The sequence below is a fragment of the Sylvia atricapilla genome, chromosome 24 (assembly GCF_009819655.1).
Source record: "Sylvia atricapilla isolate bSylAtr1 chromosome 24, bSylAtr1.pri, whole genome shotgun sequence".
NCBI classification, from domain to species: Eukaryota; Metazoa; Chordata; class Aves; order Passeriformes; family Sylviidae; genus Sylvia; species Sylvia atricapilla.
The window spans coordinates 3,678,810-3,740,245 of record NC_089163.1 but is presented as its reverse complement, the minus strand read 5'-3'; the positions used below and the strand labels follow the sequence as shown (position 1 = coordinate 3,740,245).

The 61,436-nt window shown below is 51.2% G+C and overlaps 3 protein-coding genes across 9 annotated transcripts; 2 read left to right on the top strand and 1 right to left on the bottom strand.

Moving 5' to 3' along the window:
- Positions 1-6,475: 6,475 nt before the first annotated feature.
- On the top strand, positions 6,476-34,659 carry EPHA10 (EPH receptor A10). 4 transcript variants are annotated; one of them, XM_066335008.1, is made up of 17 exons: positions 6,476-6,584; positions 7,717-7,781; positions 9,087-9,756; positions 16,989-17,144; positions 18,583-18,924; positions 24,577-24,701; positions 26,918-27,080; positions 28,139-28,247; positions 28,343-28,398; positions 29,146-29,271; positions 31,037-31,222; positions 31,905-31,966; positions 32,054-32,257; positions 32,770-32,919; positions 33,068-33,270; positions 33,355-33,519; positions 34,545-34,659. In XM_066335008.1, exons 1-17 carry the CDS (start codon positions 6,476-6,478, stop codon positions 34,657-34,659), a joined length of 3,006 nt encoding a protein of 1,001 aa, XP_066191105.1. The 4 variants fall into 4 exon arrangements, with proteins under 4 accessions (XP_066191105.1, XP_066191107.1, XP_066191106.1 ...); XM_066335010.1 differs by lacking the exons at positions 6,476-6,584; positions 7,717-7,781 and having other exon boundaries at positions 33,068-33,246; XM_066335009.1 differs by lacking the exons at positions 6,476-6,584; positions 7,717-7,781 and having other exon boundaries at positions 26,918-27,086.
- Positions 34,660-47,008: 12,349 nt separating this feature from the next.
- CDCA8 (cell division cycle associated 8) lies at positions 47,009-50,884 on the bottom strand. Of its 3 annotated transcripts, none has more exons than XM_066335181.1 (10): positions 50,772-50,884; positions 50,542-50,670; positions 50,255-50,295; positions 49,751-49,826; positions 49,298-49,434; positions 48,973-49,046; positions 48,570-48,671; positions 48,276-48,402; positions 47,549-47,635; positions 47,009-47,239 (listed from the first exon to the last, which is right to left on the bottom strand). In XM_066335181.1, the coding sequence occupies exons 1-10, from the start codon at positions 50,851-50,853 to the stop codon at positions 47,183-47,185; spliced, it is 912 nt and encodes a 303-aa protein (XP_066191278.1). In that variant the 5' UTR covers positions 50,854-50,884; the 3' UTR covers positions 47,009-47,182. The 3 variants fall into 3 exon arrangements, with proteins under 3 accessions (XP_066191278.1, XP_066191276.1, XP_066191277.1); XM_066335179.1 differs by lacking the exon at positions 47,009-47,239 and adding an exon at positions 47,286-47,477 and having other exon boundaries at positions 47,517-47,635; XM_066335180.1 differs by lacking the exon at positions 47,009-47,239 and adding an exon at positions 47,286-47,477 and having other exon boundaries at positions 47,517-47,635; positions 49,298-49,431.
- A 74-nt stretch (positions 50,885-50,958) lies between these two features.
- On the top strand, positions 50,959-53,171 carry AIRIM (AFG2 interacting ribosome maturation factor). Of its 2 annotated transcripts, none has more exons than XM_066335158.1 (4): positions 50,959-51,229; positions 51,310-51,492; positions 51,586-51,704; positions 52,371-53,171. In XM_066335158.1, exons 1-4 carry the CDS (start codon positions 50,964-50,966, stop codon positions 52,436-52,438), a joined length of 636 nt encoding a protein of 211 aa, XP_066191255.1. In that variant the 5' UTR covers positions 50,959-50,963; the 3' UTR covers positions 52,439-53,171. The 2 variants fall into 2 exon arrangements, with proteins under 2 accessions (XP_066191255.1, XP_066191254.1); XM_066335157.1 differs by having other exon boundaries at positions 51,586-51,707.
- The last annotated feature ends 8,265 nt before the right edge of the window (positions 53,172-61,436 follow it).

Sequence of the window (61,436 nt, the reverse complement as noted above, 5' to 3'; positions counted from 1 at the left end):
TATGCAGCCTGTGATTAAACACGCTGTCAGCTGCTGCTGTTTACAGATAACAATGCTGCTTTCCCTCATTCCTACACTATCAGGCTCATTAGGAAGGTTTATGGATAAATTAGTCAGTCTGGGATTGAATGATGTCTGAAATGCATGAACTGAGAACTGCACCTTGCTGCTCTGGGTAGCCAAATGTGACAGTGACCTGAATCACTGCACAGGGCCCCACACCAGGGTGACCCCCAGATCTGGAGACTAATTCCTGTCCCCATGTGGGCTCTCCTCAAGGAGACTCCTCCAGGGGTGAGCCCCCCACTTCTGGTACCAGGCTGGAGACAGCAGTAAGTGTCTGCTTGACAAAATCCTCTCTGATGCTTCATCACAGCAGATTCTGCAATACACAGAAAATAAAGAGGCTCTTTTCCCACTCTTATTGCATGAAACACTGATACATTTCCAGGGGAGGTTCCTGGTAGGCTTGGTGCCTGGCTGCTCAATACAGTGGGAACAAACTGCAGCTGCAGATGGGAACAGGTTGTTTCTGCCATTTGTTATTTTTTTCCCTAATTATGATGCAGATTGGATGTTCTCTCCAGCATTCCCTCCCTTTCTGTTTATTCAAGCAGGGTTTTTTCTGAACCTATATGCCAAATTCTTTCTGGGCTCGGAGTGCCCCATTAGAACAGAGCAGAATTGATTGTTTCCCTGAGCTGCAGCCCTTTCCCCAGCCCCCTTCCAGCAGTGAGCTGGGATGGGAGAGGGCTGGGATGTGAGAATCTCTCTCTCCAGCCTCAGGACAGGGCTGGCAGGAATCCTGGCGATGGTGTGGCTGGCAGCTGGCAGCCTGTCTCTCTCCAGGGCTGCATCTCACCCCGGCAGGGTGGCAGGAGGAGCAGAGGCACCTGCAGGCATGGAAAGCTGTCCTGCTCTCTGCTGAGCAGCGAGCAATCTGCAATTACTGGAGAGCTTTCAGGGAGCTGGACACACCACGCTGGTGCCTTATTTAGAGTCTGCCCAAGTGCTGAGTCCTGGAGTGCAAAATGCAGCTACGAATTAGGCACAGCTGGATTAAATTGCTAATTATAATTTGCAAAGTGTATTCCCTTCTTCTGTCATGGACAAATGAAAGACTCACTCGGCATGACCTCGCTGTCACCCTCACCCCGCGACAGGGCGGGGATAATTGGTGAATGCCTTGTGGTGATTGAGTTACCAAGTGAGTCCTGAAGTGTCTTTCCTCATCAGTGTGTGACACGAGTTGCATTTCTGATTTGCCTGATGAGTAAGAGGCAGGGCAGCATCACTCCATGGAAATCCACAGCAGTTCAGTGCCCTCGTTGTTGTTAAGGGGCAGGAAAGTTTAAAATCTTGGTAATGCATTTTAATCAGCATAAAGGTATAAACATGAAAAAGCTCTTTATAAATAGAGGGCACACCATGAAACTGGAGAATCCAGGCCCAAGGTGCACTGGCACTTTGGGATCCTCCTTTAGGGTGCACAGGGATACTCTCCTCAGGGGCAGTGTCAAGCAGACTGGCAAACAGCCTCTAAATGAACCGAGGTTTGGGCTGCAGATTCAGGGCAGTGCAGCTCAGAGCTGCTGAGGCAGGTCTGGGAAGGCCTGAAGCTGTGCAGGGAGCCTGGCACCAGGGCAGCCACTAGCCCTTGCTGGGGCCACTCTGGAGCTTCTTCCCTGGCACTCCACGCTGGACACTCACCTCAGAAGGACCAGCAGGACACCAGCCTGTCTAAAACACCTCTGACAATGAGTGATGGCCACATGCTCCAGATCTCTTTGGGGAACATAACCAGCCTGCTGTAAGACCATTTCTGATGAGACTGAAAATGAAAATCCTGACGACAGCACTTCAAACAGAACTGCTGCAAATCTCTGCAAGTGGTTTTAATGAAACCAGCCGGGAAGAGGAGGAGAGCATATCAAAGGTAGCACAACTCCTTTGTTCAAATTACTGTAATTGGTAGCAAAATTATGTTAGTAGTTGTTTGCACCATTATGCTTGAGGTACATCCTTATTTCTCTCTCAGCTCTCAGAGGTTCACCCACCTGAGCTCTGCACCTCTGCCTTTCAAGCAGAGCAAGTGAAGGCACAGCAGAGGGGCAGCTGAGAGGGGAGAAGCCTGTGGGGTGCTGGTATCCTCCCCTGTGCTCAGCACCACCAGCAAAGCATCTCTGAGGCTCAGGACCTGCCTCCTCCACAAGCATTCCCACTGCTCCCAGGGGGAGCAGATCCCACACACAACCGCTGAGCTCAGTGCTCTGTGTGCCCTCCAGGGTCTGGAATTGATGCCTTGGGAAGGCTGAGCTGGAACAGACTGGACAGGGCTAAGAGAATAAAGTAGGTATTTATTAAAAGGCCTTTAAGGTCCACCTTGGGCAGGACAAGAGCCTGGGCAGGGCTACACCCAAGGTGGACCCAAAATGGTCACAAAATGGACAAACGGTCACAAGGTCTCACACTTTTATAAGTTTTGGTCCATTTGCATATTGGGGTTATTTGTCCAATTACAACTTCAGATGATGAAGTCCCATGCTTTTTGTTTTCTCTTTTCAGCCCCCCTTGTTTGTACTTTTGGGCCTGAAAGTTCTAGCTATTGCCTTTGGTCTCCATCTGTTTTGTCTCCCCACTCTGTGAAGAGCTGACTAACACTTAATATGAGGCTCAGAACTGCACACCCAGGCAGCACAGAATCTGAAAAAACATGAAAGCTCAAACTTAAGGCACCATTTTCCCCCTGTGACACCTGGATCCCTCCTGTCTGGCTCTAATTAATAGCGTGTGGTAATTTGTCTTTGGTTGAATTGGAACTTAACACCGAGTGGCTCCGTGCCCCAGCCAAAGGCAGGGTTCATCCTGATGATGACAGAATGGGGTATGACTTACATAAGTGTAATGAAATTATGCTGCCTGGAGCCCTGGATTTTCTCAGTATATGATGAATGTGAGGCATTTAAAAAAATTAGACACTTAGTCTATTTTATATTATTTTCTAGAACATGGATATCTGTGGGCTGTCTGGAAATCCATTAGCAAGAAATGTAAAGATGCTTAAAGGCATTTACCCAGATTAGCTGTGTTTATGCAGTCAAGGGTCTTTTATGTGATTACCTTAAAAGCTGAAGAACTGCTGCAAAACATTTATAGTGCAGACATCGTGAAGCAAAGAGTACAGATCTGACAGAAAGACAGAGCTGTTAAAAAACAAGTGCACAGCTCTGGTTGCTTTGTATTTGCAGACAAACAACCCAGAAGGCAGAAGCCCAGAGCTGTGCGACTTCGAGCATGAGATTTTTGGGGAAGCTTTACATTAACTTTCATTTTCACTGTGATTTCAGCCAGGTGGCAGGAGGGGATGAGCAGGGATGGGCCAGCACTGGCTGTGGTGGAGCTTTGTGCCCCTGGGAAAGGATTGTCTGAGCTCCTTTCCTCTGTGGGATGTTCCCTAATGCCAGGCACACTTGTGCTGTATTGCTGCTGCTCCCTCTGCTCTGGCTCTGCCCTTGTCACAGCAGAAGCAGCAGAAGTCCTGGAGCATGTTTGTGTGACATGTCAAAAACAGTACAAAATTGCAGAAATCCTTGGTTTTTCATTGCACAAAAACACTTGCAAGTGTGGAAGAGAAAGGAGAGGTGCAAAAGCTTCCATGAGGTTTCTGCCTGCTCCATCTTTTGTCAAGGATTGCTCTTTCAGCTGCACATTGAAGCCTATATCCTCACGGCTCCTTTGTCCTTTAGCATAAAAAGTAATTTGTCAGCAGAAGAAGTAAAGTTTTGTTTTTCAGTACAGACCTGGCTGTCCTCCCACTGAGACTTTCAACTCTTTATCTCAGGAATTGATGGTCTCAGTTTCTGATTCTCTTTCCTTGGTGTTTGTATTGATTTTTTTTTTCCTCCAGGAGGGTTATTTTCACTGTGGTGTCAAAACTATCTTTCTGTCTCCACTTACAGCAGGTAATAGCTCAGCTTGGCCAATTACACGTTTTCTGGGCTAGCCCTGCTCTTTGCACAAGTTCCCCTGACAATCTGGAGCCTGGCTGACCCCGTGTCTTTGCTTTCCCTTTGCTCTTGTCTCTGCAGGCTCCGGTCAGGAGTGGGGAAGGGCAGCAGGCTCAGAGCTGGAGGTGAGCAGCAGAGGTGACCAGACAACCTGGATATTCCTCTTCCTTCTCCTGCAGACACTGGCCCCTTGTTGTGCCTCTCAAGGAGCTGGTGGGCTGTGCCATCCTGGGGACAGCATCCCCCCACCCTGTCCCTGGTGTGGCTCTGGGCTCATGAAGAAATCCAGCAGTGTCCATTTAAAGCTGCTCTATTTCTGTTTTCTCCACACCAGCAGTGGCTTTGTCATCTGCTGCTGCTGAAAACAAAATTCATGAGATCATTTTCCCAAAGCATGATACTTAAAATCCTAATTAAAATACCCCTGGCTGTTCTAACACCAAGATTTTATAAGTTGCTTGGAATCATATTTCAGATAAATGGAAAAGCTGCGTGCTTTTAACGTGACAGACCCTTCTTCTAGTAAAACATATCGAACATCAAACCCTCCACAAACTTCCAAAATCCTCTTCCCTGCTTGGCTCCTCAGTGACAGGAAAGTGTACACGCCTGTGGAGCTTGGTGGTGAATGGAGCTGTCCCAGGGCTCTGGATTTATTTGTTTCATGACACTGATACCTTCCACTGTCCCAGCAGAGAGACCCAGTGTGTGAATATTAAAAGGAAGCTGCTGTGCCTGGAGGCAGGCAGGTGAGATCCCGTATATTACACTGTGAGAGTTGTGTGTCATATTAGAGCAATCTGGCTTTAAAGGGCATCTTTCAAGAACAAACTAGCTTTTTCCCACACTTGACTGATCACACAAATAACTGTGATTAAAGGTCAAGTGCCTGGGTTTTTCTATTTTACTCCTTAAAAATTTATATGCGAAAGAAAACCCAGAAGTTAACATAGCATGAAATTGTTATGCAGTTCTGAGCCTTTAACGACAACTAAATATCACTTTTCTTCCTGGGTGGCTTGAGAAATCTTCAGTAATAACGGGTCACTTCTTTTGGTTTCCACTTGAGGAAGATTATAAATAAAACCCTGTCTTTTGCTTCCTTGCTCTGTAACATGATGGAGGGAGGGTTTTGATTGTATGAACTCGTGTTTCCCAGCCAGGATGGCTGTTCCTGGTTTCACCAGGAGCTCCTGAGCTGCAGGTGCACGGCAGGAGGGGCTCCAGCGCTGGTGAAGCAAAACACAAAGCACTGATCCACGCTGAGCTTTCCCAGATGGGAAGAACATTGATAAATGGATGGGAATTTCCTCACCAGTAAAGCTAACACAGAGAGGAAAGGTAATGAGAGTGTTTGCAAAAGAGCTGAGAAATGGAGAGCTGGAAACATCCATTGGCTCCGAGTGTCCAGCCTGAGGTCTGAGCACCAGCTCCTGTGAGCAGGGGCTTGGCATGGGCTACTACAGCTAAATGGACACTCAATGCTTTTACTTCAGACCTGCAGTATTTTCCATCTGACACACAACCGCAGCAAAAGGAACATCCCACAGGAACAAATGTTTGCCTTGGTACCACGGTATCCACCACCGGGGGAAAACCGGCGGGCAGCCAGCCTGACGAAACTTTGCAGGAACCTGCAACACCCACAATTAGTAATAATCAAACCTCATTGAGTCCCTCCCCCGACAAAGGACTTGATGGTAAATACCTCGGCTTTGGTGAGCCAAGAATTGAAGTGTCTCTCTGCAGCCCCAGCACTGTCCTGGGTGTGGGTCTGGAGGACTCACCCCACCTGGGGCTGCCTTTTCCTGGGGTTTCTGTCTGAGTATTTTTGCTTTCATACCAGCCGCTGGGCTTGGAGGACCACATGAAACTGGGAATAACATTTCAAATGAGAAAGGCAGGATAGAGGGCTCGACAAAGCCGACATTCCCGGGCACTGCTTTCAGCCAGGGCAGGGCAGAGTCCTGGCCCTGTGCCGCAGGAGGGAGGCTCTGACCCGAGCCCCGGCTCGCCACCAGCAGCAAACATCACCCGGCCACGGTGCCCTGGGGAACGGCTCCGGCAGCCCAAAGGTCAGCACGGCCGCGTGTCCCCTCAAGAGCCGGCCGGGGACCCAGCCCGGTGACCGAGCCCGGTGTTCCAGCCCGGTGACCGATCCCACTGACCCAGCCCGGTGTTCTAGCCAGGTTACCGATCCCGGTGACCGATCCCGGTGTTCCAGCCAGGTTACCGATCCCGGTGACCGATCCCGGTGCCCGATGCCGGTGACCGATCGCGAGTCCCCACCGGGGCCGCCCTCCCTCAGCCGGCTCCTCAGTGACCGCCCACCCGCTCTAGCCCCGCCCCTTTTCACCCCGCCCCTACCTCCCATTGGCTGGGCTGGCCGAGGCCCCGCCCCGGCGGCGGCGGTGGGCGGGGCGCGGAGCGGGAGCGCGGCGCGGCGCGGGGCGCGGAGTCGCGGCGCCATGGAGACGGCGCTGCCGCTGCCGCTGCTGCTGGTGCTGCTGCTGCCGCCGCTGCCGCCGCTACCGCCGCTGCTGCCGCCGCTGCTGCCCCGCGCCGCCGCCGAGCAGGGTGAGCCGGGCGGGGCGGCGGCGCCTCCCGGTGCTCCGGTGCCTCCCTGTTCTTCGGCGCTCCCGCGCCGTGTCCGCGATGCTCCGGCCGAGCCGTGTCCCCCGTGCCCGGCTGCTTCGGGGCGCGGTGTCGCCGCACCGGCCCCGGCTTTGGTCGCCAGCGGCGGGTCGGGCTGCGCGTTGCGGTACCGGGAGCGGCCGGCTCGGCTCGGCGGTGCGGTCGCTCCGGAGCTGGCCGGACGCGTTGTGGGGCGGATGTGCCGCCGCTCCCCGAGGCTTGGAGATGTGTCGGAGGAGCGGGAGAGGACGGACAGGTCCTCGTGGAGTGACCGGGTCAGCCCGGGGTGTCCCGGTCCCCGCCATCACCGGAGGCAGGCGGCAGCCCGCTGCCAGTACCGTGACAGGGAGACGGTTCGAGCCCTGAGGTCCGTGTTCGCGGAGGTTGCGCTGCCACGGACGGACCGCACCGATGCCGGCGGCGGGAAGAGTGTCTCGGAGCATCCCGGAGCGCTCCGAGCGGAACGGGCTCAGGGATGTGCCCGCCGGGGCTGCGCCGCCGCACCCCTTGTCACAGGCGTCTGAGCCCGAGGCTCAACCGCCGGTCGGGGCTGTGGCTGTCTGCTGGTTGTGGAAGGATCGTGAACTGAGGGAAATAGCTCCTCTTGTCATAGATAGAATTGGCTGTTATGTGGGGAAAGGCTGACGTTTGACAGGGAAATCCCTCTTTCAAAGCAGCTGCTGGTACCTTTCAGTTCCAGCATCCGCACGCCGTGGGCATGGTACAGCGGCAGTGCTGTCTGTGCTGTCCGAGGAATCGTCCGTGGGATGGCAGAGTGGTTAGGGCACTGATCAGAGTGGTGAGGGCACTGATCAGAGTGGTTAGGGCACTGAGCAGAGTGGTGAGGGCACTGAGCAGAGTGGTGAGGGCACTGAGCAGGTACCTGCGAGGTTGTTTTGGGTGTTCAGTAAGAGCTTCGTGGCGCTTGGTGCTCACACGGTGATGCCATGGCTGGTGCAGCCGGGCTGGGAGCCGGGACCTGGCACGGCACTAAGCTTCCCAGTGCACGGGCTGGGTGGGTTTTATCACCATTTCCTCTGTCAGTGGTTTTCCTAACGTGCTGTCTTCCCTGCAGTTGTCCTGCTGGACTCCAAGGAATCGCAGGCGGAGCTGGGCTGGACCTCACACCCATCGAACGGGGTAAGCACCGGGGCGGGACTGTGCCTGCACCACCCGAGAGGGTGAAAGGGTCTCTCAGCCTCTTGGTGCTCAGCAGCATCTGAAGCCCTGAGGTGTGACAGCTTTGCTTCCCACAGAGCTGCCAGCCACGGGACCTCCTCATTTATGAGGGGATGCTGGATCCCATCATTTAAGGTTGGTTGGGGAGCTTGGCATGATCAGTGCAGAGAGAGGAGTGAGGCATTGGCTGTGTGAGCGCTGCAACTGGCGTGGGGTCCCTCCTCAAAGTGGATTTTACACTACTAAAACAAGGCAATAAACACTGGCTGGTTAAGGCTTTGTGCTGTGGTTTGCACACCAGCGTGATCACCAAGGGTCACTCAAGCCCTTGGAATCCGAGGGCTGTGGCTGGGGAAGTCACTGGGAGCTGTGTCATTTGACATCTGTTTCATCAGCCCCTGGCTTTGCTGCTGGTGTTGGTCTAAAGCCACTTTTAGTAAGCTTGGAGTTGTGCTCCTTGCAGCTTTGGGTTCATTTTCCCGAGTGGAAACAAAGTGTTGAGAGGGAAGAGCCGTAGGTCCTGGAGTCGGCTGTGTGGCACAGCTGTTTGTTTGCAAAAGAAACTCTGTTCTGGGTGTGTTTTGACTGTTTTGCATAAATTTACCCCCAGAAAGAATTGCTTTGGGAAATTGCCAGGTCGTCGTTCAGGCTGCGAGGGTTGAATCATCGTTTCACTGATCAGAATCTCTGCTGAGAGCTTTGGGGAAACACTGTTTCACTTGCAGTCGGGGATTTGTCCTGTTGCAGCTAAAACTTCTCCTGGCAGAGAAGCTGCTGCTGTTCGTGAAGGTGATTGATGTCCTGTGATGGTGTGACTGGTGTCACAGCTCCTTAGGCGTCTTGGATTTCTCTGTGTGGCCCAACCCCATCCAGAGAAACACTGAGTGGTAACACCATGGGGATGCACCTTCCCAGGGACAGAAAATCTGAGCAGTGTGTGGGAGATGAAGGCTCTGGCTCCTCAGCAGATGATGTGTCCAGAATCAGGCTTTGTTTTCCAAGTTTCCATGTTTTCCATCTGCTGCCAGTGCTGCCTTTCTGGTTGCATCTTCACATTTGCACCTCTGCAGAGAGCTCAGGTGTTGGGTGGTGCAGGAACAAGGTTACTGCAGCTGGTGGTATTTGGTGGGTTGAGGACTTTGAGTACCTACAAAGTGATGTCCTGTGGTGGGGAGGCTTGTGGTCGTGACATTTATCCTGGTTGGTGTGTCTCTGCTGGAACAGCTCCCGAGCTGTCACAGCCCTTTGTGCTCTGTCTGTGCCCAGTGGGAAGAGATCAGTGGCGTGGATGAAACCTTCAAGCCCATCCGCACGTACCAGGTGTGCAACGTCATGGAGCCCAACCAGAACAACTGGCTGCAGACAGGCTGGATCAGCAGGCAGGACGGCCAGAGGATCTTCATCGAGCTCAAGTTCACCCTGAGGGACTGCAACAGCATCCCTGGGGTGACCAGCACCTGCAAGGAGACCTTCAACTTGTACTACGTGGAGTCTGACTCCGACCTGGGCCGCAGCGTCCGTGAGAGCAAGCACACCAAGATTGACACCATTGCTGCCGACGAGAGCTTCACTCAGGGGGACCTGGGCGAGCGCAAGATGAAGCTGAACACCGAGCTGAGGGAGATTGGCCACCTGAGCAAGAGAGGCTTCCACCTGGGCTTCCAGGACGTGGGCGCCTGCGTGGCGCTGGTCTCCGTGCGGGTCTATTACAAGAAGTGTCTGAGCACCGTGCGGAACTTGGCCGTGTTCCCAGACACCGTGGCAGAGACGGCCTTTGTGACGCTGGTGGAAGTTAAGGGCACTTGTGTTGCCCACGCTGAAGTGGAGGAGGATAACCCCCCTCGGATGCACTGCAGCGCAGAGGGCGAGTGGCTGGTGCCCGTGGGGAAATGCCTGTGCAGCCCTGGCTTTGAGGAGAAGGACGGGGGATGCAGAGGTAAAAGTGGCCTTTGGTGTGCTGGCAGTTTTTGTCTGTGTTGCTCCATGCTGCTGCCAGACTTCTCTGGTGCCCGAGCACGGTTTGGAATTGTCTTTTGTCAGCAGTGTGTTTCTTTGAGTTGGTGGCAGCTCCCCAGAACTACCAGGTGTTTGTTTGGAGGGAGGCAGCTGGAGGGTGTGGGGCTGCTCTGCAGATGTGTCAGAGCTCTGGATGCTGTCAGGCATTTCCCACAGCTTTATCTGTAATGTTAAAATTGCTCTAGAACATTAATATCCCTATTGATATGCTTTGGACACGGTTTAATAATTTGGCAACTTTACAGCTCACAAGGTTGTGTTTAAGGACAGCTGCAAAAATGGTTGTGCCCTCTGCCTTAATGAGACATCTCACTAATGAACCTGGGGCTGTGAACTTCCATCTCGCTTCCAAAGGCAGGTGAGAGCCAGGTGTGGTGTGCTGGCTGTCATACTCTTCTCAGAGTGTGTGAGCCTCTGAATGGAGAAGCTCTGAATGCCACCCCCAGGCAGCTTACTGCCAGCTGGGACCTGGGGAAGGGAATGTGCTCTTCCCAACTCCTCTGCCACAGCTCCTCAGACACGAGCAGGTGTCTCTGTTGAGAGAGAGCAACGTCCTCTCTCATTCCCAGCCTGTGCCTTAGGGAAAGCTGGGGCAATTGAGGAGGCACACCTAGAAAATACATGGTTTCCTACTCCAGTGGCTTCAGTAAAACACATCTGAGAAAACCCTTTGCTACCCATGCCTGGTGTCCAGATGACACCTTGGGATGTCTCCCTTTTCACCTCAAAGGCAGATTGAGAGGAAAGCAGCTAAGGAAGTCCCAGGCAGGCAGAGTTCCCCCTCACTGGAGGCAGGAGGTGCAGGAGGAGAGTGAGCTTTTCCCGTGGAACAAGATGTGCCCTTCAGGGGCACCTCCAGCCTTTTCACTGTGCTGATGGTGCCGCCTTCCTCCAGGGGGTGGGATGCCCTTCCCAGTGCTCTGGGCAGTGGCTTCTCCTTAAGAAGACCTTATTAAAGCTATCAAATTGAAATCTCAGTGCTGTTGATTGCTTCAGTAGCTGCATGGCAGCTTGCCATGCTTTCCACATCTGTTTGGAGTGGGGATTTACATAGTGAGTCCCAGAAGGCTTTTGCTAATGTTTCAGGTTTCTCTGTGTTGAGTTTAAATAATTCATATTCTCTGAGGAAAAATATTTGAAGTAATTTAATGGACATAATTAAGTTTCTCTCCCCTCTCACAGAAAGCAGGTCATTAGTCATTCTCTGTGGAGCAGCGTCTGATGTCTGGTCAAATATCAGAAAATAGTTTTTAAGGGTTGAAAGTTTTGGATTTGTTTGCAGCCCTGCATTAGCATAGTGCTAAGTGCACAGCTTTAAAAGATTTCTGATGAAAGCAGCCAGGGCTGTGGAAATTCTTCAGTGAGGACAAAAGCCCTTGAGCTGGAGGCAGGTGGATGCTTTGGGAGTTTGGGGCTGTTAAACCAGCCAGGTGATGGCACAACACACCCCTGTGATCCTGTGGTGGTGGCTTTGGAGGGCTCAGAAGGTGTGAATCCCACAAAACTTCTTGGCCACAGTCTCTGCTGCAGCTCCTGTGGGTCTGAGAGGTCTGGGTGGTGGACTGGGGGTGGTGGGGGTGACTCTGCTGCTGCTGGTGCCTGTGGGGTGGCTTGGGGGCCAGGGTGGCACTTGAGGGTGGTGGTGGCAGCAGGACTGTGGTGCTGGCCACAGTGGAGGAGGAACTGGTGAAGGTGTTTAAACTTGGTGGCAGAGCTGGTGTCCCTGTAACCCTGATTTAACTGCTGAAAGCGTCCTGTACAGAGAGAAGGTTTGTGTCCTCACTCTGAAATTAGCAGAGATGAAAAAAAGGGCCAATGGGATTTATGACTCTGCTAATTCTGGCTGCAGGAAAGCTGAGCCTTTCCATGTCCATCCTCCTGTCCTGCACCACTGTTCCAGAGGCACTCCTGACAGGTTTGCACGTTTCTGATGAATTGTTCTGGCATTCAGTGGAGTGCAGCTGTCTCTGGGGTGGGACTGCACAACTTTAGTGTCTGTTTAACATCCACTCACGAAGAAGAGGAGAGTTTGTCACTGAAAATGTGCTCAGACTTCTTGTCTCGTCTGATGTATCTCTGTAGCCAGATGCTGCTCTGTGCTTTCTCTGCCCATAAAACCCATTCCCAGAGGAGGCACGGTGGGCAAATGGGCAGTCCTGAGCTCTGTGGATGATTCCTTGCCCATCCCTGTTTTGTTTTCACTTGGTTTCTCAGCTCTGATGTCTTTTTGCCATTAGTTTTGTCAGGCATGAGCTGTAGCCCCTCTGTGCTGTTTGTTTTGTGGTGTGTAGCAGTAGCTTTTGTGTAAATGAAGCCATGATGTGGGGGATCTGCCTCACATTTTCATTCAAAGTTGTCTCCTTCTGCTTCCATCTTTTCTATCCAATCCCTAGTAATATCTGCAAGGAGAATTTCAACAAAGCCCAAGGTTAATATTTACCAGGCAGATTTGCTACAAATGAGACAACTTAAACCAGACATTGAATTAATATCATGGAGGCCAGCGACCAAAAATAGCTCCCAGCCACTCTTCTTTGACAGAAACGTAAATTTGTGCTCTGGCAAAGTTTCCTCCTCAATTCATTTTCCCTCCACTTGTGACAGCACTGGCAGGAGCCAGCTCTGCACTGCTGCTGTGTCCCATGCTCTGCTCCCCCTCACCTGGAGCCCTGCTGCCTCTGGTTACTGATGGTCTAATTAGTGGCCATGCCCCTTTTCTACATGTTCCAATAGTTCCTAGTGCCTTGTCAGGATTTTTAAATTTAAAGAGATGAGTGTTGCTGCTTTTGTGGGAAGGAAAACCTTGCACAGGAGGTGGTTTCAGTGACAGCCTTGTCCACGGGTGCTGTTTGAAGTGGGGAATAACAGAAATTCCCCCTCTTTGTCTGCGTCACTGGCTGGGGTTTTGAGCAGCATGTTAAATTCAACCTGCTATGGACAAGACACAAGGAAGATTTATTGTGTATCTCTTAGGGAGAAAGCAAACATTTTAGGGTGGGAGTGGGATGTGGGGTAAAGTAAGATGCTCCTCTGTCCATTGGATGTGTCCCACCACAGCATTGTGTCACTGCAGTGTCCTTAGGTGGAAAAGAAATAGTTCAATTGAAAGTTGGAGAAATTTAAAATAATAAATTTTGAAATTTTATCATTTACTGCAAAGGCACCTCCTGAAGCCCGACGTCCTGCTTTTCTGTTTAAATACAAAAAAGATGGATCCAAATGTACAGCACTTGGAGCTTTTGATTTGTTTCATCTTTTATACATTAGCTTACAAACCTGTAAGTGCTCCTGGAGTGTATTTTATCTGCTGACTGATGCTGGAGGATTATGCATACGTTTATTTTTCCTCCTGGGGCCCTGTAAGCTGCACAAAGCACCAGGTTTTGCTTTCTTCATGGATGCAGCCACGGGCATCCCACAGTCAGGCCCTGTGCTTGTGCTTGAGGAAATTCCACAGGAATTCTGGAGCTGGGCACATTTCAGGGGGCTGTGGGGTGGGATCAGCTGCTGCCCAGCGTGCTGTGTCCTGTTCTGGGATCTCAGTTCAGGATGGACACTGAGTGCTGTGTCCAGCTCTGGGATCTCAGTTCAGGATGGACACTGAGATGTTTGAGCCCATCCAGAGGAGGCCACGAGGCTGGTAAAGGGCTGGGAACACAAACCCTGTGAGGAATCTGAGGGAGCTGGGGGTGTTTATCCTGGAGAAATGGAGACTCAGAGGTGACTTTATCACTCCACAAGCTCCTGAAAGGTGGCTGTGCTCAGCTGGGGCTGGGCTCTTTCTCCAGCAGCACTGACACAACGAGAGGACACAGCCTCAGGCTGGGCCAAGGGAAATACAGGTTGGGTATCAGGGAAAAGGATTTTACAGAAAGGGTGATAAAGGACTGGAATGGTCTGCCCGGGGAGGAGGTGGAGTCCCCATCCCTGGGGGTGTTTAAAGCAGACTGGATGTGGCACTGGGGCCAGGGGTTAGTTGAGGTGTTGGGGCTGGGTTGGACTCGATGATCTTGATGATCTCTTCCAACCTCCACATTCTGTGATTCTGTGATTCTCTGTTTCTGTAGCATGTTTTACACAGAACACCCCTGTAAAACCAGCTCTCTTTCCAGTCTCTCTGGGGTGATGACCAAAGGCTTGGAGGTATTCATCATTTGGGATTGCACTGCTGCTTCACAGTGTGTCTGAAATAATTATGGGATGGAAGTCGTGACAGATTCAGACACAAATCGCTCCGTGACATTTAATTTCAGAGCAAACCACTCTGACAATTACCAGCATCACAAGTTGTTTGCAGATTCCTGTGAGGTTAAGGTCATGGATATCTGGCTGCTGGATGAACGTGGCGCATGGGCTGTTGAAATACAGATGGGGACGTGTCTTGCCCACAGCTGAGGGGGTTTGTGTGGGCTGAAGTGCTCAGCAGAGTGCTGCAGAGGCTGGTCAGCCAGTCCTTCACTGGGAAATTTTGGGTGGATCCATTAGGGAGCTGAGAGAGACAACAGTGGATTGCACTTGGCTCAGCGGATGTGCCTGCTTCAGTGTGTCCTTGAGGAACATTCTGGCATAAATAGCAACGAGGTTCTGTCAGTCCTGGCTGGATTCATCAAATGCACTCTGTTAGATATTTCAGGACTGTCCTTCTTCTGGACTAAATCACTAAATTTAATTTCAGCTGTTAAGGGCTCGTTGTTGGGGATGCACAAAGATCTTGCCCTTGGACACAGGTTTTCGTTTTAGTACTCCACAAGTTATTTAACAAGGACAAAAATTACGGAGTAGCATTGTCTGGAGGTGTTGGAATTGCTGGCAACGTGTTGGACCACAGGCTGTTTGTTGAAAACCAGTGATTAAAAACCTCCAAACTGTGTGGAAAGCAAGGTGCTTTTGCATTCTCTGGGGTGGTGCAGCCCAAAGTTCCCATCCTGGCAGACATGGAACCGAGGTGAGAGGAGCTGAGCCTGACTCAGTGCTTGCACTGATCTCTGCTCGTGCTGACTTTGTCCCTCTCACAGTGGCACAGAGATTGGACACGATTGTCCCTCCTCTGTGCCTGCAGTATTGATCACAGCTGGTGTGGTGAGACAGGCTGAGATCTCAAACTCGGCTGGGAGGGAGCAGGAGCCTCTCTGCTACCCGAGGACGTTTGTCAGCAAGGCTCTTTGGCCACCTCAGTACAGCACTGAACTCTGTCCTGTCAGTGATTTACACAAGGTGCCCTGTGGGGTTTGGGCACTGCCTGGCAGTGTCTGTCCCTCCCTGGGGCTGCTGCCTCCTCCTTCCCACTGCCCTGGCCTCAGGCACTTGGCCTCTGAAGCACTGATGAAATGTTTGGAACGTGATAAACAGTGACCTGCTCGGCTTGGTGATGGGATTAAGATAGATGGAGTATGGCTGTGCCAGCCTGGCCCTGTGAGGGGTCAGCAGGAGCAAGAGCTCTTGCAAAAGATGCATTGTGAACAGCTTGGATGACAGTGGTGAGATTGCAGGTTGGAGTGTCGCTTGGGGAGGGCTGGATGCAAATCCAAGAGCTGGAGGGGGCCAGTGCTCCCAGTCTGCCCTTTGCTGGGAGGGATTGTCAGGTTCCTGGGGTGCCTCAACCTGTGCTGCTGTCCTGGTTCTCACTGTGGTACCCCCAGTGCTGCTGCCTGTTTCCCCAGCTGTGGCTTTCCTAAGGAGCATTTTAAAAATTAACACACATTAAAGCAGACGAACTTTGTCAAATACAATTCCATGACCAAAACTGGAAAGGAATTGATTTTGGAAGACAACCGAGTTGTAGTGTTAATTATAAATGCCTGTATAGGCATTTTGTGTGAGGCTGCAGCAGTTATTAATTCATGCTGGCACACAGGGCAATGCTGCTGGTAGGACTTCACTGGGAAGGGAAATCAAAAGCTGTCCTGTGCCACTGGAGTAGAAAACCATGCATTTTCTGGGTGTGCATCCTCAATTGCCCCTGCTTTCCCTATGGCACAGGCTGGGAATGAGAGAGGACAGTGTTCTCTCCTGTGGCCAGCAGTGGTGGAGCTGGAGAGAGGCAATTGATCCTTCTGACCCATCTGGCTGCTTCTCTCTGGCTCTGGGACAATGAATTATTGAATTTTATTGTTTAACAATTGAGTTGTGGTAGCACCAGAGGGCCAGGAACAGGATAGAAAGCAGTGTACAAAAAAAGAGAATTTCGTGCTATAAATTGATGACCTGATCTCCTGAGAGCTGTCACATACCCACTGCAGAAATAAGCACTGTGAAATGACAGGGACACCTAAACCAGCTGGAGACCAAGAAAAACACTCGTAGGATGAGGTGGAAGAGGGTGGGAGTTTATCTGAAAAAAGAAACAGAGACACACATATGATGCATCACATGTGCTGGATTCTTTTGTTCTTCCCAAAGGCAAGTTTTGGGCAACCAAGGAAAAAAAATAGCAAGTAAAGCCCATGGCTCCTCATGGGACACGCTCACATGGGGTTGTGGTGCCTGCTCCTGTGACATGCAAACTGGGGCATTTGGTGCCATTATTAATGAGAGGCACGTCTGTAAACTTCCTTCTGGCTGTTAGAACACAGGGTGGACTAGTCTGAAAGACACTTCTAATTGGAAATGTTCAGTTCCCTAGGATGAGCTGTCAGATTTGTGTGACAGGCACATCTGAGGGGTGGGGGCTCTGGGTTTAGTGCTCGGATCCCATCATGTTTGTAAACAGGATTGATTTTCCTGTCCTGTCTCATGCAGTGATATTTCTGCCCTGTGTGATGGTCAGTGCTGCCTAACTAAAGGAAAAAGCAAACTCTGTCTCCATTCTATGAATACACTACTGGTTTTGATTTGGTTTCTCAAATCTAAAGAGGCAACTGGAAGTTTCAGTCAAATTTTAACATTTGCTGGTTTTTTCCTGGTTTATCCAGCACCCTACATAGGGAATGACATTTTCTATTTAAGTCAGTGCAGAGCTAAAGAGCCCAAATGCCTCTTCTGGGTAAACCAAGGGACATCTCTCTCGGTGCCAGGATCATGCAGGGGCTCAGGGAAAGCAGCTTAGAGGGTGGTGTGTGCTGGCCAGTGGCAGCAGAGGAGGTCCCAGGAAACAGGGAAATGCAGTCATCAGGCGTGTCCCACTCTCCCCTTAACACCCTCTCTCTCTTTCAGCTTGCCTCCCGGGGTTTTACAAGCTCTCCCTCCGTCTCCCTCTGTGTTCTCCATGCCCTGAACACAGCTTCACACACGAGGAAGCCTCCACGTTCTGTTTGTGCCAGACGAATTACTCCAGGTCTCCTTCAGACCCTCCATCTGCCTCCTGCACACGTGAGTTTGGCTGGAAGGGCTGCTCCCTGGATGTCCCTTTGTCTGTCCTGCAGCACGGAGGCAGGACTCCCCCTGTGCCTGCTCTGTGTGCTCACCCCGAGGGGATGCTGCAGTGGGGATGGAGGGGCTGGCCCTACAGCCCAGATGAGCAGGCTGATGTGACAGATGTGCAGTCAGGCTCACAGACTCCCTGGTAAAACTGGGGCACAGTCATTTAGTCACTGTAGTTCACAGGTTTTTAATTAAATGGCCTCTAGTTAATTGGGCTGGACTCCAGCTGCTCTGGTGATGGATGCTGTCCAGCTGCCAGCACAGTGATGAGGAGCCCTCTGTCTCTGCTGAGCAAGGCTGGGCACTGCCTGACCAGGAATGGGCTCCTGGGCCCCAGTGTGCTCAGGGAAGTGCAGGGTCCAGCCAGGTGCTTCTCCTGCACACTGTGAGCTGTGCCTTGTGGTACACACACATCCCTCCAGCTGGGATCCTCTGTCCCACATCCCACCATGCTGCAGGCACCAGGACCTCTATGTCCCCTGTTCAGGACTGTGCTCTTGTGCTCTGTCCCCATTTCCCATCCTGCTCTTCCCAGAGGACCTTTAGGTTTGTCCCAACACCTGTTCCACCTTGGGTTATGCCCTTTTCTGACCTAGAGAGGGGCAACTGAGAGGCGTTTTAAAAACTTTTACTCTATTTTTAGTCTCATGTGAACAGGTGTTATAATTCACACCGTCACAATCAGAAGCCAAACTATTTCTTAATTACAATACATTATACGCATTTCTTGGCTTGTCAGCTTTTGCCACACAATGCTATAAATGCCTTAAAGCAAATTATCTAAAATTACCCCTCGTGGGTCCTACTACAGTACATCTTTCATAGTTTTATTCTTCCAGAGTATCTAGTCTTATTTGCAAGCACATCCTTTTAAACTTCCTTCTAGTTTCATCTCTCTCTTAATGACATTTGTCTTATTCCATGGCATTTCTAAGCTGGCATTTCTCAGTCAGCATTTCTTACCTCGAAGTTTGCATACAGGTGCAAACAGATGTGAACCTTCAGTCAGAATCAGAATCAGAATCAGAATCAGAATCAGAATCAGAATGATTAGGTTGGAAGATCATCAAGGATCATCTAGGATCATCCAGTCCAACCCAACCCTAACCTCAACTAAACCATGGTGTTGAGTGCCACATCCAGTCTTTTATTGAACACATCCAGAGATGGTGAATCCACCACCTCCCCAGGCAGACCATTCCAATACTTTATCCCCTTTCCTGTAAAAATCTTTTTCCTGATATCCAGCCCTATATTTCCCTTGGCGCAGCTCGAGACCGCATCCTCTCATTCTGCCTGTCGCTGCCTGAAGAAAGAGGCCAGCCTGTCAGGCTTTGAGAAAACAAACCCATCTCTCCCAGTGTCACAGACGCTCTTTTCCTTCCAGGCCCGCCCTCTGCCCCGAGGAACCTGGTGTACAGCCTGCGCCAGTCGTCCCTGGTGCTGGAGTGGAGTGCCCCGGCCGACGCGGGCGGCCGCAGTGACCTGACCTACAGCCTGTGGTGTGGCCGGTGCCCGGCGGCGCCGCGGGGCCGCTGCGAGCAGTGCGGCAGTGGGGTGGGCTTCGTGCCCCAGCAAACGGGGCTGGTGGGCCGCACGGTCACCCTGGTGAACCTGCTGCCCCACGCCAACTACACCATCAGAGTGGCCGCCCTCAACGGCGTCTCGGCCGTCAGCCCGCTGGCCGGACAGCAGTACGCCGAGGTCAACGTGTCCACCGGCCACGCAGGTAAGGGAACGGCCTGTGTTGGTGAGCAAGAAAGAGATTTAGTACCTAGTTCGTGGTCCAGTGGTATTGTTTTTTGTTGTCTTGGTTTGGAAAGATAGGTGTCTGCCAGGGAAAGCTGGAGCTTCCCTTGGAATGGAGAATGTAAATCCTCTCCCTCTGAATTATTGTAATTTTGTGATTAGGGGGTGTTCAGGCAAAGATATGGGAATGGGAATAATAATTCTTTACTACGCATAGCAAGAATACAAATGTAGCATTTGCTTGTAAAATGTAATATTTGCTTGTAAAGCAAGCAAACAAACAAACAAAAATCCTAGAAACCCTGACAGAGTCAGAAATACAACCTGACACTGTTGGTCAGGGTGTTGGAAGCAGTCCAAATAAATCCCCCTGGAGTGTGTAGCTCTGTTGGAGTAGATGAGGTCAGATGTGGTTTTGCTGGAGCAGAGATGATCCTGGAGAAGGGCCCAGTGGTGCTGAGCTGGGTCTGGTTCCCTCTGGGAATCCAGTGCCAACAGCCTGTGCTGGGCTTCTGAATGCCAGGGCTGATCCAGGGGGGAATGCTGGGCTCCTCCCCCTGGGTGGAGCCTGTCCCAGTGGGCTGCTGGGATTGTCTGAGCCCTGCAGTGAGCCTGGCTGGCCCATGAACAGCAGATATCCCTGCAGGGAGGGTGGGTTCTGGAAGAGATAAAGAACACTGCCCTAGCTGGTTTGAAAGCTGGTACATTAACAGAAGGCACTGCCCCCTCTGCCAGGAGCTAAAAGAAAAAAAAACACCTCTTTGGCTGATTTCAACAGATTGGGAATAGAATACATGCCTTTGGTTATATATTGCAAGCCCAAACATTTGCAAAGTTAGTTAAATTCTAGTTATAACAAAAATAGTGTAGCCTTGCTAGAAATTCCTAGATAGGACAGCTAGAGCTGTGTGCGTAGAATTTGTGTAAGAAATTACAAAAATTAGCACACGTCAATTTTAGCTAAGGATAGGTCTGACACTTTTGTAGAAAGTTCATGTTTCAGCCTGATCGGTTAAAATTAGAATAACTGGCATGGTATGAATGGGCAGGGCTTGGGGCTTTGCCCCCAGTGCAGTTGCTGGTGCTGCACTGCCTGGTTTGTCCTGGTTTGTCCTGGTTTGTCCTGGTTTGTCCTGGTTTGTCCTGGCAGTGCCCCTTTTCTGCTTTCTTTGGGTGATTACTTGTTCCTCTTGTGTGGACAGAGGTGAAGACTGCACTTGAGAAGGTGTCCACTGACACATGAATGTTTTTAATTTTCCTTTACCCTAAGGGAAGGGTGTTGAGTGATGTCTGTTTGCTATAATTGCAGCCTTTGCACATCCCGTGGGTTGACAGTTCCTGTAGAAACAGGGGGTTGCACAAGCTGACAATTAGGGCAAGTACTAATGATAGCTTTAGCTTGACTTTTGGAAATGTGAAACGTCTGCACAAGTGCTTGTGTGTTTCGGTGAAAAAAAGCATGACTCAGTTTTGCTTGTTCAAAAACGTTTGGTAAAGTGTTTGAAACAACTGCTGCCAGTTTATCTGCTCTGGCATTTCTTTCTGTCGGAAATCTTGGAAGTGAGGAATGAGCTCTAATGTGAGAAACAAAATATTGGTTTGTCCTGGTGGCACAGACGTGGTGCTTAGGTGTGGCAGAGGGGAAGATGAGAACTGGCCCATGGTGCTCTCAGAGGGCTCCAGTTGGTGCCACTGGGAGGCAAGGAGAGAGCGTGGTGACAGCCTGGGCTGTGAAGGGACAAGTCTGCTCTGTGGTCTGGCTGCAGTCTGTGATCAGGGTGCAGTCTGAATTTACAAATCATAAAAAAAACCCCTTTGATGAAGCAACATTTTCAGCCCATTCATCAAAAAAGCCTCCTTAAAACAGATAATTCAAATGCTGGCTATCCTTCAGAAACAAATTGATTTCCTCTCTCTATCCTGAGCTAGTCTGTGACACAATTCTTACTGTAATTGTCCTCTTCCATTTTCAGTTTGGCATTTCTGTTCCCTCAGCTAAGGGGAAGTGAGTGCCCATGCCTTATGGACAGGTCCCTGACCAGGGGGGTTGTCTGAGGAGTGTCCCCTCAAGCTGTTGTCTGTGCTAGAGGACAGTCAGGTCCCTCCTCAGCTGTTGTCTGTGCCAAAGGACAATCAGGTCCCTCCTCTGCTGTTGGCTGTGCTGAAGGACAGTCTGCTCTGGCTTGTCGTGTCCTTGTCTGTTCCTCTGCGGTCACATTATTAATTTGCATGAAAACCCTTTCCCAAGCCACAGTTAATGGAGACAGATGATCCTCAGGTACCTCTTGGCAGGAATCGGCCAACAATTTCATCTGAGGAGATTAAACTTTGATCTTGTTATAAATAATTTTGCCACCGCTTGATCAAATGTTTTTTTGTGCACGTCGTTGCTTTCTCTTCCCTCATGCCATAATCCCCGTGGCTCCTTTGGGGGATGCTGTGCTGCAGACTGCTCCTCAGCAGAGGTGTCATTCCTCATTAGGATCTTTGCTGCTCAAGGATGGATTCAGGTCTGGGGAGATCTTCTGTCTCCTGAGCTCAGGCCAGGGGCACAGAGAACAGGCTGGGGTGTGCTGAGCTCAGAGAGGTCTGAGAACAAGCCATTCCTCCAGTCCGGTGCGGGCAGAGGGACCTTGCCTGGGCCCCCAGCTCTGAGCTGGGCACAGGAGCCCAAGTGTGGCCAGGTGAGTGCCTCATTCCCTTCGGGAGCAAAGCAGCAAGTCGGTGATGCCAGCCCATGCTGCTAAGAACAGCTTTTCCTCCTGGGGAAGGGAGAAATCTCAGCCCCTTACTCAACACCGTGTACTCCTGAGGGAACTGAAATGCACATAGAGAATGTGGATAATTAATCCTGTAATCTGTTCAAAATCAATGCCTCTTGTTGAGCTGTCAAGTCTCCAGATGCAGATGGTGGCTGGGAATTACTCTGAGGCTCAGAAGTTTCTTGGAGCAGTGACAGTTTTTATTGCTGAAGGTGTCCCCTCCTGGGCAGTGCCAGGCTGGGGCTGCCCTGTCAGCAGACACCAGTGCCCTGGTTCCTCTTGCCTTTGCACTGTTGGCAAGGGGTGACAGTGCTGGTTAACCCATTCCTGACAGCAAGGAAGGGGAGAAGGTGATGTCCTGGGGAGTGGGTGCCCAACTGAGTTTGTCTGTAAGACCCCACTGCGAGGAGGGGACCCTGCGTGGGCACAACACAGAGCCACAGCTGGCAGGGACAGTGTGGGGAGCTGCTCCCCACAGCACATCGTTTCTTGGAGCCCTGAATCTGCAGCCTCTTGTCACTGGAGCCCAGCACAGAAGTGCTGTTTGGGGCCAGAGGTCAGGAGGAAGGAGGCTCCCGGGATGTGTGGGCAGTGGGGACTGTCACACTGCGGTCTGGGAAGTCCTTTGCAGCAGCAGGGGAGCTCTGACTGCTGATAAGCAGGTTCAGAGGAAAAATTAAACCACAAACAAGACCCTATTCAGCTGTCAGATCCTGCTCCTCTAATCCAGCTCCGTGCTGTCCTTCCCCTCCAGCACTCACCGGAGGGAATTGTCCATCGTTCCTCGTAATTGCAGCCAAAAGATGAGATGCAATTTAGTCTGCAGGTGGCAAAATTAATACTGTGTTTTTTCTAATCTGTCCCCAGCATGGGACTAAATAAAAGTGTTTGAGGAGTGAGAGGAACTGTTCACCTGCAGGAGTGGAGCTGCATTAGCCATGTAAATGTGCACTCCAGGCCTGTGTCATTTGTATTCCCAGCAGGAATACAAGGCTCCTGCCTTAAAGAGCTTTTAAATCTGCTGCTGATTAATAATGCAGCCAGTGCCAGAATGCATCCTCCTTCTTGAGGCTGGAGAAGGGGTTTGAGCTGGATTTGGTCCTCCAAAGTAGATTTGCCTGTGCATGTCCAGGGCTGATTCACTCACCATGGGGCAGTGGGGCTGCTGGATGAGCCAGCTCTAGGACAAATGTCTGAGCTCCTGGGCTCTTTGGCTGCCTGCTGGCTGGTGAGGTGACCTCTCTGCTTTGGATGGAGATCTCTGAGGCAGGAGCTGCCTGGGTGGTGCCCAGGGCATGTCCTGGGTTCGGGGTTTGTAAGTGATGAGGGAGGGCAGAGCTGGCTCTGTCTGGCACAAGCAGGGCAGGGTGAACTGGTGTTTGGTGTCCCTCACTGAGTGCAGGGAGCTGTTCTGGGAAGGGACACGGTGCCACATGTAGTTTTATGCCTGTTTTGCTGTTACATTGCTTAATCAAGAGGAGAAAGCCCACGTACAGGGGAATGGAGTTTATAAAATCAGGCAGAGTGGTGAATAATTTAATGTTTGCTTTTTCAAATAGAGGCAATGATAGGAGAGCTTAAAATATTGATGGGAAACACATTTTTTTTTTCACAGTGTGAAATGCTTTATAGCCTGTGTGATTTTCTTTAATGTTTTTTAAACATGTTTGAGGCTGGCACCTGCTTTTCTGTCATGTACCATGGGCTCTGCTCTAAAGCACATCCGTGAGCGAGTAGGATTTTTCCTGATGACTTTGTTAACAGTCAGGACCACATGTTCAGCTCTCTCCAGTCCATTTCCTGGATTCAGAGATGCAGGAGGGCAGCTGTGTGATATTTTATTGATGGGGATCATACAGCACAGCGAGGAGCACTTAGCTTATCTCCCAGGAGCAGGACCCAAGGCAAGTGTTGGGGGATAATGTTTGACTCTGTCTCACACCGTGGGCTGGGTCACAGCAGAGGGAGCTGCACAAGAGCCCCTTTAACTCCTCTCACACTCTCATAGGAAGCCAGAGGGACTTGGAATCAAGGACCAAATCACCATGAATAAAACATCACGAGGGCTTTTTATTTCAGCAAAGATTAATGAGCTAAGTAATAAATACAAAATTTCACAGATACTTAAGTTTACTTTCCAGGGACTTGTTCCTCTCCACAGGAGTCTTGGTGGGACAGAGATGGGTCCAGTGAATGTCCTGATTTGATGGGAAGTAGGACAAGCTGGGAACAATCAACATCCCCATGCAGCTTTTGCTGTGTCTGAGGGCTGTGAGCTGTTGCCTGCATAGGCTGGAGACCTGTTTGGAGCCAAAGCTGGTTAAAATGGGGATATTGGCAAGTGCATCTTGCAGTGGATGAACTAAATGGATGCATGCATGGCAAGGAGGGAGTTTGTGTTGACCAGAAACACTCAGCCAGCTCCTGAGGCACAGCCTGCTCTCAGAGTGGGGCTCATACACCCAGCAGTCCAGTTACATGGCGTAGATCTGGTGTGAGGTGCTTCAGGAGGCTTTGGTATGTCCCACCAGCCCTCCTGAATCAAAGATTGTGTTTTGCCTTTCCCAGACCTCCTCAGCAGGGGTTCAGAGCCCAGGGCCTGAGCCCATCCTCAGACTCCTCAGCAGCACTAAGGGTGGAGGTGACCTTGGCATTTTGGCCAGTTTTCCATTGGAGTGTTCCAGGCTGCCCATGGATCACAGAGCTGCTGTGTTTTACCACTGGCTTCTCCCACTTGGAGCAATTCCAGCCCTGATTCAAGGAGAGGGAACTGCTGTCTGCAGAAGTCACTCTCTGCAGCTGTTTGAGAGGAAGGTTTTAGTGAAGCAGCTCCTCAGTCACTGCTCATTTCCTCCTGTCTGCATTTGCAGTGCCAGCTCCCATCACCGACATCCGCACAGACAGAGTGGAGCAGAAGAGTGTGTCCCTGTCCTGGCAGGAGCCAGGGTTCCTCTCTGCCAATGGCACCGAGTACGAGGTCAAGTACTTTGAGAAGGTAAGTTCTGGGCCCTGCCTGGGCTCTGCCTGTGCCCTGTGCCCTTCCCTTGCTGCCCTCAGGAGCACAGTGCCAGGTGCTGTGTGCTCCCAGTCACTTGTGCTGTGGGCCTCAGGGATTTCAGCCTGATGGCAGCTGCTGATTTTTCCCCAAGGAAAAAAAAATTCTCAAGAAAGCTTTTTGTCAAAACAATCTTGGCAAACAACTCTCCTCTCTCAAAACAATCTTTGTCCAGCTGGTGTTTTGCTGTTTCTCTGGTTTAACCAATGGTATTAGAAAGGTGTTTTTCCTATTCACCAACCACCTTATGTCTGTATGGGAACACCTTATAAAAGGTAGTAAGAATTTAGACAATAAAGCCTTCTTTTCTATGCCCTTTGCCTTCTGAACTATTTGGAATCTTTCATGTCCTACGGTGACATGTGGACTCCCTGGAGCCCCTTGGGACAATTCCCAGGGTCTTGCTTTGGAAGGACAGACCACAGACCCTTCCCTGGGCTGAAAGAGAGAACCTTCCCCACGGTGCTTTGCACACTGTGATCCACCCCAGTTTGCTTCCCCCATAGGTCCCTATTTGTAGTGGTTTCTCTTTTCCCTGTTGGTGGTGGCACCCTGGGTGGCCCCATTTTCCCTATGGGTCTCTGACCTTTGCCCTGGCCCTTGTACTGCCCCTGTGCCCTCAAACCATTGGCCCCTGACCCCAAACTTAACCCCATGCACGGCACATGGCCAGGTCTCTGTTCCTGATTTCCCTTTGGCACCTGGAATAAACCTCACTGGAACTGATCTCATAAAAAAGCCTCTTCTTGCCTCTCTCTGCTGAGCTAGCCGTGGTGTGTGTGATGTGTGGACCTGGCTGCTTTGCCTGGACCCTCCCCAAGAGGCTTCTCCACTGCAGACTGGGAAATAGGCAGCAGCTCCAGCACCTAGAGTCACCCATCCACCGTGTGACTCCAGCTAGGCAGGGACTGAGACACCCCAGTGGGTTCCCACATCCTGGAGGAGATGCTCTCTGTTTTCCCAGCCTGCTCTCTAGGGGAGTGTTGGACCTCGTGGTCTGCTTTAGGACTGACAGCTACAAACCTCTGACTGTGGTGAGCTGTCCCTTCTGCACGGGAGGGGACCCAGCAAATATTTTCATGGCAATTTCTTGATTTTAAAAATTGCTGCTATTGTTTGACAGGTGTGATAGGGTGGGAATTTTAGGAGAAACACCAGTGGGAAGAGCAGGGGGAAGGCTCTAAATCAAAATAAATGCAGTTTATGACACAGTTCTGCAAATTACCTTATCTGCTTGTGCTCAGGCTCGTTATGGAGCTGCTGGCATGTCAGGCACACTGTGCAGGTGACATGTCAGCTTTCTGTATTTAGAAACAAGGCACCGTGAAGCTGATTCATATTAATGTGATTTTCAGCATCTGATAGATTTGAGAGGAGGGATCTGTGGGGGAGGGCAAATGCTGGAGCCCGAGACGTTAATTCCTGTGCAAATGGGCTGCAGCAACATGACACTTGGGGTATGAAATGAGGAACCTTCCTCCTTGGGTAGAGCATTTCAATTCAGTTTATCAGTTATTCACTGAAACGAGGCTCTTGATGCTGCCATGAATATCAACTTAGTTCTTAAGCTTTGCTTTTAAAGCTTTTGTTTTTTTTCCTGGGAAGATTCAAAGGGGAAAATGTATCAAATGGAAACACATTTGGTAGTGATGTGAGCAGTGCAGTGAGTGGCTGCTGCTCATGCCTGTGCCACATTTTGGGGTTGGGATAGTGCCTGTGTCACACTGTGGGGTTGGGACACTGCTTGAACTGGTCTGTGGGGCTGGGCTGCCCCTTGGAGCTCCAGTTTTCCCAAATCCACACAGATTTGCCCCAGTACCCCGTGGCTGCAGCAGGGGAGCAGGAAGGGGCTGGCTGGGGCCACAGCTGAGCCTGGCACAGGGGGAAGTTGCTGTGTGGGGTGGCACAGCTGCTCCCCACCACCCCAACTTCTGCCTTCATGTCTTCACAGCATCACCCAGCTCCATCTGCCATTTCCTGTGACCTCCCCATATGATTTCTGTTCATGAGACATCCAGTGAATGTATTTCACATTCACAAAGAACGTGTTTCTTTTGGAGGCTGGCTCTTTGGACAGGCTCTCCTGACTGTGCCACGCCGGCTCCGTGGCTCAGCTGTCAGGCCAGCTCCATCTCAGGTTTCTCATTATTTCCCAGGATCAGAGAGATCAAAGTTACTCGACTGTGAAAACCACATCAACGGCCGTGACGGTCAATAACCTGAAGCCTGGTACCCTCTACATTTTCCAAATCAGAACATCTTCCTCTCCAGACTACGGGAACTACAACCCTGGCATTGAAGTGGAGACACTGGCAGAGTGTAAGTGCAGCAGGGCTCATGTCCCTGGGGATGTTGTGCTCACACCTCGTGCCCCAGCTGCTCCTGGTGTCGTGGAGCAGCACCCGACCCTCTGGTTCTGCTTCTCCAGGTCTAAGGGAGAGACTCACTCTGTCCCACTGCTGTCCAGGGATTTGCTTCTTCTTGTATTTTCCCATTAGGTTTTGATGAGGTTGGTCTCACTGCCCTGTCCTGTCTCTTCTCACTAAAGGGTCAATGAGGGCAGTTGCTCTCTGGCTCCTTTCTCACGAGGAGGCTGGGGCAGTCTCTGCTCTTTGGCTGAGATTGCCCAAAAACCTGCCTAGCTCGTGATTGCTCCCTGCCTCATGCTGCTGTCCTGGCTCAGGAGGCACTTGGCTTGTCTCCTCCTTGGCTGGCTCAGGGCAGCCAGCATCAGTGTTATGTGCTGAGACTTCTCCTTTTAAATTCCCATTCATAACTGTGGTCCAAAATCATCTTCTTTCACTGAAAGAGGGCTGGAGGGACGCTGGGCTTCGGCACAATCCCCCACGCTGGCTGGAAGTGCAAGGCTGAGCTGCCTGGCTCAGAACAGCTCCCACAGATTGTGTTTAACAGGGCTTTAAATTGCCTTCATTTGCCACACAGAAGACATTTCAGAATTAATTGAAGCCAATAAAAATTTTATAGAGAATGTAGCTATCTAATACCCCTGTTTGCAAAAGCAGGAGGAAAAGGGATTAGTGTGATGAAAGAAAACTATTTGTAAGGCCATAAATTTTGATGTGTTCCTCTGATAAACAGGATTCTTCCTCAGCTCTGATTAACAAAACCGGGAGCTGTTGAAGCAGGGGTGGGTTGTTCTGTCTGTTCAGGCTGCCAGCATGTTGGACTGCTCCCACCAGCTCGGGCTTTTAAAGCTGGACCAGAATTGTTGTGAGGACAGTGATAAGCAGCCGGTGGCTGCTCCCACAGCACTCCTGGAGGACACAGGCTGGCTGTGGGAGCAGTGACCAAAGGCAGCTCCTCTCCTCAAACCTGCCCCAGAGCATGCTGACGACCAGCTCTGCTTCCCTCTGCAGTGACAGTGGCCTCCAGTGAGCAGAACCCTGTCCTCATCATCGCCGTGGTGGCCATCGTGGGGCTGACGGCGCTGGTGTCCGTGGTGGTCGGCGTGATGGTCTGGAGGAGGTCAGCAGGGCCAGGCGTGCTCCAGGGGGGTCTGAGCTGGCCTAAGGGGCTGCAGCCCCTTCATTCCCTTGTGTGCATCTTCACTCTCTTTGCAGGCAGTGTGGGTACAGCAAAGCCAGCCAGGACGGGGATGAGGAGCTGTACTTCCACTGTGAGTGGTGCCCGGCTGTCACAGTGTCACTGTGGGATCCCTCTATTTATCATTGCTGACAACCCACCAAAGCAGCCCTGAGCCCTCACTTTTGAAGTGTTGTCATCCTGTGTTATCCCAGAGCAGGGGATGGCTCTCTGAGGACCGTGGGCATGACAGCTCCGTGTGCCAGTGTCTGTCCTTGCTGTGGTGGGTCACTGCGTGCCAGAGGAAATGGGGATTCTTGCAGCTTACAGGGGCTGTATGAATTATTCTGTCAGCTTCTCATGAACATGAGCAAACAGCCTTGTTTTCTGGGGCTACTCTGGATTATTGAGCAGCAATAATTTTACAGACAAGTGTTGTCAGAGGGAATTCAGTTGTCGGGGCTGATGAGTTTATTTGATTCCTGGCACATGCCCACGGAGTGCACACATGGTTTTCTGTTCCCCAAAGCACCTCTGAAGTAGAAGAGCCTGCCTTGACCATTTCATTTGGCTTTGGAGGGTGGGAGCTTCACTGGAGGAAAGGGGCTGCTCTCCTGTACCCAGGGGTTGTGGCAGTGGAGCAGAGCAGTTGGATTCACTTAACCCTAAAAAAAAGTCTTAAAAACCTTAGAACTGAGTCTTTTGCTGTGCTTTTACAAAGGTGGCACGTTGGTTCTGCCCTCAGAGCAGGAGATGGATAAGCTGGGGTAGTGTTTCCCAGGATGGGTGGGTGGAAGTTCAGCCAAGCCCCTCTCACGTGCCCTTTCTGCCTTTCCTGCAGTTAAAATACCCACCAGGAGGACATACATTGACCCCAACACCTGCGAAGATCCCATGCAGGCTGTGCACCTCTTTGCCAAGGAACTGGATAATGCCAGCATCAAAATTGAGAGGATTATCAGGACAGGCAAGTTCCATGGGGTGGGAGCCTGTGGGCCACCTGTGGTGGCCTTATATCAACTATTTTGTGCTGTGTTTATTGATTAGCTTAAGTAGATGCTTGTAAGCTTTTAGCATCAGCCTGTTGGCTAAAAAAAAAAAACAACTTTGAAAAGGCCTTGTAACAAAGAGAACTTTTGTTTCTGTTGTTATGACGTGAGTTTTACCATCTTTTATGTCTCTGCCTTCACTGAGGCTGATAATGAAATAAAAAACTTGTGGAAAGCCTCTCAGTGACCCATTATTAGTGATTAGATCCTGCAGTGGCTGTGCCCATGTGCTGCCCTTTCCCTGGGCCGTGGCATTGCTCCAGTCCTGGGGGTACCTGCCTGCAGCTGAGGATGGGAGCAGGGCTGGTGAGGATTTTATCCAGGAGCTTTGTTCCACATTCCTGGTGTTTTTCTGAGCCGTTGAGCCCGGCCAAGTGAATGCCACGAGGACCAGAAAGCATCAGCAATTATCTGCATCTGGGCACTTTGACAGCAGCATGAAAACTATTTATAAATACGTGAACCTAATGATTTATCGATTTTCATCAACTTCACTGCCTAAAACTTAAAAGCAAATTAAAATCACCTGACTGGACCCTAGAGCCTTCATGGCTACTGTGTGCCAGAACGTGGGAAATGTGATCATTCTTTGTCATTTCTTTCCCTAAAGATAAATTCAGCTGTAGCAGCAGCAGAGGTGGAGGAAGGGAGGAGAGAAGGGCTTTGCCTGCAGCTGAAGGACAGTGTTGGAGGGGAGAGGACACTGAGGAGGGGATGAGGTTGCCTCTGAATTGGAGTGTGGAGCAGCTCAGAGGAGCCCCATGTACCTTTCCTGAGCAATCTGGTGCTTGAAAAATCAAGAAATAAATTAGTAAGGAAGACATTTAAATCTAAGGAATTTGAGAGTGTGTTTGTCTCACTGCTGACTTAACAAGAACCTGATTTTCAAATCAATAAAGCTGTTCATAGCTACATGCTTTTTGCTGTAAAGCCAATATTGGTTTTTCATGTTGGGAATTCCGTAGCTCCTGTTGTGGAGCGTGTGGCTGTGCAGTGGGATGTTCTTCAGGAACCCTCCAGCCCTGCTGCATCCAGCTCTGTGGGGAGCAGAGCAGGAGGCAGAGCTAGCCAGGCCTGGAGCATGACCTCAGTGACAGGGGGTTAATCCTCCTCTCATGGGATAAAACACAATATGGACTGAGCAGAGTGTGGAGAGAACAGCTGAGAGGCTCTGGGGATGGCTGAGGGTCAGTGGCCCTGCAGAGCAGTGGCGTGATGCTCAGGATGGCCTGGTGGGAGTGGCAGCAGTCCTGTTTAACCCATTTCTCTGTAGGCATAGGGTAAAAAGCTAGCCTGTCATTTCTTCTAAGTGCAGCTAACAAGAAATTTGTAAATTCCCATATGAAGCTGTTTAGAGAACGAGAAGTTCCTTTAACACAACAATCTATTCCGAGGGTGAAAAATAAGTGCACCTGTAACAACAAAAGGATTTGTCCCATGAGAATCAGTAAAGAAAACATATGAACAATCCAAGAATAGATAGATTTGATGGACATGTAAAACACCTTTTACCAACCAACAGAACCACTACCAAGAAAGCCATTAACCAATAATTAGAAGTTGCCCTCGAGGTTCGTAAAAACTGTACAAAAGACGGCGGCGTGCGGCCGTAATGAACAGAACGTCGCCTTACTTCTTGTGTCACGACCCTCCCAACACCAGCAACGTTTCTCTGCTGTGCAGGAGAGTTTGGGGAGATGTGCAGGGGGTGCCTGAAGCTGCCCAGCAAACGGGAGCTGCCCGTGGCCATCCAGACTCTGCGGGCCGGCTGCTCCGAGAAGCAGCAGCGCTCCTTCCTGGCCGAGGCGTGCACCATGGGCCAGTTTGACCACTCCAACGTCATCCGCCTCGAGGGGGTCATCACCAGAGGTATGTGGGTTCCCAGGAGGGCAGGAATGGCCTTAATGCCGTGTTGGAGGGGTGATGTGGGGCTAGGTAACTCTCCAGGTGCAGTTGGCTGCCTGTAGGGCAGCTGTGCCCACGTGCGTAAGCTGGGTCTGCGTTCTGGTGATTAATAAAAGGCTTCCAGCTGGATTAATAAATGCAGGTAGTGGGGGCTGGCTTAGCAGCCAAGTACGTGTGCTCTTGATAAAAGTAAATTGAGGTTCTGTCAGTAAAACAGATGAGGCTGACTGCTCCAGCTCTCTCCCATGAGCACGTGTGCAGCTATGGATGCGATGGTTAAACGGATATTTGTGTAAATCCAAAGAAACCAGAGCATGTGAGCTGATTCTAACTAGGCTTTTGTATTAGGAAAGGAAGTATTCTGGCTGAGCTGGTTGCTTTTGCTTTCACTGGGCTGTGCTGTCCTTTGTGATGTGCTTCAGAGTCCTGATGAAAGGAACTTCTGATACTGGAATCCATTCCTAGCTGGGGATGACAGGGATGCCATGGACTCAGTGCTCATTACAACCTGGCTGAGATAACGTCCTTAATCTCCCCCAAAAGCCAGGCAGTGCAGGGGTTGGCACCTGGATTTTTAACCCCTGCAGGGTTTGAACTGCCTGAGTGATGGTGACACTCACACCGTGCTGCTTGTCTGTCTGTGCAGGGAGCACCATGATGATAGTGATGGAGTACATGGGGAACGGGCTGCTGGACTCCTTTCTCAGGGTGAGTACTGGGGTGCCTGCCCTGCTGGGGCTCTCCTGGCCATGTTCCCAAGGCTGACCTTTGGCTTTTCCTGCTCTGCTTCCACAGAAACACGAGGGGCAGTTCACAGGCACCCAGCTCATCTGCATGCTGCAGGGCATTGCCTCTGGCATGGCTTACTTGGCAGAGATGGGCTATGTGCACAAAAGCCTGGCTGCCCACAAGGTCCTGGTGAGCAGCAGCCTGGCATGCAAGATCACGGGGTTCAGAAGGCCACAGGAGGACAAGATGGAAACCATCTTCTCCACCATGGTGAGCTGCATTTCCACATTCTGTTGTCAACACTTTTCCGAGGCTCCCATTTCCTTCTTCAGGTATGAACAGGGACTCTGCACCCTGATCTTCTTTCTCAGGGAGAAATCCAATGTGTTTGGTGAGGGAACTGCATGGCAGTGGCCTGGCACTGTGCCTGCTCCGGCCACAATCCCACTGCACAAATCAGGGCAGAGGGACTTGTGTTTGTACAGCTGAGAGGTGGTGTTCGTTAAATATTAATGCACAAAACGCCATCAGCTCTTCCTGGGGACATTCTCCTCTCCCATTAATATTTCAAGACTCACACTCTCGTGCAGCATACAGCTGCAGTGACATTTTAAACTAACTGAGGAAACAGTTTCCTCTTAGTCCTAAACGTGCTCACGGCACACGGGTTTGCTCGGTGCCCACCCTGTGATGCCAGGTGAGCAGTGAATTGCCTGGGAATTGCCAGCACTGGCCACATCCTGCTGGGCGAGTAAATCCCTCCTGCCCTTGTGCCTGTGCAGCGTGGGAAGAGCCTGGTGCTGTGGTCAGCCCCCGAGGCCGTGCAGTATCAGCACTTCAGCCCTGCCAGCGACGTGTGGAGCTTCGGGATCGTCATGTGGGAAGTGATGTCCTACGGAGAGAGACCCTACTGGGACATGTCCCACCAGGACGTGAGTGCCCCTGCGGCTGCACCCTGCATGAGGACGGTGCGGCCATTGCCGGTGGAGCTGCTGCTGGCTGTGGGGAGGGAGGCTCGCCCCAGGGGTTAGCCTTGGGTTTGCATGGCAGCCCCTGGCCCCAGCCCCTCGTGTGCTGCAGGTGATGAAGGCTGTGGAGGATGGGTTCCGCCTGCCCGCCCCAGCCAACTGCCAGCCCCCCCTGCACCAGCTGATGCTCAACTGCTGGCAGAAGGACCGCAGCCAGAGGCCCAAGTTCTCGCAGATCCACACCGCCCTCAGCAAGCTGGTGCAGAGCCTGGAGCCCCCAAAGTGCTCCACGTGTCCCAGCTCTACGTGCCCCAGGTGATCACCCTCTTGCCACATCTGCCTGTCCCCCCTCTGCTGTGCTGTGCCCCACTCCCTCTTCACCACCCTCTCCGTTGGCAGGTCCCATGGCACGTCCATCCCGCTCTCCAAGAGAACCTTCTCGGCCTTCCCATCCTTCAGCTCCGTGGGTGAGTGGCTGGAGGCTATAGACATGGGCAGGTACAAGGACAACTTCACTGCTGCGGGCTACTGCTGCCTGGAGTCGGTGGCCAGGATGACAGCCCAGTAAGTGACCCCTTCTCCCAGCTCTAACTTTGTGTGGTGGGTGCAGTGAGAGCAACGTTTCCTGCCCCTGCCAGGGAGCAGAGCCAAATCCAATGTCATTTACTGATAATCAGAAATGGTTATTTGTAATTTTTGTCACTTGATAATCCGTAATGATGATGTGATTTTACTGATCTGCTGTGCTGCAGCACAGGGTGGTGGGGTCAGAGCTGTCCCATGCCTGGGCATGGTGCAGGCTCCTGTTAGCCTGGAATGCCTGGTCACTCAGGCAGTGATTGACCTCAGCATTGCTTTGGCTGGGACAAAAGGTTGGGTATTTCTTACTTGTGCTGATAATCAGTAATGATAATTTGTAATTTCTATAGTTTGATAATCAGTGATTTACTGATAATCTGCTGTGCTGCAGCACAGGGTGGTGGGGTCAGAGCTGTCCCATGCTTGGGCGTGCTGCAGGCTCCTGTTAGCCTGGAATGCCTGGTCAGGGTCAACATTGCTTTGGCTGGGACAAAAGGTTGGGGGTTTCTTACTTGTGCTGATAATCAGTAATGATAATTTGTAAGTTCTGTAATTTGATAATCAGTAATGATGATGTGATTTTACTGATCTGCTGTGCTGCAGCACAGGGTGGTGGGGTCAGAGCTGTCCCATGCCTGGGCGTGCTGCAGGCTCCTGTTAGCCTGGAATGCCTGGTCAGGGTCAGCATTGCTTTGGCTGGGACAAAAGGTTGGGTATTTCTTACTTGTGCTGATAATCAGTAATGATAATTTGTAATTTCTATAGTTTGATAATCAGTGATTTACTGATAATCTGTTGTGCTGCAGCACAGGGTGGTGGGGTCAGAGCTGTCCCATACCTGGGCGTGCTGCAGGCTCCTGTTAGCCCAGAATGCCTGGTCAGGGTCAGCATTGCTTTGTTTGGGACAAAAGTTGGGGGTTTCTTACCTGTGCATGTCTGCAGTCGGTGTTGGGGCAGGCAATGCTCAGGGCTGGTTTGTCCTGGCTCATTTTGCGGGGCTCCTTTTGCAGAGACATCCTCCGGCTGGGCATCACTGCGGCAGAGCACCAGAAGACGCTGCTGGGCGGGATCCAGGCGCTGCGGGCTCAGGTGATCCGGATGCACGGCCGGGGCGTGCAGGTGTGAGCCCGTGTCCCGCGCAGGTACCGAGCCCCAGGGCACGGCGCTGCCGGGGAGGAGGGGCTGCCCGCCCCCAGCTGCCCCACCTGGAGCTCTCAGGTGGGCTGTGGGAGTGGCTGGGTGCCGCCGCACACGTGGCAAGAGAGCAGGGCTTCTGTCCCCTGCGCTGGGGCAGCCCGGGGTGCCCGGGATGGTGCGGCGTGCCTGGGGGGACGTGGCTCTCCCCAGCAGCGTTTTGTAAGATGAGTCAAAGTGTATTGATGCCATTTCATGTGGTAGTTGAGTTCACAGGGGTGGGATGGACCTTTTTTTTTTTTTTTTTTTTTTGCACTGTCTTAATCCAGAGGCAACACTTCTGTATCCTGCTGGTGAATCCATGGGTACTTTTATACAACCTGACAGATCGCAGCAACCCCCACAAGGAGTTTTTATTGCTTTTATATTTAGAGAGCAGCTCTCACTCAATGCCCAGCTCCTGGAAGGTGACTTTCCCCATCTGTGCTGAAGGAAACTCTTTCCCAGTTGCATCCCTTCTGCTCCATGAGCCACTTCTCTGAGTTTTGACACCTCAGTTGGTGAATAAAACTCAGTGTTCTCCAATAAAGCACAGAGGCAATGGTGCTGGGCACACCCACACTTGGTTTTGTGGGCACCAACAAAACCTGCCTCCCATAGCTGCAGCCTGATCCCTGAGAAGACATAAACAGCATCTTAATAATCCAACTTTCCTTGAAGTTAGTTAATTAATTGGGTATTTGCAGCTCTGCGCTGAGTTTTTTAAGGCTTTATTGTGATCTGTAAGTATCACAAGTAAATTATTAATGCTGAAAGGCAAAGATTTGCATAGGGGATGGAGGCTGTGAGAGATGCTCAGAGTCTGGTTGGAAATCTGCTGCAGCCAGACCCTCCTGTTAGCCTACTCTGAGAGGATGAGGAGCTGACTGAGGACTGAGTGAAGGGCCCCTTGGGGCTGGCGTGGTGACCACTCTGCCCAGGCAGTGCTGAATGTGCTCTGGGGGGTTTGTTGCTCTCTCTGGAAAACAAGATCTCTCCTTCCTTCCCCCTCTGCAGTTCAAACCATGCTCCTTCCCCAGTGTCTCTTGGTTAGTGTTTTTAACAGAAATTTCTCCAAGTTTGGCCCATGTCCAGTTGGGTTGCTCACTTGCCATCCTGCTGCTTCCCACCCTGAAGAGGAACAGCAGAGAACCAATCCCTGCATTTAGTGAAATGCCCGATCCCAAGGATCAAGTGCAATTTGTGTGCTCTCTGCGTTTACATTTTAACTCCAGAGAAAGTACATCCCAGGTCTTTAGGCAGGGGGTTGAATTGGCTTGATTCTGGATCTTCTCTCCCCTCTCCCTGCCCGTGCTGTGTGTTGGGATGCTGGTCAAGTTGTTACTGGAGGAGCTAGCTCCAGCCTGGTTCACCTCAAGGAAGTCTGGAGACATCTAGGGCTTGGTGACGAGGTGACAGTGTGCCTCAGTTTGGAAAACAGACCTGGCCATGGGCAGGCAGCAGAATGTTCCCTCGAGTGTCCCAGAACAGAGCCTGAATAAGGAATATGAGAAGGGGCTGCCTCTGGGTGCCACTCGTGGCCACTGGAATCTGCTTTCTGTCCCTCTGGCTGTTGCCCAGCTGAAGAGGAGTAAACCTCAGCAGTTATCTGTGGCCATGGCTGTGTCCCTGGGCTGCAGTGGCCAGAGGCTGCCCAAGGCTGTGGCTGTGTGGAGCTGAGCTCTGGGATGGGCTCTAACTCACCACAAACAGGAGTCATCAGCTTTCCTGGGCTCTCCCTCAAGAAAAGAAAGGAAAGTTCCTCCATGGAAGCAGCCTTCTAGAGCTGTTTGCAAGAATAAACACTTTTAATTGAGCTCCTCACCAACACCAGATAACAAAATTCATAGATTGAGCTATAGATTGCTGTTAGGATATTAAAATTAACTTGCATCCTCTCAGCTTCTCTCCTTGGGGAAGGAGTGTAATTAAATTAATCAGCAATGCTGTTTTGGAAATGCCTCAGAACGACCCTGGTCTGTTCCCATCCAGCCTCTGGCATGTCATTGAGGATTTTGCCTCCTCCACAGGCTGGGAGAGCCCCAGTCCTGCTGCAGCAGCAGCTGCAACACTCCCCTCACAAGAAACCAAATGGGAATCAAGTTGGTTCATCTCCAGATGCTTTTATATTCATTAGCCACATGTCAAGTACTGTAAATACACACTTGAGAAGTCAATATATATTTTTATAAGCTCGAGACAAATGTAATATAATATTATAAGGGACTCTGTGTGCATCTCATGTTTGAACTATAGTCAGACATCTCCAGGGAATCTCAGTTGGTTTGGAATATTTAATAATAATGATGATGATAATAATAATAGTTATTATAAATGCTATTAAAAATCTATTGACTTTTTTTTAATTTTGTATTTATTGAACCACGGTTGAAGCTGGCAATAAATAAATAAATACCTGAGTGAAACCAACAGGTAATCCTGCCCTGGTTTGTCTGTGGGGGACATTTCAATGTTCTGGGGGAAAAGGCTACTTTATCAAGGGCAGCCTGTGGTGAGAAAGGGACAGTTTTAGCAGCATCGAGGTGTGAAGTGATGCCTTGTTTTGTTAAATAACATCTGTGTTGAGGAGGGAGCCTGTGCTTTGGCTGTGGAGGGGCTGGTTTCTTGTTAACGACACTTTGTAGGGAGGACAAAAGCACCTCCTTTGCTTTGCCTGGTGCATGTGGTGTGGTCAGAAAGGTGCCTGTGAGCCCAGGTGCTCTTCAGGCAGGTGGGAGAAGGTGAGCCTGGGGGAATTTTGGCCTCCTTAGCTAACATTTTCTCAAGGAAAAGTTTCTCAAGAAAGCTTTCCTTAAAACAATTTTGGTAAATAACTGTTTTTTCTTAAAACAATCTTTGTCTAGTTGGTGTTTTTTGGTTTTGTAATTTAACTAATGGCATTAAAGAGGAGTCATTTTTATTGACTAATTCTGTTAAGTTCATATCAGAACACCTTACAAAAGGTAGTAAGAATCAGACAATAAAGAGCCTTCTTTTTCTATACCTTTTGCTTTTTAAATTATCTGGAGTTTTTCGTGTCCAACAGCAGGAAAATCCCTCCCACCACCCCCAGAGCAGACCTTGGACATTCTCTCAGGGTGGAGCTGTGTTCCTGCACTCCAGGCATGTAATTAATTGTTTTATTGAATCAATGAAAGCCCTGTCTGGCCAGCACATTAAATGCAAACTCAGCACAAATGGTGATATTTAAAAATGATTTGCTGTGACACTCAGCCGTGCACATCTCTTTTTCCTGGGCTGTCCAGTGGCCAGGAGCAGGCACAGGAGCCCTGGCTGCTGTGGTGACAGCAGTGACAGCCGCTGGGGAACCACTGAATGGGTGCTTAGGATGAGTGAAGCCTATTTGCCTTCTGTTGATCAATTAATTCAGGCAGCCTTTGTTCAGGACTGGCCAGGGCTGTACTGGCACTGTAAAGAAATAATCAGAGCTCTGGAGCAAGGTGCTGAGCGGTGGATTCCTAGTCACAGCTCACCAGAGGCAGATTTATCCTCCTTGTGAGGTGTGGAGCTGGGTTTGTCTCTCTCTTGTCACCTTCTTGGCCCTGTGTCTGCTGGGAGCTGTGGGACCCCTCCTGCCCTGGCCTCACGGGGGGCTTCACCCCCTGCCCAGCCCCACGCTGCCCCAGGGCAAGGGGCTCTGGAGAAAGGGGCACAGAGAACCCCAAAGTGCAGCAGTGTGGCAAGGACAGCCTCAGCACTGGGTAGGTTCTGATCATATGGGGGAGTTTTAAAAGAAAACCTTCCTTGCATGGTGAAAGCAGCTGGCACAGCACCCAGCTGGCACAGCACCCAGCTGGCACAGCACCCAGTGTGTCCGTGTTTTGGGAGAGCAAAAGAGGAGCCAGGGTTCCTCCTCTCGCCCCTCACTCCCCCACAGCAGCCTCAGACATGAAATCCATCACCTTCCCCTTTGGTTTTCTGGATTTTCAGTGCGGGGAGGCTGCACAGACCCGTCTGAGAGCAGAGTGCAGGGCTCAGAGCAGCCTGGCCCTGCTGCCACCTGTCCCCACCTGTCCCCACCTGTCCCCACCCTGTCCCCACCTGTCCCCACCTGTCCCCACCTGTCCCCACCTGTCCCCACCTGTCCCTCACCTGTCCCCACCTGTCCCCACCCTGCCAGCACAGGGAGGAAAAGGGCGAGAGGAGGGCAGTGCCCTGGAATGTTAAAAAGAACTTGGGTCTGGAGGAAGAGCAAGGTTTGAATATGAATAATTGCTAATTATCAGGAAGAGCAAGTGCCATTTGTCATGGTAATCAGCGATCTGTCAGGTCCAGTGATGCTTCTTTCCTCCTCCTATCCATCTCCCACGGTCCCGGTGTGCCTGAAGAGCCCCGCACGGGCTGGGGCTGGCCAGACCCCCCCAGCTCCTCCTGCTCCACCCTGGATGGGCTCCAGAGCCACACTGGGCTGTCCCCGGTGCCATCCACCACCCACCTCTGCCAGGATCCGGGGGGCACAGCTGTGCTGGCTGCCCAAGGGGTGCCCATGGTGACACAGATGTTGGGGTTTGTGGTCCAGCTGAGGCACAGCTGGATGACCTTGGTGCAGGGCTTTGTGACACTGGCACAGGGCTGGGGGACACTGGCATGTGTCTGGGTGACATTAACACAGAGCTGGATGGCCTTGGTGCAGAGCTGGATGACACTGGCACAGGGTTGGGTGACACTGGCATAGGGTTAGGTGACACTGGCACAGAGCTGGGTCACCTGGGCATATTGGGTGACATTGGCACATTGGGTGACATTGGGACAGGGCTGGGTGACCTTGGCACAGGGTTCTGTGACATTGGCACAGGGTTGGGAGACATTGGCACAGGGTTGGGGGACACTGGCACAGGGTTATGTGACACTGGCACAGGGTTAGGTGACATTGCCAGCCAGCAGCACCCACCCATTGCCATGGGTGACCTCAGCCCCCTCTGCACTTGTGGCTCCCCAGTTAGAGCAGGGCCATCTGCACAGCGGCAAGAGCCGCCTGGAAGGCACAAGGAGCCGTTTAATTACACAATTATAAATAACTTCAGCCTTTTTATCTTCCCGAGGCTGACAAGCACCTTCAGCATCAGACAAAGAGCAGCTGTTATCGCTCGGCACAGCGGCTGCTCCTGGGCAGCTGCCACCCCTGGAGGAGCACAGACAAAAGCAGAGGAGCTGCACTCTTGTCAGCAGGTCCAGGTCTGTCCCAGAGCCAGTGGCACGGCGTGGGCACGGCCAGTGCTCAGGGAGACAGAGCTTCCTTCTTTCTGCCGCCTCCAGAGCCCCAACAGCAGGAGCAAAGGGGAGGGAGGAGAGACACGGGGTTGTTCAGAGGTTTCTGGAGTTGCTGTGACAATGAAGAGCACTCACAAGATGCTCTCCCCAGGCACGTGCTCTCACACCCCTTTCTTTGAGGATGATGTCTGACTTAGAGGATGTCAGTAAATAAAAGGTCATTTTAATGAGCTCTGGTTTATTGTCAGACCAGACTTTCAGGAGTCGGTTGTGCCAGGAGGGGTGTTTGCACCGCTGTTCGTAGAACTCTCTAAAACAGTCACTTTTGGTGATGCTGCACAGCTGTCGGGGTGGCAGTGCCACCATCCCCCTGCCTGCTGTGCTGCTGGGCACCTCCTCGGGCGCTGTGACAAACCCCTGGCACCTGCAGCCCGTGGGGAGCTGCCCTTGCTCTGCCCCGCGTGGCAGGAGCCCAGCTCACTGCTGCGTGTGCAGCCACAAACATTTCCATTAACTCCCACGGCATTTAAATTCCACAACGGGGCTGAAATAAAGCAGCAGCATCACATCCCAGTGGGGGCCCTCAATCACCTGCTCCAGAGACACCCTGGGGGAAACGTTTGGAAAAGAAGTTAGAGCTGGGAAATTCGGGGTTTTTTCTGCAAGTCCCTTCTGTACAATGAAGCCTGCTCCTGCTGACGTTCCCAGGGGAGTAAATACTGGAAGGTTACTGCAGCTCGGGTGTGATGGGGCAGCAGCCAGTGCTGCCAGGGCTCTCTGATCCATAATCCCTGTGGCTGCAGGGCCAGGGACTCCTGGAGCCCTGAGCTGTCCCTTCAGGCAGCCCGAGGGGTGGCACTCAGCCCTGGGGTGGGTTGATGCTGTTAAACATTTTTAAGTGAATTCTAGTAAGCACTAAGAGGCAAAAAAAAAAAAAAAAAAAAAAGGTTAAGAGGGCAATGAAGAAGCTTTTTGTGAGATTGAGGCGATGGCGATTTTGTGTTGGATGAGTGGCTGTTTGTGAGTGGAAATAAGGTCTCCCGGGGTAATGGAATGTACATCAGGAATGCTGTACACCACCAGGGGAAAAAACCAGGCTCAGGGACCCCAGAAATGATGAGAGCTTCCCCGAGGTGATTAAAATCATCAGCAGCAGTGCTGTCTCTCCTGAGGAGAGCTGGTGGATCTGTGGGGCACACACTGTCTCACAGCAAAGCACAGATCCCTGCTTTGCCTCGCGGGAACAAGGATGTGTTAGGTATCACATCACGCTGCATCAGGATGCAAAGTGGCACAGTGAATCAAATTCCCCAAAATAAAACTTTCTTCCAGAAATAAGCTTGTCACTGTCAGTTCTAGCTCTTGCCAACGAAGTGTGATTTGATTCCTCTTGCCAGTGATTTACAGTGGTGGGTGTGTTTAATCCCTATTTCTGATACAGGAGCCTAAAGGGGGAGCGGAAGGTGTTTCTATTCAAGGATCCAACATGAAACCCAGATCCTAAACGCAGCTCTGATACAGCAGAGCTGGGAGAGGAGAGCACAAAGCACCGTGCACTCCGGGCACTGAAGGAAAAGGAGCTTTTACTCCATTTTCACTTCCCCAGCACCATGGTGGTGACACAGAGGGGCTTTGGGCAGGACAACCTGGCCAGAGCACTGGCCCCTGCACCTCACCACCCTGAAGGGTTTTAAGTGGTTATTTAGAGACAAAACCTTACAAAACTCTGCAGGAGGGGGGAATGGATCCTGCCTGGTTAAAGTGTGGGACAGGTAGCAGAGTGGCAGCCTGGGGACGGGTGTTTGTCTGGAGGAAGCCCTGATGCATGGGCACTAATCCCAGTGGCTCCCTTATTCCCTCGCCAGGGGATGGGGTGGTGACATCCTCCTGGGCTGTCTGGGTGCAAAGACAAAGCCCTGCCATGCCCCGGAGCAGCACAGGCAGGTGCCACCAGCCCTGCCCACACAGGCACCAGTTGTGGGACCCAAGGCTGGGCCCAGCAGAGGCTCTGTCACTGACTTGAGGAATGTTTCAAACAGATCATTTATTTTCATTAGACTTGTACCAATATCTCCGTCCCCGTGTTCCTGAATGCAGGTCGACAGCTGTCCTCAGGAATGCTTTAATTGTGTTTTCCTGCCTTTGCACAGCTCTTAGCTAATGCGTTCTGCCTTCATTAGATTAGACACCTCTTGTCCCGAGGATGTTGTCATGTTTTCAAATGGCTTCAATCAGCACCTCCCAGGCTCCGGCTATTTCAGGATACAATAAAGCTAAACCTCATCCAGGCTGGTGAGTGATGGAGGTGCACTTCCCACCCCCATCCAGCCCGGCTTTAAATTTGCCTGGCTGACATCCCGTGGCTGCTGGCAGAACACAATTAAACCTCTTGTCTTGCAGGCATTGTCCACGGTTACACACAGCTCGGGAGGAAGAGCTCAGCAACAGCCACCGGGTTTCTAATGATCTTGTCATGGAGAACAGCAGAGAGAGATAAATGAGTGAGGAAACGGCCAAGATCAAAGCCCAGCTCTCCAGATGTCCAGGGCATGGCACGTTGCAGGCTGGCCGTGTTCACCTCCTCACCCCACACTGGCACAGCGCTCAGGACACAGGGACATGTGTCCTTAATGTCACAGAATGAAATGCAGAGGGACACAGCCTAAACCCACCCGGCTCCAGTGCTGGGGGCTTCTCTCCTGAGCATCTCCAGGCGTTGCTGCTCATAAACCTCATTGTGCAGGAGCGTTTTTTATCTCTTGGGATCCCAGGATCCTGCACCAGCTTGTGACCCCAGCGCCCAGCCGCAGGCTCAGGAAGGAAATCGAGGTGGGAAGGGACCAGCCAGACACTGGGCTGGAGGCAGAGAGCTGCTGCACCCTCTGGGGGAGGGCTGACAGCTCCAGGACAGTCCCTGCACTGTGTCCCTCCTGCAGCCCAGCACACCAGTCCCAGCAAAGGCTCTCCTTCCCCAGACACTGTCCCCTGGCAGGAGAATTGCCTCAGCCCTGTCTTATCATGAGCCACCACAATATCAGCATCGATCCCTTTCACCCCACAGGCAGTATTTTGACTTCTGGAATTCATCTTACCTAGCAAGGGACTCTAAATATATCCCAGACAATTTCCTCTCCTCATTTTTAATAATCTCTTTCGGCCTTAAATTAGTTTTTGAAAATATGTATTGGGATGATAGGCTTTTTATCACAGCTCATGGACAATATTCATCACACCTGTGTCCTACTCCTCACAACACACTCACGCTCCTTACAGCAGTCCTGCAGCAATTTGAACAGCACTTAATTCATTACAAGCCCATCACTGCCTGTGCGTGCTCCCCTCAACAATGTCACGGGCCATTTGTCACTTGGGTCCCTGTGGGCAGCTCTGGTCCCACCTGGCAGAGCCACTGTCACTCCTGGAGCCATGGGACAGGATGGAATGGCCCCGTTCAAGCGCTGCAGGGATAAAGGATAGCTTCACTGTCCCCCACCCTGGAAACCTCCAGAAGGTGGCAGGTGGAAGAGTAGAAGTTTTTGTCTTTTCTGTCCAGGATCTCTTTGCCCACTGGGCACAGCAAGGGCTGTGCTGGCACATCCTCCCAACCCTGAGCCCTGGTGGGACCAGAGAGGACAGGACCAAGGGTGGTGCCTCTCTGGGCCCCCACCTCAGTCAGGGTCCCCAGGACAGCAGCTCCTTTACAAAGGCTTCTCCAGCAAATTCCCATTTTGTTAGACACTGCTACCAGGCCTTCACCTTGACCCCGTTTGGGTGCTCACACCCAAGCTGGGGATTCAGGCACAAGGGAATTGAGCACTCCTGCACAAATTAATCCAGTGCTCAGGGCTGAGCTGCAGCCCCTGATCAGTGCTCAGCTCTCCCAACCTCCTGAGGGCTGGATGTGCTGGGGAACGTGCTGCACCAGCCTGGAATTCCCATTGTGCCAAGGCAAAACAAGGCACAGAAAGGCACAGAAAGGGCACAGAAAGGCACAAAAAGGCACAGAAAGGGCACACAGAAGGGCCTGGTCAGGATTCCCTGAGACCTGGCAGTAATGATGTGGTCTCTGAGTACTCTGCTCCCCACTATGTGCTCCATGTGCTCCTGTCTCTGCACCCTGGGCTGTAACTGGAGGTGTTGTGCTCTCTGTCCTGCTCTGGCACATTTTGGTCTGCAGGAGCTGCTTGGCCAGACACAACTCAGTGCTGGCAGCTCTTGGCAGGGTTTCTTTGTCCAGCAGATTCCCGTGGAGATTCCGTCACCTTTCTGAGCACTAAGGAAGGAACAGAAAGACAAAGCAGGAGTGTGTGAGTGGCCCTGAGCTGTGGGCTCAGCACTGCCCTGGCCAGGGCCCCCTCTGCCCACACTCCAGACAGACAATTTCCAGCTGCACCTTCCATTTGGCATCGATTACTGCCCGGTTCCTCCTCGTGCCTTCATTTGCAGTCAGCAGAGGCAGCCAGCTGACATTGAGAGAGAACGACTCCTCAGATCCCATCAATCAAGTGCCATCAGGATCAGCTCCCTGGGCCACAAGGACACCCTCTGTGGGAGAGCAGCTCTCCAGCTGAAGCAGAGCCCTGCTCCAACCCCTCTCCCACCACAGCCCCAGCTCTGCTGCAGGGTGGGCAGGGAGAGACTCGGATCTGCAAGCTGCCATTGCTCTGTTTCAGGGGTAAATGGGAAGAATATTCACTTTTTTTTTTTTTTTTTTTTTTAAATTTTGGGAAAGAGTGAAATACTTTTCTTATTACAAGAACATCTGACAGCATCCCCAGGGCACTGTGTTCAGTTTGGGGCTGTTACCAGGTCCCAGTCCTGCTCTAGACTGAGCAAGAGCAGCTGAGACCTTACTGACAGTTCCAGTCACTACCCCCACAGCAAAGGAATTCGATTCAAGTTGTGTATGAAGCCCGTTGGCTGCTCAGCACAGCCCTGAACTCTGCACCATCAGCAGGGTTTGTACTTTATAGGACTGACCTGTAACTGCTGACCTTTCCCTGGAAAGCTGCTCTGGGCTGGTGTGACCCTGACAGGGCAGCCAGGGACACCGGCTCAGCAGCAGGGCACAGGAGCCCTGACAGGAGCTGCACAATCCTCCCCTGCAGAGGCAAGGCAGGGTGCCTGGGATTTTGGTGTCTGTGTGCAATGTTAAAATTAGCAATTCTAATCCTGCTCTTCAGTGTAATAACCCTGGTGGGTGGGGGGAGTGTAAAGCTGGGTGGCTTGTGGGCAGTAATTTTGTGAGATAAGACAATCTATTCCCTACTCTCGTCAGAGACAAGGCTGAAATCACTCTGAAGCTGCACCCTGTAGGCTCTGCTTCCTCCCACTGGATTTTAAGAGGACATTTCTGCTTTCTTCAGCTCTGCTGACAACCAAGCAGTGCCCTCACACCTCTTACCTCCCCTAGTTCCACAGCCAGGCCCAGCCACAACAGTTTCCATATTACCTGGCTGCAAATGAAATCCACAGCCAGCAGGGATTGGAGGTGCAGCCCAGCTGAGGGAGAAACCCTGCCTTTAGTAAGCTCCTGTCTATCAATAAATTGGATACAGTGATTTGGGCTCCTGAGAGGTTTAAACCTTCAGTTGTGAGGCTGTGAAGGCCAAGACCCAGCCTGGACTCAAGGAAATCCTTGACATATGCCTGGGAGGTGTGGATGCACCTTCAGAGAGACATTTGATTTCACCTTTGAGGGTACAGCTCCCCAGTGACTGATTTAGAATAAGGGAGAGGTCTCATGAATTCAGGGATGCTAAGGAATATTTTCCCTCTTGCTTTCAAGCTGACCTCAGGGAACACAGATTTTTGATGGAATTATACAGGTCAGGGATGAGAGCTGCATGTGCTGTCCTGCACCTTCAAATCAAGAACTCCTGCATGAAAAAAAAACCCTGCCCTGGAGACGGCTCTAATTTGTTCTGAACCATCATCCCCTCTGTCAGCAAGCAGGGAATTGTTATCTATTTATGTCTCACAATGCCATTGAGTCAGTGGCCACCTGGAAGGTGTTGAGGATGACAAACCTGGCAGTGCATCTCTGCCAGGCTGCTGAGAGCTGCTGCTCAGGAGCTCAGAGGCAGCACAGCCCAGGGCAGGGGCCTCACGGGCTTGGCTCATTATTCCTCCAGAGCAATAGTTTCACATTTCCATTATGAGTTTAGGCAGAAATTTGGAGTTCTCACACCACAGCTCAGCACAAACACCGAGTCTCCCAGGTCACAGGCACAGCCAGGAGAGGCAGGAATGCTTTTTCCCTCTGCCAGGCTGCAGTTACCCAGCCCTGGTGAAACAGCCACAGGATTTTTCCTTGTGCTGCTGGCAGCTCTCCCTCTGCAGCCTGCTCTCTCCTAAAGGAAACTTCTTTTGGAAGAGCTTTGGTTCAGGGCAGGAGCTCTGATCTAAAGAACTGTAACTAAAGCTTTTAAATCACACAGTGTGGATTTAAAAGAAGAATTCTCTAGGCTAAAAATTCTAGTTAATTTTGTTTTCCTGGTAAAGATGTATTTCAAGCAGAATCTCAACTTACAAATCCATAAACACATCCATTTTTTTATTTACAGCTCAGCTAATTGCTGCTTTTAATTAATATGTGCACAGAATAGCAAGGCAGGTGTATGTGTAGCTGAGTGGGATATATTATTGCCACCTGCAGTTAGGACTTAGAACCTGCCAAAACCTCTCAAAGAGACATTTCCAAATCCAAGGTAGATACATGAGGTCTTCCATACAGTAAAATGTTTGCTCTCCAAAGGAAATTCATGTATGAATGCTGTTCCACAAGCTCCCTCCCATGCCACATCCTGCACCAAAGAGCTCTGATTGCAGTTTGTCTCCCTTTTAATCATGCTGCAGGCCTGGTTCTGCCAAAAGTAGGACTTTTCAAATATAGAGAAGATTTCAAAGTCTCAACATTCTTGTTTATAGCCCTGTAAAGAGGTTTAAATCAAGGACAAAGAAGCATCTTTGGAAAGGACAGTGCACCAGCTAACAAAGAAACAGGTTTCTGTTTCGTGGTTTCAACCTTAAAGGAAATAAAAAAAATAAGGAATGCTTTTTCTCTCCAAATTAAAAAAAAAAGTTCGATTTATTTTAATCCCATTACATATAATAGGTAGAATAACTAGTTCTTAGCTTCCATTCTGTGGATCAATGAAAGGAAGATACAAATCAGAGCATAAACTAAATGAAGGTAGTAGTCCTAAATGTAAAATGTATTTACAGAGAGGGATGTCATTGCTCACTGACTTCCATCCAGGGGTATTTTTGTGTCGTTGCAAGCCTGTGCAAGACAAACCTGAAAGGAAAGGGAAATCCATCAGTGCTCAGACACTGGCACAGCCCACAGCCACCTGCAGCTCCAGCCTAAAGGACAAGTTTGTTTTTCAGAGCAGTGACAACAGCTCTTTTCCCCACTGTGGATTCAGCCAGATGTGATGTAAAGCTTCTCCTTCCCTACTTCTTCACTTCTGACATCAGCCAAAATTCAAGACAAGGGGGGAAATAAGGAGTTTCTCTTGCAGCTCAACAGTCCCCTGACTGATGAGAGAGGGACAGCACTGCCTTACAGCTACAGGTCATGGCTGACAAAAACACCCAGACTTACTGACAGCTTCTTCATGAGCCCTCGGGCCTTGGGGTTCAGCTGAAGAAAATTCTTCTTGGTCAAATCCTTTGCTGTCAAACGTATGCTCTGTGGAAACAAACTCAAATCTCAGGTTTTCTGTCTGGTTAGCTGCAGCAATTGGAGGCAGCAAGAAAGTTAAATTAAAAAAAATAAAAATTAAGATTTAAGTATAGACAGGCAGAGAACTACATTCAGCTGGAACAGAAGCTCATCTCACACTTTTCCTGCAGTGCATTAATGCATTACTGGCAGTGGTGGTTTTAAATAGCTTGGTTTCTGGTGAGGGGGGAAAAAGCCAGTGAGTGATTTTTTGTCTGTGGGTGCACTGGCATTTGGCCAGCCAAAAGATATTTGGGCTCTGTCCTTACAAATAAAGAAAATATGCCAGATTAGGGCTTTGAAACATTGGTCACCTCATGTCTTTGAGCAGCGTAGTGGGTTTTTACAAACACAAACACTGGCACTACTGCTGCTTAAAATGTTCTAAAGTGAATGCACAATGAAACATTCTCCTATTCTGTTCCAACCAGCTTGAGCAGGTCCCACTTTGACTAAGAACCTCTTGAGGCTCTTTTTAACCTCAACCAACCCCTGGATAAAACTGCACAAAGAGACAAAAGTGCACAAAGAGACAAGAGTGGGTGCACAGGAGGTGGTGAGGCAGCAGGAGGAGGGCTGCCAGGGCAGGTGAGGGGTGAGGAGTTACCTCTCCCCCTCCCAGGGGCAGGGTGAGGACGGCGTCCCCGGTGTCGGCCAGGGGGCTGCCGTTGGCAGAGATGGTGTAAACGCGCTCGTGGAGGGCAGGAGTGCGCAGCCCCGGCGTCTTGAACACCCTGCAACAACAAAAGAGGAGTCAGTGATCTTTGCTCACACCATATCTACAACCCAAGTCGTTCATTTCGGCTCCAAAGAGCCGCTGAAGGTTGGGTTGCAGAGATGGAGGAAAGCAGACTCCATCAGAGATGGGAGGGAAATGCGTTTATTTTCTCTGCGAACAAACCTGGAATCGAATCTGGGTGTGATCATGGAGGAGGTGCCTCCCCGAGCACAGACATCAACCATCCTGCCAGTAGCTGGAGTGATAAAGCTGTTTTTGCTTGACCTGTTAAAGGGAAACAAACATCTGCTCCTAAGATGACCTTTGACAAATGTACAGGCACTTATCAGAGGTGACCACCACTAAACCCAGGGGTTATTACTAAAAAGCAGTGACCCCCAAAACTGGGGACAGCTTATTGTCACAGCACAGGCAGCTGTCCATCTTTCATTCACATCAGTATTTCCCTGTAGCGTGGCACAACTCTTTCCTTTGCCACCACTGAGCCAAAGTCCATCCCACCAAAGAGAGAGATTTCCATTTACATTCTCCATTTCTAGAGATGAGACAGAGACATCCCTGTTACCTTTTGCTCATGCGCTTCACTCTGGCTGAGGGAGGTCTTCTGGCCACGGGTGGCTTTTTGGCAGATGCCTTCACCTGAAGCACACATCACCCACTAGATCAGTTACTTCCCTCTCATGGAACAGCTGAGTCCACACAAACAGATGCTTCCACACAAAATGTTGGGCTCAGCCCCCTTCCATGGCACAAGAGCTCAGAACAAACACATTCAAGCCTTCCCCCATTGCTAGAATTCTCTTGAAGCCCCCCTTAGAGCATCCTGGCCACCAGCTCAATCAGGAATTTATATCCTGAGAATAATGTCACCCCAGAGAGCAGCTATTCACCTTGGCAGTTCTTGGATTCACGTTCTCAGCCTCTGCCTCTGAAGGACACTGGCTGTCAACTCTGGATTTCTTTGGCTGAGGAAGCAGTGGAGGCTCTGCTTCCTCAACAGCTTCAGCACTCCTTTTGAATTTATCTCCTGGAAAGAGAAAGTGTTATCTAAGTAAATAATAGCTTCAAACTATTATTTAGCAGAGGGGGCAAGCAGCTACAAGCAGTTTTGGCAACAATTCAGAAATCCAAATTCCAGTGCAATCCTAATGGTTGACAGAGCACTACTTTGGATTATTTTGAATGTTTTAATGAAATTAATAGAAGGTACTAGGGATAAAAGTAGGATTGTTTTTCTGGTTTAAACATACTGAGGGACGTGAGCAAGAACTGAATTATTATTCACATTAAGTAACCACAACATGCTTCCACCTCACCAATCACACCCCAATGCTTAAACTCACCTTTCTTGACAATGTCAAACGGGCCATTGATAACTCCTGCTGTCAGCTTGTCTATTTCTGCTATCTCCAAGTCTGCCTAAAATTAAAAACACTCGTGGCACCATTGGGATTGTTGGCAGCCCAAAGTTCCTGTAAGTCAAAGCTGTAGAGCAAACCCCCAATAATTTTGCAGCCAGATCAGCTCCAGGTTTGCTGCTGTGCTCAAACTGGGCTTTTTCATGCATCTCAACCAGTTTGGAAATGCTTTCCTTTCCTGCAAAGCACATCTGCTCTCAGGGATTTGGGAGTGCAATCTAGCAGATAAGGAAAGATCAGCAGGGAGCAGCAGGACCATGTAAATCCCAGCTCTGATACAACGGGCATCTCTTACTGTTAAATTTTAAAGAAACATTTGTGAAAATACTGATGTAACTGTTTCTTTTGTGATGTTGCAGAGTGTTATTTCAGCGTGAAGAGCAGTGTGTGATGGCTATAGAGAGCTTTGTGTTTGTGCCGGAAACTTACCATAGCCACCTCCTCCAGCGTCTTCCCACTTCCTTGTTTAGCTAGAAAGAAAATATTTCAGACAAATCAGGACATGTCCGGGACGGCTCACACAGCACAGCAGGGCTGTCACCAGCGGGGTGCAGAACCCAGTTTCCAGCGCTAGAGAACAGGAGACAGCCCGTGGGATGCTTCCCTGGGGGTTCCAGGCGCGGTACATCCCAGCCGCTCCCTTCCTCCCGTTAGGGTTTGTAAGGCACGGGGGAACGCGCTCCCCCAGCCCAGCGCCCCCCGGCCCCGCTCCGCACCGTAATACTCGAGCCAGTTCATCTGGCGGAGCTCCACGGGCAGCCGCAGGATCGCCATGTCGTACAGGTTCTCGATCTCCTTCACCAGGCATTCCCCGTCCGCCCGCAGCCGCTCCAGCCGCCGGTTCACTGCGGGGACACTCGCCGTTAGCACTGCCCGCGGGCCCGCGCCCGGTAACGTTCCCTCTCCCGCTGCTCTTTCGCTTTCCCTCTCCCTCTCCCTCTCCCACCTTCGCGGTCGAAGTCCTTGAGGAAAGCCGCCAGTTTCCTGCTGCGGGAGCTCGAGGCGCCCTTTTTCCTGGCGGGCGCCATGGCGGCTGCTGCGGGCGTTCTGCGTTCGAACCGACCGCCGCCCGCGCTGGCCAATGGCGCCGCCGCGCGGCCTGATGACGTCACGGGAGCGCGACGGCGCGGGCGCGGCGATGGCGGCGGCGATGGCGGCGATGGCGGCCGCGCTCCGGGCCTGGGCGGAGGCGGCGGCGCGGGCGGACGAGGCGGCGCGGGCGGCTCTGGCAGCCTCGGCCCCGCTGCTGGGCTCGCTGGCCTCGCTGGCGGCTCAGATGCGGGCGGTGCGGCGGCTTCCGTGGGACGCGACGCCGCTCGGCGCCTTCCCGGAGCTGAGGGCGCGGCTGTGGCAGAAGCAGCGCGGCGCGGCCGAGGCGCTGCTGGAGCAGCTGGGCGGGCGGCGGTGAGGAGGCGGCGGTGAGGAGGCGGCCGGGGCCGGGCGGGCAGGATGTGAGGGCCCGGCTGACCGTGCTGTGCCGGCAGGGAGGAGCTGCGGGCCGTGCGGGACGCCGTGGGGGCCGCCGGCACCGCTGTGCTGCGGCTGTACGAGGAGCGGGGCCCGGCCGAGCTGGGGCTGGAGGCGGTTCTGCGGCGTGGTCCGCGCTGCCCCTCGCTGGCCGATGTGTTGGAGGGGCTGCAGGACGTGGAACGCTACTACCGGCACCTGTATCCTGTTCTGGGGGTCTTCGGGCAGCGCTGGGGTGTCTGGGCAGCGCTCAGGGGGCTGTTTTCTCCTTGTTGTCCTTAACGGGCACGAAGGTACTTGGAGAGCAAACTGCTCCTGCAGCGCATCAGCCTGGACAGCCTGGCAGACGTGGAAGCCCTCCCGCAGTCCTGGGAGCGGATTTTGGAGCGCTACAAAGAAGACGTCGTCCAAGGTAGTTGTGTGTACAAAGAGGCGAGGGGTTTTCCCAGGGCTCTGCTGATGTCCCCTTGGGACAGCCCCCGCCGTGCTGGGGTGACCCTACCCAGTCAGTCTTTGTGACCTGCTCTGAGATCTTGGTCAGCTTCAGTTTAAAGTGCTCACCGTCACACCTGGGCACAGCTGGCAGCAACATTGTCTCTTGCTGTAGGACACGAAAGATGCTAAATAATTCAGGAGTCAAAAGTATAGAAAAAGAAGGCTTTTTATTGTCTAATTCTTACTACTATTTATAAGGTGTTCCTATGCAGACATAACATGGTTGGTGAATAGGAGCAACACCTCTCTAATGCCATTGGTTAAACCAGAGAAACAGCAAACATCAGCTAGACAAAGATTGTTGTGAGAAAGGGCAGTTATTTACCAAGATTGTTTTGAGAGAAAGCTTTCTTGAGAAACTTTTCCTTGGGAAAAAGTTAGCAGCTGTTAGGCAGGCTAAAATCTCTCAGGCCCAAAATCCTCCCTCAGAGTGTAGCAAGGGCTCAGTGACCCATTTCATTCAGTCAGTTTTACTCACACTTTCTTTTACTGCCTTTAGAAACACGATTTTAGGAGTAGAGAATCCTCTGTACAGGATGAAGCTCGTTCAGCTGACAGGGCTGTTGTCTTCTCTGTGTCTCAGATACACTCCTGAAGGTCTCACTGTTCGTGGAGAACCATCGGGAGGTGAGCTGCTCCCCTGGCTCCTGACAGGGACCAGGGACTGCCTCTGACCAGCTTCTGGCACGTTCTGCAGTGCTGCAAAGGGGATGAGGAACTGAGGGAGCTCTCCTGGTGCTTTTTGGAAGCTGGATGAGTTGAGTCTTTTCCTCAGCATGAAGTGCTTGAACTGTGTCATTGTCAAGTGGAAATAGCCTTGGTCTCTGAAGAGGAGGCTGAGAAGAAAAAGCCATGAGGATAGAAAGGAGTCACCTCCAGCTGTGGAACTTGCCCTTTCCTTTTCCTGACATGGATGTTTTGTATCATGGGAAAAAATGTTGATACTTACATGAGGTGCTGCAGATGTGGGAGTGTAACAGAGTCCTTCAGGCTGGTGCCATGAAAGGTATTTGGGCTCTGTCCTTACAAATAAAGAAAATATGTCAGATCAGAAGCAGTGGTTACCTCATGTGCTTGAGCAGTGTGTTTGCATTCATCCTGCTTGGGCACAGAGGAGGAAGGAAGCAAATCTGGCTTGAAAATATAATTATGGAAGGGCACAGATGCCTGAGTTCTCAGTGTTGCAGAGCACTGTTCTGTCACCACTGAAATCAGTGGTAAAATATCACTCTCTGGTAGCTGCTGACAGTTCAGGAACACCTTTTATGGGCTGTGCACTGATCCTCTGAATGTTCCTGGGCAGCAGTGGAGTGTTTGTCTCTGTGTATTTGGTAAGGAGCTGCAGCCCCTCAGAGAAAGCCAATAAAGACTTGTACCTGAGACATTGTGGATGTGTTTGTGCTCATTGTTTCTGTGTCCCCAACCTGAGGTGTCCCCACGTGTGATGATTCTGGCTTCTTTTTCTCTGCCAAGGTTGGGATTAATCCAAGGGAGTTGCAGTTGGTGTTTGGACTTGGATGTTTATTTTTTATTTATCTATTCACAGACTCCTGAGCTGTGAGCTCTAACTAGCAAGTTACAGAAATGAGGTAAAATGGAGCCCCTCTAACTCTTTCCAAGGTTATTTAAGCACTAATTACCTAATAGGGAGGTGACACCTGTATTATTTAGATTTCTGATCCAATAATGACCACCCAAGGCCCTCAGTGTGGACCTTTTTCAGCCAATAACAGAAACCCACCCAAACCCGTGAAGAAGAAGGACTCAGACAACATCCAAAATCCTCCATTTTGCCCCATCCATTACTATATATACTAAAATCCCAAATTCAGCTTTTTCACCCTGTGAGGTCACACAATTCTATTCAAACCCCACAACCTCAGTGCCATCACTCAATTTTGGGAGCCTGTTCCACGGCCTTAAGTCAAAAGTGGTGCTGGCTTGAGGGTCAGCCCCTTTTAGCACAGAAAACCTGGAATTTTCAGCCTCTAGGCTTCCAACTCCCACAGCCACCTGAGGGCACTGCAAACAGCACTGCTGGGGCTGCCAGTGCTCCCATCAGGGATAGGCCCTTCACGACTTTTAATTGCAATTCTTCACACACAGTTCTAATTGCAAAGAAAAGCCCCTGCTGAGAAAACCTGCTCCTGGCTCTGGGTGCCCTGCCCAGGGTGGAAGGGAGCAGGGTTCTGCTGTACAGCTCTGTGCTCCTTGCACAGGGTTTGGAGCATTGTTGATGGCTCAGGGTGAATCAGCAGTGTCATCCCTGCTCAGGCCTTGCTGGATCCTCATCACAAACCAGGAGATCCTGGTGAGCTTGGATGCAGAATTGTCTTTGCATGTGTGCACGCTGTACAAGCCTTCAACACCCCTCTTCTGTCAGCCTCTCTTCAGGACAGCTGCACAATGAACAAATGGATTTAAATCCTGGGAGATGTTCAGCACAGTTCCGTGGTGGCCCTCCTGCTTCTCCCAGATGTTTGGCCCCTGATGTCTGTCTTTGTGCTAACAACAGCCCTGCTAAAAGTGCTGAGGGAGCTTTCTGCATTGAAAGTGGCCATGCCCTGACTCCGACTGACTGAAAAGTGGTGAAGGAGGTACTCATTGAAGTCTTGTGGTGATTAATTGCTCTGTGCTGATCCTGGCTGATGGGTCGTGTCATCAGTTGCATTTGTCTGCAGCGTTCTGCGGGGTGTGAGTGAGTCTGTGCCTCAGAGAGCTCTAATGGGGATCAGCTGTGGGCTTGTTCCATTGCAGATCTGGATGTTCTGTCAGGCTGCCAGGGACCCCATTGCTGAGGAGGACAGGGTTCCTCGTGTGTGCACAGCTCCCTTCAGCTGGTGTTTGCCCAGGAGTCACTGGGGGTTGGAGGGTTCCCCTGTGAACAGAGCCAAGGTGAGCATTTGCTGGAATTCTGGAAACTTAGATTTTGGGGTTTTAGTATATAGTAATATGTGTGAGTCAAGATGGAGGGGTTGTCTGAGTCTTCTTCACCTTCTTCATGGGTTTGGGTGGTTTTCTGTAATTGGGTGAAAAAGGTCCACACTGTGGGCCTTGGGTGGTCATTACTGGGTCAAATGTATAAATAATGTAGGTGTCACCTCGTTATTGGGTAATTAGTGCTTCAATAACCTTGGAAAGAGTTAGAAGCTCTCCATTTTGCTCCTTGTTAACTAGAGGTGCTGCAGAACTCACAGCTTGTGAGACTGTAATATAGATAATAATTCATAAACATCCAAGTCTGAACTCGAAATCTCCGTTTCCTGTGTATTAATCATCCCAACCTTGGCAAGGAATAAAAGAAGCCAGCCCCGTCAGAGGCGTTCAGCCTTGCAGAGTCACACGTGTCTGCAGGCAGGTGGAAAGGCCACTCCTGCTCCTCCTTGCCTGCACAGCTGAGTCAGACACCTGCTCACAGCACAGCGATGTCCCTGTGCCAGTTTTCTGCACCTTCCTGAGGACCGAGACAGGAGGGAGGTGAGTGAGAGCAGAAGCTGCTGCTCCAGCTGCCTGGGGAGCCCAATGCCGGGTCAGGGTGATGCCTTTTCCTTATTCCTAAAATCAAGAGCCAGATATGGTTAAGGGATAAAAGGTTTTTTTTATCTTGGTGTTTAATAAGGATCCTTGTGGTGCGACACTTCATCGAGGTGGAGTGTGCTGAAATGTACACCTGATAGATTGCGTATAAATTTTATAGATTTTGCAGATTAATGTATCTAATAAAGCTGCTTCAATGAGAGGCTTGAATGAACACTGTGGCATTTTCTCATCTCAAAGTGTTCCCTCTTGGATGGGCTTAATCTTAGTTTATAGGATGTATTTTAGAGGGGCTTTGGTTTTTCAGGATAGTGCAGGGCTTTCCCACTTTCAGCTGCAGGGCCTTTGGGATTTTTGGTTTTCTGGCTTAACAGAGATTATGTTAAATTATCAGACTTAAGGAATTACAAGAATGTATGCTAAGAGCACTGAGAATACATAAAAGGTATATAAAAAGTACATAAAAGACAAAATATCATCTTGGCATCAAGGGAGTCCAGGCTGTGCCGTAGCTTAGTGGGGCTGTGGGTAAGGCAGCACTGAGGGCTCTGAGACCAACTGGTAAAATATATGTAACCATAAAAATAAATCCAAGTACCTTTCTTTTTGGAGTAGAGCTCTTAAAGTATTCTCGCATGGAGATCTGTCTTTGAGGGGTGCAATAAAAGGCAGTTAGCAGCTGGAGCTACCTTGTTAAAGGAAAAATGTCAGGAAACACAAAGCTCACACTTCGATTTTCAGCTTTACCTGCTGCTAACCCCGTTGGAAAACAGTTATTCTTCACTCACAGGAAAAGCACAAACTAAATTCAAGTGCCCACAAACATTTATAAGGGGCACCTGACTTGTATAGGGTGGTTTTGCTTCCTCCCATAGGGCTGAGCTCTGGCTTCTGGTGCAGCGGGGCCTTTGCAGCTCTGCTTAGAAATGAGGACCTGCTGTTGGTAACACCAGACTTCCAAAACAAACCCAAAAGCTTTGCTTCAGTGTAAGCTCGTGGATTTGAAACAGATTTCCAAGTTGAGTGTATTACAAGAGTCCACAGTTATGGAAAAGACAAAGGATTTGGCACCTGAACTGAAGTGTGAAGTGACTCGGAGGCAGAAATATGTTATAAAAAGCTTTGTAATTTATTTAATAAACCAAGCATGGGTTTCACAAGTCCCTATGGTTTTTTTGTGCTTATTCTTTGAGACTTTCATCTTGGCCTGAAGCAGAAACTCTTTTGTGACTTTGCTGAGGGGCTGCCTGAGTATTTATCTGCTCTGAAATACAGCATTCTCCACTACCTGTTGGCTGGCTTTTTTTTGCTCTTTCCCCCAGTCTTGGCTCAGTGTTTCTCTAATGCTTGTGATTTGGCACAGCTTTTGCCCTGTTGAGCTCCAAGGAGGGGCAAGTTCTGCTGGTGTGATGTGGGTGTGCAGTGAGCGGGGACACATCTGGCCTGCAGCAGTGATGAGCTTTCCCACGTGGGACGTGCTCAGCACAGTGCCCTGCTCTGCCCTTGCCAGGACAGGCACCAGCAGTAGCCTGGTGAGCTCTTTGCCACCGTGGTGTGGCCCCACAGACCCTCTGGGGCTGTGCTGCATGTGGACAGAGCCTGTTTGCATTGCCCATCCTGCAGGGGTTTTATTTCAATCCTCCCTTCCTGCTTTTCCCCCCAACCCTTTCCCTCCTCCTCCCTCCTCCTGTGGATCTGCAATAGGTGTCTCCTGAACTTGCCTGAGCTCCCTGTCCCAAGCATCTTCTTGACTAATTCTTTCCAGATGTCTGGGAACTTTAATGTTAAGGAGTTTTGCTCAAGTTCTTCATTCATCCTCTAAAAGAGCAAACCTATTTCCCAGTGTTATTTGAACATTCAGACTGATCGTGGCTTCCCAAAAGCTGCTTCTGCCTCCCAGTGAAATGTTCGCGGTACCACTGGAGCCTTCCACCCCTGAATCAGAGCACAACAGATATCCATAAATAGCACTGAAGTTTATTTTCCATAGCTGACAGCTCCAGGGCTGTCTATGGAGTCTTGAAAACACTCTGTGCTACATTTATACCCAGCCAAGTGACAGGTTGTTGGCTTGGACTTTCTCAGCTACAGCAGCTTGGAGAAATTAGGAGATCTGTCCAGTGTTCCTCTGACTGGGACCAACAATGGAAAGTAAGTGGCTCTGCCCATCTTCTCATCAAGTTTCCAGGTTGTTTTTGGGGAGATGACTGTTCCTTCCAAAGGGATTTGACTCCCTTAGGGGAGATGACTGGGCAGGCACGTGGTCAGTGGCTCCTGCTGCTCACACTGTGAGCTGTGTCCTGTCCTGGCTGTTGGGATGTGGAGCTGCTGCAGCCTCGGGCTGTGCTGCATTGGTGCAGCTCTGGGGACACGGGCTGGCTGTCACCTCAGGGCCAAATGAGACTGAAATTTGTGTTGAAGCAATGCCTGAGCCACTCTGCCACTCCAGAACAGGCTCTGGCTTGTCTGGAAGTCTCATCTTGTGGCTCTCCCTGTGTGTCCAGTGGCTTTCCATCTTTGCCCTGCACTCTGTGTGCAGTGAGGTTTGCAGCAGGTTTTGGCTGTTGGAAAGAAGCTTTGGGCTTTTCAGTGGAACTTGGGAAATTCCTGACTTTTTTTTCCTGAGTTTTAATTTGCATCAGGATTTACCTCACATGGTGATTGCAAAATGCCTGTGATGGGAGACAGGCTGGACCTTCCCTGGGTTCAGATTCCTTTTATGGAGCAGTTCTGTGCTGTTGGCACTCCGGGGTCCAGGAGTGGGGATGTGCTGGAAGGATGAACCTGCCTTGTTTCCCCATACTCCCACCACCTCCCCAGGTACCAGTGCCTCCCCACACATCAGAACACACAGAAATATTAAGCTTAATTTAATTTCCCTATTTAATTTCCCATCAAAGCACCCTGAGATTCTGTTCCCTGCTGTCCCCCAGCGTGTCACAGCTGCCTCTTCCCTGGGGCTGACGTTGTCCCTGGTCCTCCTCTCCACAGCCCAGACAGTCTCTAGGCTGCCTGGGGAAGGCAGAATGAAGAACATCAAGCCAGTAAGTCTCCTAACCATTCTGCTATGTGAGGAATGAATCCAAGAGCCTTTGCACACTATTAATCTTTTCCAGTTCCTAAGAAAGCAAACGATCTCCTCCCGCTCCCATAAATTCAACCTCTCTCTCCAGCTTGTCCCCTGGTGTTTGAACCATTGGCCAAGAGCTTTATTAAAACCTACAAGATGCAGTTTTGTTCCTTACTGAACCCTAAACAACTGTGCTAGGTGGAGAAGAAACATTTGGTGCTGTCAGCTTTAGAGCATTTTTGTGTGTAGTCCATGGCCACTTGTCAGCCAGGGACCAACCTCAGCTCCACACTGAGCCCAACGGGACCTTTGCTCTGCTCCCCTGAGGCTGGGAGATAAATTCAAGCCAAAACCTTATGGCTTCATGTCTAAAATCACAGGCAATGATCCATGTGAGGGTAGCAGAAGGGGTGTTCCCCTGGATGCAGCGTGGTCCTGTGGCACCTCACCCTCCTGTGCCACAGCCAATATCTGCAGCTGCCCCCTGAGGACAAGCTGTGCTGGGCAGCTGCCACATCCTGGCAGCTTTCCTGCCACCTCCTGTCCTGCTCTGAGTGGAGAAATTTCTGCTGCAACCCCTCTGAGTGTCCCCTTGGCATGCCCCAGCCAGTGCTGGCGGTGTGGGGCAGCAGGTGACAGTCCCCAGCTGCTGCTGTGAGCAGAGGAGCTGCAGCTGCTGCTGGGCAGCTGTGGCTGTGCTGGGACAGCCAGGGCTGTGCTGGGACAGCCAGGGCTGAGGGTGGCAGGTCCTGGGGGGGCACCAAAGGTGAGGGGCACGCCAGAGTCCTGCCAGCTGCCGTGCGTCACCGCTGCTCCTTGGCACAGGGTGCGGTGTGTCACAGCCCTCTCCCTCTGCTTTCCTGACATTCCCTCAGCCTGAAACTCATCAGCCGGCGCTGAGAGAAAACATGCACAGACAAAGCCAAAGCAGAAGTGAGCAAAGCTGTTCCTTTGGCTGGATTCCTCCCGCTCCTCGTGTCTCACTGCTTGGTTTGAGCAAGAGCCACCTCCCCCTGCCCTGTGCACCTGAGCCCTGGGCAGGGGACAGCCATCCTCAGCTGCTGGCAGGGAGAGCTCCTGCCGTGCCTTTGCCAAGGAGAGCTCCCTTTGCTGGTGCAGTTCTGGTGCCTCTTCCCAAAGCCCAGAGAGCAGGTTGTGTGAGTGGGGAGACAAGGCTGTGGAGCACGGCTTGCACAAGGACTGCTTTTAAACCTCATCAATCTGCTTGTGACTCAGATGGCAGGAGCAGGAGAGGGGAGCAGTAAGGGGTGAGTAAGCTGCTGTAGTGCCCAGAGAAGCAGCCTGAAGCAGCTGTGGAACCAAGAAGCCCAGAGCTGCTCTGCTGGAAGAGCTCAGAGGCTGGGGGGCACCTGAGGCAGTGACAGAAAGTTCTGCTCATGAGGAACCTCACCAAGAACCCCTGTGCAAACCTCATCTGGGCAGCCAAGAGCTCCCTGGCACGGCAGGGTTTGGGCAGGTGCCACCCATCCTGTGCTGAATCAGGCCTGGCAGCCAGGGTACCACAGCCCCGTGCCCGTGCTGTGGGAGGACAGGGATGTGGAGGGAGGACAGGGATGTGGAACAGCCCCAGAGGTGAATAATCCAGCCCAGCTTTCGCTGGACACGGCTCCCCCCAGCTCTGAGAGGCTTTTTGGTCGGGTTTAATGAGATTAGTGTGTGAGCTCTGGAGATGTCAGCCTGCTGGCAGCTCCCTGTTCAGTAGTTCCTCGTGTGCCAGGGAATGATGTTGTTTCATTGGCCTTGACTCCGCTGGATCAGGCTGTTGCTCTGCCTCTCAATTAGCTGCATCTGCGTGGCAGTAATGAGCTGGAGGTCACACAGCCCCCAGAGGGGTGCCCAGAAGTTCACTCGTGTGGAAGGGAGCTCTCTGTGCCCCTCATCCAGGGGATGTTGGGGTTCTGCACCCGACCTGAGCCCTGTTCCCCCCGGGAGCCCCACTGGGGTCCAGCCCCCTCTTATCTCTGCCACGGTGACACTGCACAGCTTGCTCTGCTGCTGGAGAGGCTGTTCCTGACAGCTCCAGTCTGGGGCTGTGCTGACATTATTGAAGCTACTGGTAATAAAACATGTCACTACAGGGGCCAGGGCCACATCCCATCCTGCAAAGGGAAAGCAAAAAATCCCAACAAACCCCTAAAACCTCCAAAAAGCTCTAACCGAGCACATGCTGAGGGTAGGGCTGGATTTCCAGGGATGCAGATCCTGTTCCTGCCACCCTGCCAGGATGAGAGGCACCTCCTGGCCCTGCTGAGCAGGGACAAGTGGCACATGGGAGTCACAGCTTCCCAGTGCCACATCCTCATGCCTTGTGCCGAATCCTCCCCATGCAGGGAACTACAAATAAATGCTGTTGATGCCTCTGCCCTCCCGTCAGGGATTAGGACATGCTGGAGCAATTTGCATGGGGATGAAACTTGGAAGAAATGGCAAAGCTGAGGGAATATGATATTATTTATTATTGCCAGTTGCAAGGGAACAGCAGCAGCAGCCTCCAAACTTGTATAACTCTGGAACACGACTATTATTAGAATGCAAAGTTAGCAAGCAATTAGCTAATTGCTATTCACATTGTCTGTTGGCAGTTATAAGGAGAACAGTCATAAGCCCCAACAGATGGAACTCAAATGGGTCAGTCTCTCTCTTCTTTTTGTTGTTGTTTTATTTTTTCCATCCCCAAAAGGCATTTGCTATGAGCTGAGCTCAGGTTCTCAGTAGGGCTCATGAAAGCAGCCAGCCTGTGAGTCAGTGTGCACTGGGGTCCCTGCAGGCCACAGTCCTGCACCTCAGCCCTGCACATGGAGCTGCTCCTGTCCAGACCTTCCCAAATGACACAGTTTTGAGGCCAGAGAGTTCAGCTGAGAGTGCTGTGGTTTCTGTCATTTGCTCTCTGCGGTGGTGGTTTTTTAGTAGCCATGGAGAAGCGAGGAGCAGAGAAATGCAGCTGCAACATGTCTTTGTTCTCATCCAGTTCTTCATGACTGCACAACTTCAGGTAATCCCTTCTCTTCTCTCTCCAGCAGT

Coding starts and splice junctions, on each gene's coding strand:
- EPHA10 (XM_066335008.1), top strand. CDS start 6,476: ATGGAGACGGCGCTGCCGCTGCCGCTGCTGCTGGTGCTGCTGCTGCCG. Junction 18,925..24,576: donor CGTGTCCACCGGCCACGCAG/GTAAGGGAACGG, acceptor CTGCATTTGCAG/TGCCAGCTCCCATCACCGAC. Junction 24,702..26,917: donor AGGTCAAGTACTTTGAGAAG/GTAAGTTCTGGG, acceptor ATTATTTCCCAG/GATCAGAGAGATCAAAGTTA.
- AIRIM (XM_066335157.1), top strand. CDS start 50,964: ATGGCGGCGGCGATGGCGGCGATGGCGGCCGCGCTCCGGGCCTGGGCG. Junction 51,230..51,309: donor GAGCAGCTGGGCGGGCGGCG/GTGAGGAGGCGG, acceptor CTGTGCCGGCAG/GGAGGAGCTGCGGGCCGTGC. Junction 51,708..52,370: donor AGAAGACGTCGTCCAAGGTA/GTTGTGTGTACA, acceptor TCTGTGTCTCAG/ATACACTCCTGAAGGTCTCA.
- CDCA8 (XM_066335179.1), bottom strand. CDS start 50,853: ATGGCGCCCGCCAGGAAAAAGGGCGCCTCGAGCTCCCGCAGCAGGAAA. Junction 49,435..49,750: donor GTTTGACATTGTCAAGAAAG/GTGAGTTTAAGC, acceptor TTCTCTTTCCAG/GAGATAAATTCAAAAGGAGT. Junction 48,672..48,972: donor GTGAAGCGCATGAGCAAAAG/GTAACAGGGATG, acceptor TCCCTTTAACAG/GTCAAGCAAAAACAGCTTTA.